The 59943-nt window shown below is 47.7% G+C and overlaps 21 non-coding genes and 1 pseudogene across 21 annotated transcripts; all 22 read right to left on the minus strand.

Moving 5' to 3' along the window:
• Nucleotides 1-638: 638 nt before the first annotated feature.
• On the minus strand, nucleotides 639-829 carry LOC130317047 (U2 spliceosomal RNA). The gene has a single exon (XR_008864236.1). It is a non-coding gene; the product is annotated as a U2 spliceosomal RNA (small nuclear RNA).
• A 2097-nt stretch (nucleotides 830-2926) lies between these two features.
• Nucleotides 2927-3117, minus strand: LOC130317059 (U2 spliceosomal RNA). Its single transcript, XR_008864247.1, has one exon. It is a non-coding gene; the product is annotated as a U2 spliceosomal RNA (small nuclear RNA).
• Nucleotides 3118-5202: 2085 nt separating this feature from the next.
• Nucleotides 5203-5393, minus strand: LOC130317068 (U2 spliceosomal RNA). The gene has a single exon (XR_008864254.1). It is a non-coding gene; the product is annotated as a U2 spliceosomal RNA (small nuclear RNA).
• Nucleotides 5394-7482: 2089 nt separating this feature from the next.
• Nucleotides 7483-7673, minus strand: LOC130317069 (U2 spliceosomal RNA). Its single transcript, XR_008864255.1, has one exon. It is a non-coding gene; the product is annotated as a U2 spliceosomal RNA (small nuclear RNA).
• Nucleotides 7674-9759: 2086 nt separating this feature from the next.
• Nucleotides 9760-9933, minus strand: LOC130317067 (U2 spliceosomal RNA; annotated as a pseudogene).
• Nucleotides 9934-17278: 7345 nt separating this feature from the next.
• LOC130317066 (U2 spliceosomal RNA) lies at nucleotides 17279-17469 on the minus strand. Its single transcript, XR_008864253.1, has one exon. It is a non-coding gene; the product is annotated as a U2 spliceosomal RNA (small nuclear RNA).
• Nucleotides 17470-19566: 2097 nt separating this feature from the next.
• Nucleotides 19567-19757, minus strand: LOC130317070 (U2 spliceosomal RNA). Its single transcript, XR_008864256.1, has one exon. It is a non-coding gene; the product is annotated as a U2 spliceosomal RNA (small nuclear RNA).
• A 2090-nt stretch (nucleotides 19758-21847) lies between these two features.
• On the minus strand, nucleotides 21848-22038 carry LOC130317048 (U2 spliceosomal RNA). Its single transcript, XR_008864237.1, has one exon. It is a non-coding gene; the product is annotated as a U2 spliceosomal RNA (small nuclear RNA).
• Nucleotides 22039-24130: 2092 nt separating this feature from the next.
• LOC130317049 (U2 spliceosomal RNA) lies at nucleotides 24131-24321 on the minus strand. Its single transcript, XR_008864238.1, has one exon. It is a non-coding gene; the product is annotated as a U2 spliceosomal RNA (small nuclear RNA).
• A 2086-nt stretch (nucleotides 24322-26407) lies between these two features.
• Nucleotides 26408-26598, minus strand: LOC130317050 (U2 spliceosomal RNA). Its single transcript, XR_008864239.1, has one exon. It is a non-coding gene; the product is annotated as a U2 spliceosomal RNA (small nuclear RNA).
• A 2076-nt stretch (nucleotides 26599-28674) lies between these two features.
• Nucleotides 28675-28865, minus strand: LOC130317051 (U2 spliceosomal RNA). Its single transcript, XR_008864240.1, has one exon. It is a non-coding gene; the product is annotated as a U2 spliceosomal RNA (small nuclear RNA).
• Nucleotides 28866-30951: 2086 nt separating this feature from the next.
• LOC130317052 (U2 spliceosomal RNA) lies at nucleotides 30952-31142 on the minus strand. Its single transcript, XR_008864241.1, has one exon. It is a non-coding gene; the product is annotated as a U2 spliceosomal RNA (small nuclear RNA).
• Nucleotides 31143-33224: 2082 nt separating this feature from the next.
• Nucleotides 33225-33415, minus strand: LOC130317053 (U2 spliceosomal RNA). The gene has a single exon (XR_008864242.1). It is a non-coding gene; the product is annotated as a U2 spliceosomal RNA (small nuclear RNA).
• A 2093-nt stretch (nucleotides 33416-35508) lies between these two features.
• Nucleotides 35509-35699, minus strand: LOC130317055 (U2 spliceosomal RNA). The gene has a single exon (XR_008864243.1). It is a non-coding gene; the product is annotated as a U2 spliceosomal RNA (small nuclear RNA).
• Nucleotides 35700-37795: 2096 nt separating this feature from the next.
• LOC130317056 (U2 spliceosomal RNA) lies at nucleotides 37796-37986 on the minus strand. The gene has a single exon (XR_008864244.1). It is a non-coding gene; the product is annotated as a U2 spliceosomal RNA (small nuclear RNA).
• Nucleotides 37987-45710: 7724 nt separating this feature from the next.
• LOC130317057 (U2 spliceosomal RNA) lies at nucleotides 45711-45901 on the minus strand. The gene has a single exon (XR_008864245.1). It is a non-coding gene; the product is annotated as a U2 spliceosomal RNA (small nuclear RNA).
• A 2090-nt stretch (nucleotides 45902-47991) lies between these two features.
• Nucleotides 47992-48182, minus strand: LOC130317058 (U2 spliceosomal RNA). The gene has a single exon (XR_008864246.1). It is a non-coding gene; the product is annotated as a U2 spliceosomal RNA (small nuclear RNA).
• A 2088-nt stretch (nucleotides 48183-50270) lies between these two features.
• On the minus strand, nucleotides 50271-50461 carry LOC130317060 (U2 spliceosomal RNA). Its single transcript, XR_008864248.1, has one exon. It is a non-coding gene; the product is annotated as a U2 spliceosomal RNA (small nuclear RNA).
• A 2080-nt stretch (nucleotides 50462-52541) lies between these two features.
• LOC130317061 (U2 spliceosomal RNA) lies at nucleotides 52542-52732 on the minus strand. The gene has a single exon (XR_008864249.1). It is a non-coding gene; the product is annotated as a U2 spliceosomal RNA (small nuclear RNA).
• A 2088-nt stretch (nucleotides 52733-54820) lies between these two features.
• LOC130317062 (U2 spliceosomal RNA) lies at nucleotides 54821-55011 on the minus strand. Its single transcript, XR_008864250.1, has one exon. It is a non-coding gene; the product is annotated as a U2 spliceosomal RNA (small nuclear RNA).
• A 2097-nt stretch (nucleotides 55012-57108) lies between these two features.
• Nucleotides 57109-57299, minus strand: LOC130317063 (U2 spliceosomal RNA). Its single transcript, XR_008864251.1, has one exon. It is a non-coding gene; the product is annotated as a U2 spliceosomal RNA (small nuclear RNA).
• A 2090-nt stretch (nucleotides 57300-59389) lies between these two features.
• LOC130317064 (U2 spliceosomal RNA) lies at nucleotides 59390-59580 on the minus strand. The gene has a single exon (XR_008864252.1). It is a non-coding gene; the product is annotated as a U2 spliceosomal RNA (small nuclear RNA).
• Nucleotides 59581-59943: the final 363 nt, after the last annotated feature.

Below are 59943 nucleotides of genomic sequence, written 5' to 3' on the forward strand. Positions count from 1 at the left end.
TGTACTTTGGTCTATATTGATGCGGGACATAGACAGCCAGCTGATGACCAATCCATTAGTGCAATGGATGGCTGGAAGCATTTGTCTTTGCCTTTGCAATACCACAGAAGCAATGCATGGTCAATGTACAGCAATGACACACCTGTGTGAACAGCCAGGAGACCACCCCCCCATGTTATGTTACATAGTTACATAGTTAGTACGGTCGAAAAAAGACATATGTCCATCAAGTTCAACCAGGGAATTAAGGGGTAGGGGTGTGGCGCGATATTGGGGAAGGGATGAGATTTTATATTTCTTCATAAGCATTAATCTTATTTTGTCAATTAGGAACATTCAGCACCCACCCGCTATCAAGGCAGCTGCCTATCATGTCATGCCCTACCTGCACAGGTGTGCTGGCTACTCAAATGATCCAATTAAGGAGGCCATTTAGTCAGCAGCAGCAGAAGTCCTGTGCCTGGACGCTCCAACAGCGGCCAGACACAAGCAGAAGCAGAAGCAGCAGAAGCAGCAGCAGCACCACCTTTTGTTTTTTGGCTGCAGCAGCAGCAGCAAGGCCCACAGGGCTGGCTAGCTGGCTAGCCAGCAAGCAGGTAGCAATGAAAGTAGGAATCTTTCTTTTTAACCCTGTAAGGGGGTGGTGCACTGTACCCGAAGATACTGCCATATCGGGTCAATGCATAGGGCGACGGAAGCAAGCTTCGAAATCGGCCCCCGTTCTCAAAAATCCATTTAATATATGGTCCCCAGATAGGGGACGTATCAGATATTAAACTGATAAGAACAGATACTACACTTGATCTTAGCCAAAAGGCCGAGAAGCGATAACCGTGAAAGGGGCGGGCCCAACAAGGTCCCCTTCATGGGCACTATCACTGCTTGCTGTCAGGGAGGCTGCCAGACAATTTTCCATGCACACTCTGGGCTGGGGGGCAGTCAACCACCAGTACACACAGCAGAACCTAAACCCATACCATTATTGCTAAGCAGCAAGACAGGGGCCCATTGCACTCCCACGGGGCCTTTTTAAATGCAATCCATAACCCGGATTTGCCAGGAACCCTTCTTACTCCTCCTACTTGCATGTGACACTGGGCTTAGGATCTGCATAGGAAACACACACACAAGCACACACCTACCTTTGTTGCCTGCAGATGCCTCCTTGGCTGTCCCCAAACGGTATCAAACCAACACCCACGGGAAGCTGTAAGCATAGAGGACATGCCTGCACCCCATTGGACTTACCTGTGTGGGTTAAATCCGGGTTATTTGACAACCTATGGCGGTGATGGTTCTGCTCAGGCAGAGCAGTGCTGATGCTCCTCATAAAGCTGTCGCTGCTGTGAAGGTTCTAGGTGACATCACAAATCCCTATGGTTACATACACAACAAAGCTGGGTTGTTGTTGTTTACACTCTGCAAGGCCTGTGGAAGTGAGTGACATCATAGCACTGTAGTTCTGAGGGTTCTAGATGGATGCAACAATCTCCTGTTGCTTCTATGAAGGCCATAATAGACGACATCACCAAACAGCTCCATAGTCACATACACAGCAAAGGAGAGATGTTGTTTACACCTAGTGATGTCAGTGGTATTGAGTGACATCACAGCACAGTGCTAAGGCTCCTGGGCCTGGACACAGCAGCGGCTGCAATATCTCAACGGAGAATACGTTTATATATATGTGTGTGTGTGCGCGTATATATATATATATATATATATATATATATATATATATATATATTTCTCCGCCGAAATCACTTTTAAACCCATTTCCACCTTTTTTTCCCTTCTCTTCCTCTTACTTTTTTTTCACGTTTTTTTACGTTTTTCTCCTTTTCGCCTCTTTTCTGGGCGTATTATTCTTCTTTTTCTTCTTTTTTTTCGTCTAATGCATACCCCATCAGTGCAGCAATGCTTATTCAATACCGCCAGCAGATGGAGACACTGGGGGATAATTTTCTAAGGATTTATACTGATTTTTCCTGTCTGAATTTGTCGCACAGAAAGTTGCAGGCCAAATATGTGTGACATTTCTGCGACTTTAGCTTCTAGAGCATTTTTACAACATTATACATAGGTGCTGAATACATAAAAAGCGACTGTTCAGCGACAGACAAGTCGCATCGGCTGAAAGTAGGCCAGAATGTCAGTCCATGTTGGAGCAGGTTTAGATACAGTCTAAAGTATAGATCTCAAAGTCTGTGCACAGAATTTAGCAAGGGCCTCGCACCTTCTGATGCATCAGGTAGGTGCACAATAGCATAGCCTAACCCTCTGTACTTTGGTCTATATTGATGCGGGACATAGACAGCCAGCTGATGACCAATCCATTAGTGCAATGGATGGCTGGAAGCATTTGTCTTTGCCTTTGCAATACCACAGAAGCAATGCATGGTCAATGTACAGCAATGACACACCTGTGTGAACAGCCAGGAGACCCCCCCCATGTTATGTTACATAGTTACATAGTTAGTACGGTCGAAAAAAGACATATGTCCATCAAGTTCAACCAGGGAATTAAGGGGTAGGGGTGTGGCGCGATATTGGGGAAGGGATGAGATTTTATATTTCTTCATAAGCATTAATCTTATTTTGTCAATTAGGAACATTCAGCACCCACCCGCTATCAAGGCAGCTGCCTATCATGTCATGCCCTACCTGCACAGGTGTGCTGGCTACTCAAATGATCCAATTAAGGAGGCCATTTAGTCAGCAGCAGCAGAAGTCCTGTGCCTGGACGCTCCAACAGCGGCCAGACACAAGCAGAAGCAGAAGCAGCAGAAGCAGCAGAAGCAGCAGCAGCACCACCTTTTGTTTTTTGGCTGCAGCAGCAGCAGCAAGGCCCACAGGGCTGGCTAGCTGGCTAGCCAGCAAGCAGGTAGCAATGAAAGTAGGAATCTTTCTTTTTAACCCTGTAAGGGGGTGGTGCACTGTACCCGAAGATACTGCCATATCGGGTCAATGCATAGGGCGACGGAAGCAAGCTTCGAAATCGGCCCCCGTTCTCAAAAATCCATTTAATATATGGTCCCCAGATAGGGGACGTATCAGATATTAAACTGATAAGAACAGATACTACACTTGATCTTAGCCAAAAGGCCGAGAAGCGATAACCGTGAAAGGGGCGGGCCCAACAAGGTCCCCTTCATGGGCACTATCACTGCTTGCTGTCAGGGAGGCTGCCAGACAATTTTCCATGCACACTCTGGGCTGGGGGGCAGTCAACCACCAGTACACACAGCAGAACCTAAACCCATACCATTATTGCTAAGCAGCAAGACAGGGGCCCATTGCACTCCCACGGGGCCTTTTTAAATGCAATCCATAACCCGGATTTGCCAGGAACCCTTCTTACTCCTCCTACTTGCATGTGACACTGGGCTTAGGATCTGCATAGGAAACACACACACAAGCACACACCTACCTTTGTTGCCTGCAGATGCCTCCTTGGCTGTCCCCAAACGGTATCAAACCAACACCCACGGGAAGCTGTAAGCATAGAGGACATGCCTGCACCCCATTGGACTTACCTGTGTGGGTTAAATCCGGGTTATTTGACAACCTATGGCGGTGATGGTTCTGCTCAGGCAGAGCAGTGCTGATGCTCCTCATAAAGCTGTCGCTGCTGTGAAGGTTCTAGGTGACATCACAAATCCCTATGGTTACATACACAACAAAGCTGGGTTGTTGTTGTTTACACTCTGCAAGGCCTGTGGAAGTGAGTGACATCATAGCACTGTAGTTCTGAGGGTTCTAGATGGATGCAACAATCTCCTGTTGCTTCTATGAAGGCCATAATAGACGACATCACCAAACAGCTCCATAGTGACATACACAGCAAAGGAGAGATGTTGTTTACACCTAGTGATGTCAGTGGTATTGAGTGACATCACAGCACAGTGCTAAGGCTCCTGGGCCTGGACACAGCAGCGGCTGCAATATCTCAACGGAGAATACGTTTATATATATGTGTGTGTGTGCGCGTATATATATATATATATATATATATATATATATATATATATATTCTCCGCCGAAATCACTTTTAAACCCATTTCCACCTTTTTTTCCCTTCTCTTCCTCTTACTTTTTTTTCACGTTTTTTTACGTTTTTCTCCTTTTCGCCTCTTTTCTGGGCGTATTATTCTTCTTTTTCTTCTTTTTTTTCGTCTAATGCATACCCCATCAGTGCAGCAATGCTTATTCAATACCGCCAGCAGATGGAGACACTGGGGGATAATTTTCTAAGGATTTATACTGATTTTTCCTGTCTGAATTTGTCGCACAGAAAGTTGCAGGCCAAATATGTGTGACATTTCTGCGACTTTAGCTTCTAGAGCATTTTTACAACATTATACATAGGTGCTGAATACATAAAAAGCGACTGTTCAGCGACAGACAAGTCGCATCGGCTGAAAGTAGGCCAGAATGTCAGTCCATGTTGGAGCAGGTTTAGATACAGTCTAAAGTATAGATCTCAAAGTCTGTACACAGAATTTAGCAAGGGCCTCGCACCTTCTGATGCATCAGGTAGGTGCACAATAGCATAGCCTAACCCTCTGTACTTTGGTCTATATTGATGCGGGACATAGACAGCCAGCTGATGACCAATCCATTAGTGCAATGGATGGCTGGAAGCATTTGTCTTTGCCTTTGCAATACCACAGAAGCAATGCATGGTCAATGTACAGCAATGACACACCTGTGTGAACAGCCAGGAGACCCCCCCCATGTTATGTTACATAGTTACATAGTTAGTACGGTCGAAAAAAGACATATGTCCATCAAGTTCAACCAGGGAATTAAGGGGTAGGGGTGTGGCGCGATATTGGGGAAGGGATGAGATTTTATATTTCTTCATAAGCATTAATCTTATTTTGTCAATTAGGAACATTCAGCACCCACCCGCTATCAAGGCAGCTGCCTATCATGTCATGCCCTACCTGCACAGGTGTGCTGGCTACTCAAATGATCCAATTAAGGAGGCCATTTAGTCAGCAGCAGCAGAAGTCCTGTGCCTGGACGCTCCAACAGCGGCCAGACACAAGCAGAAGCAGAAGCAGCAGAAGCAGCAGCAGCACCACCTTTTGTTTTTTGGCTGCAGCAGCAGCAGCAAGGCCCACAGGGCTGGCTAGCTGGCTAGCCAGCAAGCAGGTAGCAATGAAAGTAGGAATCTTTCTTTTTAACCCTGTAAGGGGGTGGTGCACTGTACCCGAAGATACTGCCATATCGGGTCAATGCATAGGGCGACGGAAGCAAGCTTCGAAATCGGCCCCCGTTCTCAAAAATCCATTTAATATATGGTCCCCAGATAGGGGACGTATCAGATATTAAACTGATAAGAACAGATACTACACTTGATCTTAGCCAAAAGGCCGAGAAGCGATAACCGTGAAAGGGGCGGGCCCAACAAGGTCCCCTTCATGGGCACTATCACTGCTTGCTGTCAGGGAGGCTGCCAGACAATTTTCCATGCACACTCTGGGCTGGGGGGCAGTCAACCACCAGTACACACAGCAGAACCTAAACCCATACCATTATTGCTAAGCAGCAAGACAGGGGCCCATTGCACTCCCACGGGGCCTTTTTAAATGCAATCCATAACCCGGATTTGCCAGGAACCCTTCTTACTCCTCCTACTTGCATGTGACACTGGGCTTAGGATCTGCATAGGAAACACACACACAAGCACACACCTACCTTTGTTGCCTGCAGATGCCTCCTTGGCTGTCCCCAAACGGTATCAAACCAACACCCACGGGAAGCTGTAAGCATAGAGGACATGCCTGCACCCCATTGGACTTACCTGTGTGGGTTAAATCCGGGTTATTTGACAACCTATGGCGGTGATGGTTCTGCTCAGGCAGAGCAGTGCTGATGCTCCTCATAAAGCTGTCGCTGCTGTGAAGGTTCTAGGTGACATCACAAATCCCTATGGTTACATACACAACAAAGCTGGGTTGTTGTTGTTTACACTCTGCAAGGCCTGTGGAAGTGAGTGACATCATAGCACTGTAGTTCTGAGGGTTCTAGATGGATGCAACAATCTCCTGTTGCTTCTATGAAGGCCATAATAGACGACATCACCAAACAGCTCCATAGTCACATACACAGCAAAGGAGAGATGTTGTTTACACCTAGTGATGTCAGTGGTATTGAGTGACATCACAGCACAGTGCTAAGGCTCCTGGGCCTGGACACAGCAGCGGCTGCAATATCTCAACGGAGAATACGTTTATATATATGTGTGTGTGTGCGCGTATATATATATATATATATATATATATATATATATATATATATATTTCTCCGCCGAAATCACTTTTAAACCCATTTCCACCTTTTTTTCCCTTCTCTTCCTCTTACTTTTTTTTCACGTTTTTTTACGTTTTTCTCCTTTTCGCCTCTTTTCTGGGCGTATTATTCTTCTTTTTCTTCTTTTTTTTTCGTCTAATGCATACCCCATCAGTGCAGCAATGCTTATTCAATACCGCCAGCAGATGGAGACACTGGGGGATAATTTTCTAAGGATTTATACTGATTTTTCCTGTCTGAATTTGTCGCACAGAAAGTTGCAGGCCAAATATGTGTGACATTTCTGCGACTTTAGCTTCTAGAGCATTTTTACAACATTATACATAGGTGCTGAATACATAAAAAGCGACTGTTCAGCGACAGACAAGTCGCATCGGCTGAAAGTAGGCCAGAATGTCAGTCCATGTTGGAGCAGGTTTAGATACAGTCTAAAGTATAGATCTCAAAGTCTGTGCACAGAATTTAGCAAGGGCCTCGCACCTTCTGATGCATCAGGTAGGTGCACAATAGCATAGCCTAACCCTCTGTACTTTGGTCTATATTGATGCGGGACATAGACAGCCAGCTGATGACCAATCCATTAGTGCAATGGATGGCTGGAAGCATTTGTCTTTGCCTTTGCAATACCACAGAAGCAATGCATGGTCAATGTACAGCAATGACACACCTGTGTGAACAGCCAGGAGACCCCCCCCATGTTATGTTACATAGTTACATAGTTAGTACGGTCGAAAAAAGACATATGTCCATCAAGTTCAACCAGGGAATTAAGGGGTAGGGGTGTGGCGCGATATTGGGGAAGGGATGAGATTTTATATTTCTTCATAAGCATTAATCTTATTTTGTCAATTAGGAACATTCAGCACCCACCCGCTATCAAGGCAGCTGCCTATCATGTCATGCCCTACCTGCACAGGTGTGCTGGCTACTCAAATGATCCAATTAAGGAGGCCATTTAGTCAGCAGCAGCAGAAGTCCTGTGCCTGGACGCTCCAACAGCGGCCAGACACAAGCAGAAGCAGAAGCAGCAGAAGCAGCAGCAGCACCACCTTTTGTTTTTTGGCTGCAGCAGCAGCAGCAAGGCCCACAGGGCTGGCTAGCTGGCTAGCCAGCAAGCAGGTAGCAATGAAAGTAGGAATCTTTCTTTTTAACCCTGTAAGGGGGTGGTGCACTGTACCCGAAGATACTGCCATATCGGGTCAATGCATAGGGCGACGGAAGCAAGCTTCGAAATCGGCCCCCGTTCTCAAAAATCCATTTAATATATGGTCCCCAGATAGGGGACGTATCAGATATTAAACTGATAAGAACAGATACTACACTTGATCTTAGCCAAAAGGCCGAGAAGCGATAACCGTGAAAGGGGCGGGCCCAACAAGGTCCCCTTCATGGGCACTATCACTGCTTGCTGTCAGGGAGGCTGCCAGACAATTTTCCATGCACACTCTGGGCTGGGGGGCAGTCAACCACCAGTACACACAGCAGAACCTAAACCCATACCATTATTGCTAAGCAGCAAGACAGGGGCCCATTGCACTCCCACGGGGCCTTTTTAAATGCAATCCATAACCCGGATTTGCCAGGAACCCTTCTTACTCCTCCTACTTGCATGTGACACTGGGCTTAGGATCTGCATAGGAAACACACACACAAGCACACACCTACCTTTGTTGCCTGCAGATGCCTCCTTGGCTGTCCCCAAACGGTATCAAACCAACACCCACGGGAAGCTGTACGCATAGAGGACATGCCTGCACCCCATTGGACTTACCTGTGTGGGTTAAATCCGGGTTATTTGACAACCTATGGCGGTGATGGTTCTGCTCAGGCAGAGCAGTGCTGATGCTCCTCATAAAGCTGTCGCTGCTGTGAAGGTTCTAGGTGACATCACAAATCCCTATGGTTACATACACAACAAAGCTGGGTTGTTGTTGTTTACACTCTGCAAGGCCTGTGGAAGTGAGTGACATCATAGCACTGTAGTTCTGAGGGTTCTAGATGGATGCAACAATCTCCTGTTGCTTCTATGAAGGCCATAATAGACGACATCACCAAACAGCTCCATAGTCACATACACAGCAAAGGAGAGATGTTGTTTACACCTAGTGATGTCAGTGGTATTGAGTGACATCACAGCACAGTGCTAAGGCTCCTGGGCCTGGACACAGCAGCGGCTGCAATATCTCAACGGAGAATACGTTTATATATATGTGTGTGTGTGCGCGTATATATATATATATATATATATATATATATATATATATATATTTCTCCGCCGAAATCACTTTTAAACCCATTTCCACCTTTTTTTCCCTTCTCTTCCTCTTACTTTTTTTTCACGTTTTTTTACGTTTTTCTCCTTTTCGCCTCTTTTCTGGGCGTATTATTCTTCTTTTTCTTCTTTTTTTTCGTCTAATGCATACCCCATCAGTGCAGCAATGCTTATTCAATACCGCCAGCAGATGGAGACACTGGGGGATAATTTTCTAAGGATTTATACTGATTTTTCCTGTCTGAATTTGTCGCACAGAAAGTTGCAGGCCAAATATGTGTGACATTTCTGCGACTTTAGCTTCTAGAGCATTTTTACAACATTATACATAGGTGCTGAATACATAAAAAGCGACTGTTCAGCGACAGACAAGTCGCATCGGCTGAAAGTAGGCCAGAATGTCAGTCCATGTTGGAGCAGGTTTAGATACAGTCTAAAGTATAGATCTCAAAGTCTGTGCACAGAATTTAGCAAGGGCCTCGCACCTTCTGATGCATCAGGTAGGTGCACAATAGCATAGCCTAACCCTCTGTACTTTGGTCTATATTGATGCGGGACATAGACAGCCAGCTGATGACCAATCCATTAGTGCAATGGATGGCTGGAAGCATTTGTCTTTGCCTTTGCAATACCACAGAAGCAATGCATGGTCAATGTACAGCAATGACACACCTGTGTGAACAGCCAGGAGACCCCCCCCATGTTATGTTACATAGTTACATAGTTAGTACGGTCGAAAAAAGACATATGTCCATCAAGTTCAACCAGGGAATTAAGGGGTAGGGGTGTGGCGCGATATTGGGGAAGGGATGAGATTTTATATTTCTTCATAAGCATTAATCTTATTTTGTCAATTAGGAACATTCAGCACCCACCCGCTATCAAGGCAGCTGCCTATCATGTCATGCCCTACCTGCACAGGTGTGCTGGCTACTCAAATGATCCAATTAAGGAGGCCATTTAGTCAGCAGCAGCAGAAGTCCTGTGCCTGGACGCTCCAACAGCGGCCAGACACAAGCAGAAGCAGAAGCAGCAGAAGCAGCAGCAGCACCACCTTTTGTTTTTTGGCTGCAGCAGCAGCAGCAAGGCCCACAGGGCTGGCTAGCTGGCTAGCCAGCAAGCAGGTAGCAATGAAAGTAGGAATCTTTCTTTTTAACCCTGTAAGGGGGTGGTGCACTGTACCCGAAGATACTGCCATATCGGGTCAATGCATAGGGCGACGGAAGCAAGCTTCGAAATCGGCCCCCGTTCTCAAAAATCCATTTAATATATGGTCCCCAGATAGGGGACGTATCAGATATTAAACTGATAAGAACAGATTTTTTGATTGAAAGAGCTTTATTTTCCGTTCAGTCATTACAAGTCGTACAATAAATTACAGTCACACAAAGCATGATAGTACAATACACAGCAAAGGTTCCCTAAGCTATACATCGCACACCATGCTACTCTAACATTCAGCTCAATCCTGCAATAGAAAAGCACAAGAGATCAAACGAAAACCAAATAATACAATCTGTGATCGGGGTAGGGGTGTGGGCGACTATGTGGGGGTAGGGAGGGGGCGGATCACAGGGCCAAACTGTTGGGCTGTATCTTCAGGGAGACATGGGAGAAGGAGAGGGGTCTTCACTCCTCTTCTTCCTCATCAACGGCCGAGCTGTCCAAGATGGAATAGTCTCTAAGCAGGTTCTTGATGAACCTGCGGCAGTCCCGGACGGACATGTTTTCCCTGTTGATCACGAGGCGGTTCCTGGAGAGCCACACTGCGTCCTTAAAACAGTTCATAAGGCGCCAGGCCTCCTGGATGGCCTCCACGTCGTGGGTCCCAGGGAACAGGCCGTAAAGCACCGAATGGTACGATAGGCAGCTCCTGGGCACTGAGTCTCTGAGTTCCTGTTCTAGGGCGTCCAACAGACCCTGTGCAAAGGGGCACTGCCAAAACACGTGGAAAGATGTTTCCTCCACGTAGGGGCAACGGGGGCAGTACCGGGTCTTGCACAGGTTGCGGGCATGCATGAATGACCTGAGAGAGAGACCTCCCATGACGGCCATCCACGACAAGTCCTTGTGTCCATTGGTAAGCCGCTTTGAGGCCACATTGTTCCAAACTGTCTCTGCAGTGGCTGCGGGGAGTCCCGGAACCAGCTCGGTCGAGTCCTTAGCTCGGATGAGCTTGTGGATTGTCTTTGGCTTCCATAGGTCTGGTTTCAGTCCTTCCAGCTGGTGCTCCCTCACAAACCGGACAACATCCCCATAGAACCAGGGAGTGTTCCAGTTGTAAGGGATGGAGCTGTCCCACTTGTCCCAGCCCAGCTGTCTCCAGAGGGGCATGAGAAGCAAGCGAGACATGGACCTGCCCGCTGAGCCAGTCTTTTCTACAAGAGTCCGCTGCACCGTGACACATGCAAAGGAGGCCCTCAGCAGAGCGGGGATGTCGGGTATTCCCTTCCCACCCTTGCGGGGTTCCTTGTACATCACGGTCCTCTTGACTCTGTCCATTTTGCCCCAGACGAAGCCAAACACTGTCCGGGTGATGGCCTTGCAAACGGTGGTATGGGGAGGCCAGGCCTGTGCGGTATATTGGAGCACAGGCAAAACTTCACTCCGCAGGACAAGTGCCTTGCCTTCCATCGTGAGCTTTCTGGAGCTCCACAGTCCGATCTTCGAGTTTATCCTTCCTAGTCGGTCTTGCCAAGACTTAAGGGCCGCTCCTTCCTTCCCGAACCAGACTCCAAGAATTTGAATGAAGTCCGGCTTAACGGCAAAGGGGAAGGGGGCGGGAGAAGCCAGGTGCCATTCCCCGAAGAGCATGGCCTCCGACTTCCCGCAGTTGACTTTTGCCCCCGAAGCTCTGCCGAAGTCCTCGCAGGTCTGGACGAGTGCAGTCACCGAACGCTGGTCAGCGCAGAAGACGGTCACGTCGTCCATGTAGAGCGAGCACTTGACCTCGTGGCGATCTGGTCCTGGTGCGGTGATCCCTCTGATCTCTCCATTCTGCCGGATAGTCTCAGCGAAGAGCTCTATAACACAAACAAAAAGGAGAGGTGAAAGAGGGCAGCCTTGTCTAACCCCTGAAAGAATGGAAAAGGGGTCAGTCTTCCAGCCGTTCACCAACACCGTGCTGTAAATGTCAAAATACATAACGTTAACAAAAGAGCAAAACATCTTCCCCAGACCCAGCCTGCGCAAAACCCTGTCCATGAATGCGTGGGAGACACGGTCGAACGCCTTCTCCTGATCTAAGCTGACCAGGGCGGCGCGGCCCCCGCGGTCCTGGATGTAATGGACCGTGTCTCTCACAAGGGCAAGGCTGTCGGCAATCCTGCGGCCAGGAATGCTGCAGGTCTGGTCCGGATGGACGATCTGCCCCATGACAGGTTTCAGCCTGTTGGCCAGCACCTTGGCGAGGATCTTGTAGTCCACGTTCAGGAGAGAGATGGGACGCCAGTTTTTCAGGTCACATCTCTCCCCCTTCCGCTTATACAAGATCGTGATCATCCCTTCCCTCAACGACGGAGGCATTCTGCCCCCCACCACCATCTCCTCGTACACCTCCAACAGGTCCGGACAGATCAGGTCACCCAGCGCTACGTAGAGCTCGGCCGGGAGACCGTCACTGCCCGGGGTCCTGCCGGGCTTAAAGGATTTAGCGGCAGAGAGCAGCTCCCCCACCGTCAAGGGATCGTCCATTGCCGCCGCACCTGCGGGATCAACAACGTTAGTGACACCTGACAGGAACCTCTCGGCGGCTTCGGGGTCGGATGACTTGGAGGCGTAGAGGTTGCTGTAGAAGTCGTGGACGACCCCCATCACTTCCTCCTTGCCGCTCCTCATGTGTCCGGTCTCATCTCGTAGCTCAGTCAGGGGCGTGTGGCCGGCATGGAGCTTCCTGAAAAAGAAAGAGTTACATTTCTCACCCTTCTCCAGGTTCTCCACCTTGGAACGAAAGACGATTCGCTTGGATTCCTCCTCAAAGTGCCTTTTCAAGCTCTTTTTGGTCTCCTCCAGCTCCTCCCTGACGTCCCAGCCACACTGGAGCAGGTCCTGCAGGGACCGCAGCTCGCGCTGCAGTTTCCTCAAGTCCCACTTCTTCGCACACGCCTGTTGTCTGCCTTTTGCCTGAAAGAAACAACGGAATTCGACTTTAACATATTCCCACCAATCGCTGATGCACTTGAACAGACATTTGTCATTTCGCCATACAAGGTAAGCATCCCTAAGTTCCTCCATGACCTCCCTCTGCTCCAACAGGGCACAATTCAACTTCCAGGAGCCCGGGCCAGGTGGGAATCCATGGCCCAGAGTCCCCCGGAATCGAATGGCCCTGTGGTCAGAGAAGAAGCAGGGGACCATAGAGTACGACACCTTTCTGACTGCTCTCGAAGTGAAGATGAAGTCTATCCGAGAACGGAGCGAGCCATCGGGGCGGCTCCACGTATAGTTTACGGAGCCGTTCCCGATGGACCCGACAACGTCCTGCAGGGATGCCTCCGTCACCATCTCAATCAGCAGTTTAGACGTCACGTCCAGGTTGGCGGATGTGCCAGAACTGCGCCCTTCCACCTCAATGGGGCAGTTGAAGTCACCACCCAACACTACTGCCCTAGTGGTGGCGAGTTCAGCCCGCAGGGCCTGGAGAACCTCCAGTCGGACATCCCTCTCAGGGGAGGCATACACGTTGATGAGCCGCACGGGCTCACCCGCCCAGGAACCGTCTGCGACAAGAAGTCTGCCACAGACGAGCTCCCGGACGGAATCAAGTGCAAAGTTACCTCCCCTGATCAGGATGGCCACCCCCGCAGACCTATTGTCGCCCCCACCAGACCAGTAGGAAGGGCCGTGAGGCCACTGCCTGGCCAGATGGTTGTAAGACCTAGAAGCAGACAAAGCACATTCCTGCAACATGTAAACATCACACCTCTGGGAATCTAAGAACGTAAGAACAGTCTGAAATCTGAACCAAGCTCTAATACTCCTCACATTAATGCAGAAGATGTTGAGATCAGCCATGGGAATAAAAAGAGAGGTTAGTTCTGATACTAGTTACCAGTCTGGTCGGACGGGTCCTCTTCTCTGGCGCCTGTCGGCTCCTGTGGCTTCTCGTAGCGCCCTTCCAAGAACTCGTCGTAGACCGTGTTGGACGGAGTGTCCAGGATTTTCTTAACCTCTGGGTCCTGCAGCAGCTCCTCCATAGATTGAGCTTGGACTGGCTCTGCTTGGACCTGCTCCACTTGGGCCTGCTCCATCACCTCCTCTCCTTCTGAAGCCTCAAGGCTCTCGCAGACCTGCTCCATCTCCTCCTCCTCATCTGAAGCTTGAGGGGTCTCGCAGGTCTCGATTATCTTTCTTTTGTGGGACTCTTCTGATACGTTGTCCCTTCCTTTCCTCTTCCTCTGTATGGTACCTGGGGGAGGAAGCACAGGAAAGTCCTCCGAAGGGCGGGCACCAGCAGCTGGAGGGGGGTTAGGTGCTGCTGGGCCAGGAGAGAAAGGAGGCTGGGTGGGGCGGGGGGCAGGAGAGAGTGCCCGGGCAGGGGAGGACAGGGCAGGGGTGGGCCGGGCAGGGGAGGACGGGGCAGGGGTGGGCCGGGCAGGGGAGGACGGGGGAGGGGGGGGCCGGGGTGGGGTACGGGGGGCAGGGGTGGGCCGGGGTGGGGTACGGGGGGCAGGGGTGGGGCGGGATGGGGCAGGAGGGGTGGGGGTGGGACGGGATGGGGCAGGAGGGGCAGGGGTGGGACGGGATGGGGCAGGAGGGGCAGGGGTGGGACGGGATGGGGCAGGGGTGGGGCGGGATGGGGCAGGAGATGGGGCGGGAGGGGCAGGGGATGGGGCGGGAGGTGCAGGGGAGGGGCGGGACGGGGCAGGGGTGGTGGCTTTCGCCTTCTTACCCTCCTTGGTCGGCTTGGCCATCCGTGGTGTTGGCTCCGGAGCTGGGGCTGGCTTCGGTGCTCTCGCTGCCACAGATGCCCATGTTCTCTCCCTCTGGGGGCAGTCCTTGTAGCTGTGGGCTGCCAGTCCGCAGAGGTTGCAGGTCTTGCTCTTGGGGCAGTCCTTGGTCGTGTGACCTGTCACACGGCAATACCTGCAGGCATCCTCCGTACAGTCCTTGCCCTCGTGGCCCATCTTGCCACATCTCCTGCAGGTCTGCGGCATGTCCGGGTAGAAGATAAGTCCTGTGGAGTTGCCCAAGGAAAATGTCGTTGGCAGGTGCTGTAGTCCGTCTGGAGAAGCAGGGTTCTTGTTGAGTCTGACGACCACAGACCACTTGCAGGTCCAGTATCCGAGTGAGTTCAGGATGCGGGTGGGCTCCCTCACCACGGTGCAGAAGCGCTTCAGGAAGGTCGAGATGTCCGTGCCTGGGGTGTGTGGGTTCCGCATTGAGACCGTCACCCGCCTCTCCTCTCTTTGAATAAGGCAGTTGCCCACAAAGCGAGAGAAAGGGGATTCGGGACTCGCCGCTTTCACCACCTCCCAGTATCTTCTACAGGTCCCAATGGTGGCAAAGGTGATGTAGAAGATTCCCGAAAAGAAGGTTGCTATTCCCAGGGTGTCAGCCGTGGGGAAGCCTTGATCCGCCAGCATCTTCTTGCAGAACACGTCGTGGGACATGTCCGGCACCCTTCCGTCCACGGGCTTGAGCTTCAAGGCAACAGTCTGCCTCATCCAGGGCTCCAGGGTTGGAGCTTCCAGGTTAGGAATTCTGCCGCCCTTCTGCCTTGCCGTGGTGGAGGTTGAAGCTTGCTGTGGTTGGGGCTGGACCTCCAGGCCTTGCCCTGCAGCCTCCTGGGTGGACTTGCTGGTTGAGGCCATGGCTTCTTCCAGCAGGCTCTTTTCCGCTTCCTTGCTTGCTTGTGGAGAGAGGCTTCGCAAAGTCTTCTTTCCCGGGTGGGAGGAGCTATGCAGATCCGGTCCCGGTGGGAGGAGCTATGCAAATCCTTCTCCAGAGGCAGCGAGTTTCTTCGAAAAGATTCTGCGCCGCCTTCCTCTTCGCCGCTGTTCCGGAATTCACCGCCGATTCCCTTCTTCCAGGTTCTTCGTCGGCTTCTTCCGGAGCTGCAGTCTTCAAGATCTTCTCCTTCTTCAGATGTTCCGAGGCAGGCAGGAGACGATCTTCAGGTGGTATGCTCTAGAGAAATGCGGTTCTAATAAGAACGAAAAGTACTGCAATCGTACTACGCAAAATCTCTACCACAATGCTTGGAGTTCTTCAGACCGTAGCGATCATGGTATCTCCCCTGCCAGGTAATCTCCTGTTGCTTCTATGAAGGCCGTAATAGACGACATCACCAAACAGCTCCATAGTCACATACACAGCAAAGGAGAGATGTTGTTTACACCTAGTGATGTCAGTGGTATTGAGTGACATCACAGCACAGTGCTAAGGCTCCTGGGCCTGGACACAGCAGCGGCTGCAATATCTCAACGGAGAATACGTTTATATCTATGTGTGTGTGTGCGTATATATATATATATATATATATATATATATATATATATATATATATATTTCTCCGCCGAAATCACTTTTAAACCCATTTCCACCTTTTTTTCCCTTCTCTTCCTCTTACTTTTTTTTCACGTTTTTTTACGTTTTTCTCCTTTTCGCCTCTTTTCTGGGCGTATTATTCTTCTTTTTCTTCTTTTTTTTCGTCTAATGCATACCCCATCAGTGCAGCAATGCTTATTCAATACCGCCAGCAGATGGAGACACTGGGGGATAATTTTCTAAGGATTTATACTGATTTTTCCTGTCTGAATTTGTCGCACAGAAAGTTGCAGGCCAAATATGTGTGACATTTCTGCGACTTTAGCTTCTAGAGCATTTTTACAACATTATACATAGGTGCTGAATACATAAAAAGCGACTGTTCAGCGACAGACAAGTCGCATCGGCTGAAAGTAGGCCAGAATGTCAGTCCATGTTGGAGCAGGTTTAGATACAGTCTAAAGCATAGATCTCAAAGTCTGTGCACAGAATTTAGCAAGGGCCTCGCACCTTCTGATGCATCAGGTAGGTGCACAATAGCATAGCCTAACCCTCTGTACTTTGGTCTATATTGATGCGGGACATAGACAGCCAGCTGATGACCAATCCATTAGTGCAATGGATGGCTGGAAGCATTTGTCTTTGCCTTTGCAATACCACAGAAGCAATGCATGGTCAATGTACAGCAATGACACACCTGTGTGAACAGCCAGGAGACCCCCCCCCCCCCCCCCATGTTATGTTACATAGTTACATAGTTAGTACGGTCGAAAAAAGACATATGTCCATCACGTTCAACCAGGGAATTAAGGGGTAGGGGTGTGGCGCGATATTGGGGAAGGGATGAGATTTTATATTTCTTCATAAGCATTAATCTTATTTTGTCAATTAGGAACATTCAGCACCCACCCGCTATCAAGGCAGCTGCCTATCATGTCATGCCCTACCTGCACAGGTGTGCTGGCTACTCAAATGATCCAATTAAGGAGGCCATTTAGTCAGCAGCAGCAGAAGTCCTGTGCCTGGACGCTCCAACAGGGGCCAGACACAAGCAGAAGCAGAAGCAGCAGAAGCAGCAGCAGCACCACCTTTTGTTTTTTGGCTGCAGCAGCAGCAAGGCCCACAGGGCTGGCTAGCTGGCTAGCCAGCAAGCAGGTAGCAATGAAAGTAGGAATCTTTCTTTTTAACCCTGTAAGGGGGTGGTGCACTGTACCCGAAGATACTGCCATATCGGGTCAATGCATAGGGCGACGGAAGCAAGCTTCGAAATCGGCCCCCGTTCTCAAAAATCCATTTAATATATGGTCCCCAGATAGGGGGCGTATCAGATATTAAACTGATAAGAACAGATACTACACTTGATCTTAGCCAAAAGGCCGAGAAGCGATAACCGTGAAAGGGGCGGGCCCAACAAGGTCCCCTTCATGGGCACTATCACTGCTTGCTGTCAGGGAGGCTGCCAGACAATTTTCCATGCACACTCTGGGCTGGGGGGCAGTCAACCACCAGTACACACAGCAGAACCTAAACCCATACCATTATTGCTAAGCAGCAAGACAGGGGCCCATTGCACTCCCACGGGGCCTTTTTAAATGCAATCCATAACCCGGATTTGCCAGGAACCCTTCTTACTCCTCCTACTTGCATGTGACACTGGGCTTAGGATCTGCATAGGAAACACACACACAAGCACACACCTACCTTTGTTGCCTGCAGATGCCTCCTTGGCTGTCCCCAAACGGTATCAAACCAACACCCACGGGAAGCTGTAAGCATAGAGGACATGCCTGCACCCCATTGGACTTACCTGTGTGGGTTAAATCCGGGTTATTTGACAACCTATGGCGGTGATGGTTCTGCTCAGGCAGAGCAGTGCTGATGCTCCTCATAAAGCTGTCGCTGCTGTGAAGGTTCTAGGTGACATCACAAATCCCTTTGGTTACATACACAACAAAGCTGGGTTGTTGTTGTTTACACTCTGCAAGGCCTGTGGAAGTGAGTGACATCATAGCACTGTAGTTCTGAGGGTTCAAGATGGATGCAACAATCTCCTGTTGCTTCTATGAAGGCCGTAATAGACGACATCACCAAACAGCTCCATAGTCACATACACAGCAAAGGAGAGATGTTGTTTACACCTAGTGATGTCAGTGGTATTGAGTGACATCACAGCACAGTGCTAAGGCTCCTGGGCCTGGACACAGCAGCGGCTGCAATATCTCAACGGAGAATACGTTTATATCTATGTGTGTGTGTGCGCATATATATATATATATATATATATATATATATATATATATATATTTCTCCGCCGAAATCACTTTTAAACCCATTTCCACCTTTTTTTCCCTTCTCTTCCTCTTACTTTTTTTTCACGTTTTTTTACGTTTTTCTCCTTTTCGCCTCTTTTCTGGGCGTATTATTCTTCTTTTTCTTCTTTTTTTTCGTCTAATGCATACCCCATCAGTGCAGCAATGCTTATTCAATACCGCCAGCAGATGGAGACACTGGGGGATAATTTTCTAAGGATTTATACTGATTTTTCCTGTCTGAATTTGTCGCACAGAAAGTTGCAGGCCAAATATGTGTGACATTTCTGCGACTTTAGCTTCTAGAGCATTTTTACAACATTATACATAGGTGCTGAATACATAAAAAGCGACTGTTCAGCGACAGACAAGTCGCATCGGCTGAAAGTAGGCCAGAATGTCAGTCCATGTTGGAGCAGGTTTAGATACAGTCTAAAGTATAGATCTCAAAGTCTGTGCACAGAATTTAGCAAGGGCCTCGCACCTTCTGATGCATCAGGTAGGTGCACAATAGCATAGCCTAACCCTCTGTACTTTGGTCTATATTGATGCGGGACATAGACAGCCAGCTGATGACCAATCCATTAGTGCAATGGATGGCTGGAAGCATTTGTCTTTGCCTTTGCAATACCACAGAAGCAATGCATGGTCAATGTACAGCAATGACACACCTGTGTGAACAGCCAGGAGACCCCCCCCCCCCCCCCCCCATGTTATGTTACATAGTTACATAGTTAGTACGGTCGAAAAAAGACATATGTCCATCACGTTCAACCAGGGAATTAAGGGGTAGGGGTGTGGCGCGATATTGGGGAAGGGATGAGATTTTATATTTCTTCATAAGCATTAATCTTATTTTGTCAATTAGGAACATTCAGCACCCACCCGCTATCAAGGCAGCTGCCTATCATGTCATGCCCTACCTGCACAGGTGTGCTGGCTACTCAAATGATCCAATTAAGGAGGCCATTTAGTCAGCAGCAGCAGAAGTCCTGTGCCTGGACGCTCCAACAGGGGCCAGACACAAGCAGAAGCAGAAGCAGCAGAAGCAGCAGCAGCACCACCTTTTGTTTTTTGGCTGCAGCAGCAGCAGCAAGGCCCACAGGGCTGGCTAGCTGGCTAGCCAGCAAGCAGGTAGCAATGAAAGTAGGAATCTTTCTTTTTAACCCTGTAAGGGGGTGGTGCACTGTACCCGAAGATACTGCCATATCGGGTCAATGCATAGGGCGACGGAAGCAAGCTTCGAAATCGGCCCCCGTTCTCAAAAATCCATTTAATATATGGTCCCCAGATAGGGGACGTATCAGATATTAAACTGATAAGAACAGATACTACACTTGATCTTAGCCAAAAGGCCGAGAAGCGATAACCGTGAAAGGGGCGGGCCCAACAAGGTCCCCTTCATGGGCACTATCACTGCTTGCTGTCAGGGAGGCTGCCAGACAATTTTCCATGCACACTCTGGGCTGGGGGGCAGTCAACCACCAGTACACACAGCAGAACCTAAACCCATACCATTATTGCTAAGCAGCAAGACAGGGGCCCATTGCACTCCCACGGGGCCTTTTTAAATGCAATCCATAACCCGGATTTGCCAGGAACCCTTCTTACTCCTCCTACTTGCATGTGACACTGGGCTTAGGATCTGCATAGGAAACACACACACAAGCACACACCTACCTTTGTTGCCTGCAGATGCCTCCTTGGCTGTCCCCAAACGGTATCAAACCAACACCCACGGGAAGCTGTAAGCATAGAGGACATGCCTGTACCCCATTGGACTTACCTGTGTGGGTTAAATCCGGGTTATTTGACAACCTATGGCGGTGATGGTTCTGCTCAGGCAGAGCAGTGCTGATGCTCCTCATAAAGCTGTCGCTGCTGTGAAGGTTCTAGGTGACATCACAAATCCCTATGGTTACATACACAACAAAGCTGGGTTGTTGTTGTTTACACTCTGCAAGGCCTGTGGAAGTGAGTGACATCATAGCACTGTAGTTCTGAGGGTTCTAGATGGATGCAACAATCTCCTGTTGCTTCTATGAAGGCCATAATAGACGACATCACCAAACAGCTCCATAGTCACATACACAGCAAAGGAGAGATGTTGTTTACACCTAGTGATGTCAGTGGTATTGAGTGACATCACAGCACAGTGCTAAGGCTCCTGGGCCTGGACACAGCAGCGGCTGCAATATCTCAACGGAGAATACGTTTATATATATGTGTGTGTGTGCGCGTATATATATATATATATATATATATATATATATATATATATATATATTTCTCCGCCGAAATCACTTTTAAACCCATTTCCACCTTTTTTTCCCTTCTCTTCCTCTTACTTTTTTTTCACGTTTTTTTACGTTTTTCTCCTTTTCGCCTCTTTTCTGGGCGTATTATTCTTCTTTTTCTTCTTTTTTTTCGTCTAATGCATACCCCATCAGTGCAGCAATGCTTATTCAATACCGCCAGCAGATGGAGACACTGGGGGATAATTTTCTAAGGATTTATACTGATTTTTCCTGTCTGAATTTGTCGCACAGAAAGTTGCAGGCCAAATATGTGTGACATTTCTGCGACTTTAGCTTCTAGAGCATTTTTACAACATTATACATAGGTGCTGAATACATAAAAAGCGACTGTTCAGCGACAGACAAGTCGCATCGGCTGAAAGAAGGCCAGAATGTCAGTCCATGTTGGAGCAGGTTTAGATACAGTCTAAAGTATAGATCTCAAAGTCTGTGCACAGAATTTAGCAAGGGCCTCGCACCTTCTGATGCATCAGGTAGGTGCACAATAGCATAGCCTAACCCTCTGTACTTTGGTCTATATTGATGCGGGACATAGACAGCCAGCTGATGACCAATCCATTAGTGCAATGGATGGCTGGAAGCATTTGTCTTTGCCTTTGCAATACCACAGAAGCAATGCATGGTCAATGTACAGCAATGACACACCTGTGTGAACAGCCAGGAGACCCCCCCCATGTTATGTTACATAGTTACATAGTTAGTACGGTCGAAAAAAGACATATGTCCATCAAGTTCAACCAGGGAATTAAGGGGTAGGGGTGTGGCGCGATATTGGGGAAGGGATGAGATTTTATATTTCTTCATAAGCATTAATCTTATTTTGTCAATTAGGAACTTTCAGCACCCACCCGCTATCAAGGCAGCTGCCTATCATGTCATGCCCTACCTGCACAGGTGTGCTGGCTACTCAAATGATCCAATTAAGGAGGCCATTTAGTCAGCAGCAGCAGAAGTCCTGTGCCTGGACGCTCCAACAGCGGCCAGACACAAGCAGAAGCAGAAGCAGCAGAAGCAGCAGCAGCACCACCTTTTGTTTTTTGGCTGCAGCAGCAGCAGCAAGGCCCACAGGGCTGGCTAGCTGGCTAGCCAGCAAGCAGGTAGCAATGAAAGTAGGAATCTTTCTTTTTAACCCTGTAAGGGGGTGGTGCACTGTACCCGAAGATACTGCCATATCGGGTCAATGCATAGGGCGACGGAAGCAAGCTTCGAAATCGGCCCCCGTTCTCAAAAATCCATTTAATATATGGTCCCCAGATAGGGGACGTATCAGATATTAAACTGATAAGAACAGATACTACACTTGATCTTAGCCAAAAGGCCGAGAAGCGATAACCGTGAAAGGGGCGGGCCCAACAAGGTCCCCTTCATGGGCACTATCACTGCTTGCTGTCAGGGAGGCTGCCAGACAATTTTCCATGCACACTCTGGGCTGGGGGGCAGTCAACCACCAGTACACACAGCAGAACCTAAACCCATACCATTATTGCTAAGCAGCAAGACAGGGGCCCATTGCACTCCCACGGGGCCTTTTTAAATGCAATCCATAACCCGGATTTGCCAGGAACCCTTCTTACTCCTCCTACTTGCATGTGACACTGGGCTTAGGATCTGCATAGGAAACACACACACAAGCACACACCTACCTTTGTTGCCTGCAGATGCCTCCTTGGCTGTCCCCAAACGGTATCAAACCAACACCCACGGGAAGCTGTAAGCATAGAGGACATGCCTGTACCCCATTGGACTTACCTGTGTGGGTTAAATCCGGGTTATTTGACAACCTATGGCGGTGATGGTTCTGCTCAGGCAGAGCAGTGCTGATGCTCCTCATAAAGCTGTCGCTGCTGTGAAGGTTCTAGGTGACATCACAAATCCCTATGGTTACATACACAACAAAGCTGGGTTGTTGTTGTTTACACTCTGCAAGGCCTGTGGAAGTGAGTGACATCATAGCACTGTAGTTCTGAGGGTTCTAGATGGATGCAACAATCTCCTGTTGCTTCTATGAAGGCCATAATAGACGACATCACCAAACAGCTCCATAGTCACATACACAGCAAAGGAGAGATGTTGTTTACACCTAGTGATGTCAGTGGTATTGAGTGACATCACAGCACAGTGCTAAGGCTCCTGGGCCTGGACACAGCAGCGGCTGCAATATCTCAACGGAGAATACGTTTATATATATGTGTGTGTGTGCGCGTATATATATATATATATATATATATATATATATATATATATATATATATTTCTCCGCCGAAATCACTTTTAAACCCATTTCCACCTTTTTTTCCCTTCTCTTCCTCTTACTTTTTTTTCACGTTTTTTTACGTTTTTCTCCTTTTCGCCTCTTTTCTGGGCGTATTATTCTTCTTTTTCTTCTTTTTTTTCGTCTAATGCATACCCCATCAGTGCAGCAATGCTTATTCAATACCGCCAGCAGATGGAGACACTGGGGGATAATTTTCTAAGGATTTATACTGATTTTTCCTGTCTGAATTTGTCGCACAGAAAGTTGCAGGCCAAATATGTGTGACATTTCTGCGACTTTAGCTTCTAGAGCATTTTTACAACATTATACATAGGTGCTGAATACATAAAAAGCGACTGTTCAGCGACAGACAAGTCGCATCGGCTGAAAGTAGGCCAGAATGTCAGTCCATGTTGGAGCAGGTTTAGATACAGTCTAAAGTATAGATCTCAAAGTCTGTGCACAGAATTTAGCAAGGGCCTCGCACCTTCTGATGCATCAGGTAGGTGCACAATAGCATAGCCTAACCCTCTGTACTTTGGTCTATATTGATGCGGGACATAGACAGCCAGCTGATGACCAATCCATTAGTGCAATGGATGGCTGGAAGCATTTGTCTTTGCCTTTGCAATACCACAGAAGCAATGCATGGTCAATGTACAGCAATGACACACCTGTGTGAACAGCCAGGAGACCCCCCCCATGTTATGTTACATAGTTACATAGTTAGTACGGTCGAAAAAAGACATATGTCCATCAAGTTCAACCAGGGAATTAAGGGGTAGGGGTGTGGCGCGATATTGGGGAAGGGATGAGATTTTATATTTCTTCATAAGCATTAATCTTATTTTGTCAATTAGGAACATTCAGCACCCACCCGCTATCAAGGCAGCTGCCTATCATGTCATGCCCTACCTGCACAGGTGTGCTGGCTACTCAAATGATCCAATTAAGGAGGCCATTTAGTCAGCAGCAGCAGAAGTCCTGTGCCTGGACGCTCCAACAGCGGCCAGACACAAGCAGAAGCAGAAGCAGCAGAAGCAGCAGCAGCACCACCTTTTGTTTTTTGGCTGCAGCAGCAGCAGCAAGGCCCACAGGGCTGGCTAGCTGGCTAGCCAGCAAGCAGGTAGCAATGAAAGTAGGAATCTTTCTTTTTAACCCTGTAAGGGGGTGGTGCACTGTACCCGAAGATACTGCCATATCGGGTCAATGCATAGGGCGACGGAAGCAAGCTTCGAAATCGGCCCCCGTTCTCAAAAATCCATTTAATATATGGTCCCCAGATAGGGGACGTATCAGATATTAAACTGATAAGAACAGATACTACACTTGATCTTAGCCAAAAGGCCGAGAAGCGATAACCGTGAAAGGGGCGGGCCCAACAAGGTCCCCTTCATGGGCACTATCACTGCTTGCTGTCAGGGAGGCTGCCAGACAATTTTCCATGCACACTCTGGGCTGGGGGGCAGTCAACCACCAGTACACACAGCAGAACCTAAACCCATACCATTATTGCTAAGCAGCAAGACAGGGGCCCATTGCACTCCCACGGGGCCTTTTTAAATGCAATCCATAACCCGGATTTGCCAGGAACCCTTCTTACTCCTCCTACTTGCATGTGACACTGGGCTTAGGATCTGCATAGGAAACACACACACAAGCACACACCTACCTTTGTTGCCTGCAGATGCCTCCTTGGCTGTCCCCAAACGGTATCAAACCAACACCCACGGGAAGCTGTAAGCATAGAGGACATGCCTGCACCCCATTGGACTTACCTGTGTGGGTTAAATCCGGGTTATTTGACAACCTATGGCGGTGATGGTTCTGCTCAGGCAGAGCAGTGCTGATGCTCCTCATAAAGCTGTCGCTGCTGTGAAGGTTCTAGGTGACATCACAAATCCCTATGGTTACATACACAACAAAGCTGGGTTGTTGTTGTTTACACTCTGCAAGGCCTGTGGAAGTGAGTGACATCATAGCACTGTAGTTCTGAGGGTTCTAGATGGATGCAACAATCTCCTGTTGCTTCTATGAAGGCCATAATAGACGACATCACCAAACAGCTCCATAGTCACATACACAGCAAAGGAGAGATGTTGTTTACACCTAGTGATGTCAGTGGTATTGAGTGACATCACAGCACAGTGCTAAGGCTCCTGGGCCTGGACACAGCAGCGGCTGCAATATCTCAACGGAGAATACGTTTATATATATGTGTGTGTGTGCGCGTATATATATATATATATATATATATATATATATATATATATATTTCTCCGCCGAAATCACTTTTAAACCCATTTCCACCTTTTTTTCCCTTCTCTTCCTCTTACTTTTTTTTCACGTTTTTTTACGTTTTTCTCCTTTTCGCCTCTTTTCTGGGCGTATTATTCTTCTTTTTCTTCTTTTTTTTCGTCTAATGCATACCCCATCAGTGCAGCAATGCTTATTCAATACCGCCAGCAGATGGAGACACTGGGGGATAATTTTCTAAGGATTTATACTGATTTTTCCTGTCTGAATTTGTCGCACAGAAAGTTGCAGGCCAAATATGTGTGACATTTCTGCGACTTTAGCTTCTAGAGCATTTTTACAACATTATACATAGGTGCTGAATACATAAAAAGCGACTGTTCAGCGACAGACAAGTCGCATCGGCTGAAAGTAGGCCAGAATGTCAGTCCATGTTGGAGCAGGTTTAGATACAGTCTAAAGTATAGATCTCAAAGTCTGTGCACAGAATTTAGCAAGGGCCTCGCACCTTCTGATGCATCAGGTAGGTGCACAATAGCATAGCCTAACCCTCTGTACTTTGGTCTATATTGATGCGGGACATAGACAGCCAGCTGATGACCAATCCATTAGTGCAATGGATGGCTGGAAGCATTTGTCTTTGCCTTTGCAATACCACAGAAGCAATGCATGGTCAATGTACAGCAATGACACACCTGTGTGAACAGCCAGGAGACCCCCCCCATGTTATGTTACATAGTTACATAGTTAGTACGGTCGAAAAAAGACATATGTCCATCAAGTTCAACCAGGGAATTAAGGGGTAGGGGTGTGGCGCGATATTGGGGAAGGGATGAGATTTTATATTTCTTCATAAGCATTAATCTTATTTTGTCAATTAGGAACATTCAGCACCCACCCGCTATCAAGGCAGCTGCCTATCATGTCATGCCCTACCTGCACAGGTGTGCTGGCTACTCAAATGATCCAATTAAGGAGGCCATTTAGTCAGCAGCAGCAGAAGTCCTGTGCCTGGACGCTCCAACAGCGGCCAGACACAAGCAGAAGCAGAAGCAGCAGAAGCAGCAGCAGCACCACCTTTTGTTTTTTGGCTGCAGCAGCAGCAGCAAGGCCCACAGGGCTGGCTAGCTGGCTAGCCAGCAAGCAGGTAGCAATGAAAGTAGGAATCTTTCTTTTTAACCCTGTAAGGGGGTGGTGCACTGTACCCGAAGATACTGCCATATCGGGTCAATGCATAGGGCGACGGAAGCAAGCTTCGAAATCGGCCCCCGTTCTCAAAAATCCATTTAATATATGGTCCCCAGATAGGGGACGTATCAGATATTAAACTGATAAGAACAGATACTACACTTGATCTTAGCCAAAAGGCCGAGAAGCGATAACCGTGAAAGGGGCGGGCCCAACAAGGTCCCCTTCATGGGCACTATCACTGCTTGCTGTCAGGGAGGCTGCCAGACAATTTTCCATGCACACTCTGGGCTGGGGGGCAGTCAACCACCAGTACACACAGCAGAACCTAAACCCATACCATTATTGCTAAGCAGCAAGACAGGGGCCCATTGCACTCCCACGGGGCCTTTTTAAATGCAATCCATAACCCGGATTTGCCAGGAACCCTTCTTACTCCTCCTACTTGCATGTGACACTGGGCTTAGGATCTGCATAGGAAACACACACACAAGCACACACCTACCTTTGTTGCCTGCAGATGCCTCCTTGGCTGTCCCCAAACGGTATCAAACCAACACCCACGGGAAGCTGTAAGCATAGAGGACATGCCTGCACCCCATTGGACTTACCTGTGTGGGTTAAATCCGGGTTATTTGACAACCTATGGCGGTGATGGTTCTGCTCAGGCAGAGCAGTGCTGATGCTCCTCATAAAGCTGTCGCTGCTGTGAAGGTTCTAGGTGACATCACAAATCCCTATGGTTACATACACAACAAAGCTGGGTTGTTGTTGTTTACACTCTGCAAGGCCTGTGGAAGTGAGTGACATCATAGCACTGTAGTTCTGAGGGTTCTAGATGGATGCAACAATCTCCTGTTGCTTCTATGAAGGCCATAATAGACGACATCACCAAACAGCTCCATAGTCACATACACAGCAAAGGAGAGATGTTGTTTACACCTAGTGATGTCAGTGGTATTGAGTGACATCACAGCACAGTGCTAAGGCTCCTGGGCCTGGACACAGCAGCGGCTGCAATATCTCAACGGAGAATACGTTTATATATATGTGTGTGTGTGCGCGTATATATATATATATATATATATATATATATATTTCTCCGCCGAAATCACTTTTAAACCCATTTCCACCTTTTTTTCCCTTCTCTTCCTCTTACTTTTTTTTCACGTTTTTTTACGTTTTTCTCCTTTTCACCTCTTTTCTGGGCGTATTATTCTTCTTTTTCTTCTTTTTTTTCGTCTAATGCATACCCCATCAGTGCAGCAATGCTTATTCAATACCGCCAGCAGATGGAGACACTGGGGGATAATTTTCTAAGGATTTATACTGATTTTTCCTGTCTGAATTTGTCGCACAGAAAGTTGCAGGCCAAATATGTGTGACATTTCTGCGACTTTAGCTTCTAGAGCATTTTTACAACATTATACATAGGTGCTGAATACATAAAAAGCGACTGTTCAGCGACAGACAAGTCGCATCGGCTGAAAGTAGGCCAGAATGTCAGTCCATGTTGGAGCAGGTTTAGATACAGTCTAAAGTATAGATCTCAAAGTCTGTGCACAGAATTTAGCAAGGGCCTCGCACCTTCTGATGCATCAGGTAGGTGCACAATAGCATAGCCTAACCCTCTGTACTTTGGTCTATATTGATGCGGGACATAGACAGCCAGCTGATGACCAATCCATTAGTGCAATGGATGGCTGGAAGCATTTGTCTTTGCCTTTGCAATACCACAGAAGCAATGCATGGTCAATGTACAGCAATGACACACCTGTGTGAACAGCCAGGAGACCCCCCCCATGTTATGTTACATAGTTACATAGTTAGTACGGTCGAAAAAAGACATATGTCCATCAAGTTCAACCAGGGAATTAAGGGGTAGGGGTGTGGCGCGATATTGGGGAAGGGATGAGATTTTATATTTCTTCATAAGCATTAATCTTATTTTGTCAATTAGGAACATTCAGCACCCACCCGCTATCAAGGCAGCTGCCTATCATGTCATGCCCTACCTGCACAGGTGTGCTGGCTACTCAAATGATCCAATTAAGGAGGCCATTTAGTCAGCAGCAGCAGAAGTCCTGTGCCTGGACGCTCCAACAGCGGCCAGACACAAGCAGAAGCAGAAGCAGCAGAAGCAGCAGCAGCACCACCTTTTGTTTTTTGGCTGCAGCAGCAGCAGCAAGGCCCACAGGGCTGGCTAGCTGGCTAGCCAGCAAGCAGGTAGCAATGAAAGTAGGAATCTTTCTTTTTAACCCTGTAAGGGGGTGGTGCACTGTACCCGAAGATACTGCCATATCGGGTCAATGCATAGGGCGACGGAAGCAAGCTTCGAAATCGGCCCCCGTTCTCAAAAATCCATTTAATATATGGTCCCCAGATAGGGGACGTATCAGATATTAAACTGATAAGAACAGATACTACACTTGATCTTAGCCAAAAGGCCGAGAAGCGATAACCGTGAAAAGGGCGGGCCCAACAAGGTCCCCTTCATGGGCACTATCACTGCTTGCTGTCAGGGAGGCTGCCAGACAATTTTCCATGCACACTCTGGGCTGGGGGGCAGTCAACCACCAGTACACACAGCAGAACCTAAACCCATACCATTATTGCTAAGCAGCAAGACAGGGGCCCATTGCACTCCCACGGGGCCTTTTTAAATGCAATCCATAACCCGGATTTGCCAGGAACCCTTCTTACTCCTCCTACTTGCATGTGACACTGGGCTTAGGATCTGCATAGGAAACACACACACAAGCACACACCTACCTTTGTTGCCTGCAGATGCCTCCTTGGCTGTCCCCAAACGGTATCAAACCAACACCCACGGGAAGCTGTAAGCATAGAGGACATGCCTGCACCCCATTGGACTTACCTGTGTGGGTTAAATCCGGGTTATTTGACAACCTATGGCGGTGATGGTTCTGCTCAGGCAGAGCAGTGCTGATGCTCCTCATAAAGCTGTCGCTGCTGTGAAGGTTCTAGGTGACATCACAAATCCCTATGGTTACATACACAACAAAGCTGGGTTGTTGTTGTTTACACTCTGCAAGGCCTGTGGAAGTGAGTGACATCATAGCACTGTAGTTCTGAGGGTTCTAGATGGATGCAACAATCTCCTGTTGCTTCTATGAAGGCCATAATAGACGACATCACCAAACAGCTCCATAGTCACATACACAGCAAAGGAGAGATGTTGTTTACACCTAGTGATGTCAGTGGTATTGAGTGACATCACAGCACAGTGCTAAGGCTCCTGGGCCTGGACACAGCAGCGGCTGCAATATCTCAACGGAGAATACGTTTATATATATGTGTGTGTGTGCGCGTATATATATATATATATATATATATATATATATATATATATATTTCTCCGCCGAAATCACTTTTAAACCCATTTCCACCTTTTTTTCCCTTCTCTTCCTCTTACTTTTTTTTCACGTTTTTTTACGTTTTTCTCCTTTTCGCCTCTTTTCTGGGCGTATTATTCTTCTTTTTCTTCTTTTTTTTCGTCTAATGCATACCCCATCAGTGCAGCAATGCTTATTCAATACCGCCAGCAGATGGAGACACTGGGGGATAATTTTCTAAGGATTTATACTGATTTTTCCTGTCTGAATTTGTCGCACAGAAAGTTGCAGGCCAAATATGTGTGACATTTCTGCGACTTTAGCTTCTAGAGCATTTTTACAACATTATACATAGGTGCTGAATACATAAAAAGCGACTGTTCAGCGACAGACAAGTCGCATCGGCTGAAAGTAGGCCAGAATGTCAGTCCATGTTGGAGCAGGTTTAGATACAGTCTAAAGTATAGATCTCAAAGTCTGTGCACAGAATTTAGCAAGGGCCTCGCACCTTCTGATGCATCAGGTAGGTGCACAATAGCATAGCCTAACCCTCTGTACTTTGGTCTATATTGATGCGGGACATAGATAGCCAGCTGATGACCAATCCATTAGTGCAATGGATGGCTGGAAGCATTTGTCTTTGCCTTTGCAATACCACAGAAGCAATGCATGGTCAATGTACAGCAATGACACACCTGTGTGAACAGCCAGGAGACCCCCCCCATGTTATGTTACATAGTTACATAGTTAGTACGGTCGAAAAAAGACATATGTCCATCAAGTTCAACCAGGGAATTAAGGGGTAGGGGTGTGGCGCGATATTGGGGAAGGGATGAGATTTTATATTTCTTCATAAGCATTAATCTTATTTTGTCAATTAGGAACATTCAGCACCCACCCGCTATCAAGGCAGCTGCCTATCATGTCATGCCCTACCTGCACAGGTGTGCTGGCTACTCAAATGATCCAATTAAGGAGGCCATTTAGTCAGCAGCAGCAGAAGTCCTGTGCCTGGACGCTCCAACAGCGGCCAGACACAAGCAGAAGCAGAAGCAGCAGAAGCAGCAGCAGCACCACCTTTTGTTTTTTGGCTGCAGCAGCAGCAGCAAGGCCCACAGGGCTGGCTAGCTGGCTAGCCAGCAAGCAGGTAGCAATGAAAGTAGGAATCTTTCTTTTTAACCCTGTAAGGGGGTGGTGCACTGTACCCGAAGATACTGCCATATCGGGTCAATGCATAGGGCGACGGAAGCAAGCTTCGAAATCGGCCCCCGTTCTCAAAAATCCATTTAATATATGGTCCCCAGATAGGGGACGTATCAGATATTAAACTGATAAGAACAGATACTACACTTGATCTTAGCCAAAAGGCCGAGAAGCGATAACCGTGAAAGGGGCGGGCCCAACAAGGTCCCCTTCATGGGCACTATCACTGCTTGCTGTCAGGGAGGCTGCCAGACAATTTTCCATGCACACTCTGGGCTGGGGGGCAGTCAACCACCAGTACACACAGCAGAACCTAAACCCATACCATTATTGCTAAGCAGCAAGACAGGGGCCCATTGCACTCCCACGGGGCCTTTTTAAATGCAATCCATAACCCGGATTTGCCAGGAACCCTTCTTACTCCTCCTACTTGCATGTGACACTGGGCTTAGGATCTGCATAGGAAACACACACACAAGCACACACCTACCTTTGTTGCCTGCAGATGCCTCCTTGGCTGTCCCCAAACGGTATCAAACCAACACCCACGGGAAGCTGTAAGCATAGAGGACATGCCTGCACCCCATTGGACTTACCTGTGTGGGTTAAATCCGGGTTATTTGACAACCTATGGCGGTGATGGTTCTGCTCAGGCAGAGCAGTGCTGATGCTCCTCATAAAGCTGTCGCTGCTGTGAAGGTTCTAGGTGACATCACAAATCCCTATGGTTACATACACAACAAAGCTGGGTTGTTGTTGTTTACACTCTGCAAGGCCTGTGGAAGTGAGTGACATCATAGCACTGTAGTTCTGAGGGTTCTAGATGGATGCAACAATCTCCTGTTGCTTCTATGAAGGCCATAATAGACGACATCACCAAACAGCTCCATAGTCACATACACAGCAAAGGAGAGATGTTGTTTACACCTAGTGATGTCAGTGGTATTGAGTGACATCACAGCACAGTGCTAAGGCTCCTGGGCCTGGACACAGCAGCGGCTGCAATATCTCAACGGAGAATACGTTTATATATATGTGTGTGTGTGCGCGTATATATATATATATATATATATATATATATATATATATTTCTCCGCCGAAATCACTTTTAAACCCATTTCCACCTTTTTTTCCCTTCTCTTCCTCTTACTTTTTTTTCACGTTTTTTTACGTTTTTCTCCTTTTCGCCTCTTTTCTGGGCGTATTATTCTTCTTTTTCTTCTTTTTTTTCGTCTAATGCATACCCCATCAGTGCAGCAATGCTTATTCAATACCGCCAGCAGATGGAGACACTGGGGGATAATTTTCTAAGGATTTATACTGATTTTTCCTGTCTGAATTTGTCGCACAGAAAGTTGCAGGCCAAATATGTGTGACATTTCTGCGACTTTAGCTTCTAGAGCATTTTTACAACATTATACATAGGTGCTGAATACATAAAAAGCGACTGTTCAGCGACAGACAAGTCGCATCGGCTGAAAGTAGGCCAGAATGTCAGTCCATGTTGGAGCAGGTTTAGATACAGTCTAAAGTATAGATCTCAAAGTCTGTGCACAGAATTTAGCAAGGGCCTCGCACCTTCTGATGCATCAGGTAGGTGCACAATAGCATAGCCTAACCCTCTGTACTTTGGTCTATATTGATGCGGGACATAGACAGCCAGCTGATGACCAATCCATTAGTGCAATGGATGGCTGGAAGCATTTGTCTTTGCCTTTGCAATACCACAGAAGCAATGCATGGTCAATGTACAGCAATGACACACCTGTGTGAACAGCCAGGAGACCCCCCCCATGTTATGTTACATAGTTACATAGTTAGTACGGTCGAAAAAAGACATATGTCCATCAAGTTCAACCAGGGAATTAAGGGGTAGGGGTGTGGCGCGATATTGGGGAAGGGATGAGATTTTATATTTCTTCATAAGCATTAATCTTATTTTGTCAATTAGGAACATTCAGCACCCACCCGCTATCAAGGCAGCTGCCTATCATGTCATGCCCTACCTGCACAGGTGTGCTGGCTACTCAAATGATCCAATTAAGGAGGCCATTTAGTCAGCAGCAGCAGAAGTCCTGTGCCTGGACGCTCCAACAGCGGCCAGACACAAGCAGAAGCAGAAGCAGCAGAAGCAGCAGCAGCACCACCTTTTGTTTTTTGGCTGCAGCAGCAGCAGCAAGGCCCACAGGGCTGGCTAGCTGGCTAGCCAGCAAGCAGGTAGCAATGAAAGTAGGAATCTTTCTTTTTAACCCTGTAAGGGGGTGGTGCACTGTACCCGAAGATACTGCCATATCGGGTCAATGCATAGGGCGACGGAAGCAAGCTTCGAAATCGGCCCCCGTTCTCAAAAATCCATTTAATATATGGTCCCCAGATAGGGGACGTATCAGATATTAAACTGATAAGAACAGATACTACACTTGATCTTAGCCAAAAGGCCGAGAAGCGATAACCGTGAAAGGGGCGGGCCCAACAAGGTCCCCTTCATGGGCACTATCACTGCTTGCTGTCAGGGAGGCTGCCAGACAATTTTCCATGCACACTCTGGGCTGGGGGGCAGTCAACCACCAGTACACACAGCAGAACCTAAACCCATACCATTATTGCTAAGCAGCAAGACAGGGGCCCATTGCACTCCCACGGGGCCTTTTTAAATGCAATCCATAACCCGGATTTGCCAGGAACCCTTCTTACTCCTCCTACTTGCATGTGACACTGGGCTTAGGATCTGCATAGGAAACACACACACAAGCACACACCTACCTTTGTTGCCTGCAGATGCCTCCTTGGCTGTCCCCAAACGGTATCAAACCAACACCCACGGGAAGCTGTAAGCATAGAGGACATGCCTGCACCCCATTGGACTTACCTGTGTGGGTTAAATCCGGGTTATTTGACAACCTATGGCGGTGATGGTTCTGCTCAGGCAGAGCAGTGCTGATGCTCCTCATAAAGCTGTCGCTGCTGTGAAGGTTCTAGGTGACATCACAAATCCCTATGGTTACATACACAACAAAGCTGGGTTGTTGTTGTTTACACTCTGCAAGGCCTGTGGAAGTGAGTGACATCATAGCACTGTAGTTCTGAGGGTTCTAGATGGATGCAACAATCTCCTGTTGCTTCTATGAAGGCCATAATAGACGACATCACCAAACAGCTCCATAGTCACATACACAGCAAAGGAGAGATGTTGTTTACACCTAGTGATGTCAGTGGTATTGAGTGACATCACAGCACAGTGCTAAGGCTCCTGGGCCTGGACACAGCAGCGGCTGCAATATCTCAACGGAGAATACGTTTATATATATGTGTGTGTGTGCGCGTATATATATATATATATATATATATATATATATATATATATATATATATTTCTCCGCCGAAATCACTTTTAAACCCATTTCCACCTTTTTTTCCCTTCTCTTCCTCTTACTTTTTTTTCACGTTTTTTTACGTTTTTCTCCTTTTCGCCTCTTTTCTGGGCGTATTATTCTTCTTTTTCTTCTTTTTTTTCGTCTAATGCATACCCCATCAGTGCAGCAATGCTTATTCAATACCGCCAGCAGATGGAGACACTGGGGGATAATTTTCTAAGGATTTATACTGATTTTTCCTGTCTGAATTTGTCGCACAGAAAGTTGCAGGCCAAATATGTGTGACATTTCTGCGACTTTAGCTTCTAGAGCATTTTTACAACATTATACATAGGTGCTGAATACATAAAAAGCGACTGTTCAGCGACAGACAAGTCGCATCGGCTGAAAGTAGGCCAGAATGTCAGTCCATGTTGGAGCAGGTTTAGATACAGTCTAAAGTATAGATCTCAAAGTCTGTGCACAGAATTTAGCAAGGGCCTCGCACCTTCTGATGCATCAGGTAGGTGCACAATAGCATAGCCTAACCCTCTGTACTTTGGTCTATATTGATGCGGGACATAGACAGCCAGCTGATGACCAATCCATTAGTGCAATGGATGGCTGGAAGCATTTGTCTTTGCCTTTGCAATACCACAGAAGCAATGCATGGTCAATGTACAGCAATGACACACCTGTGTGAACAGCCAGGAGACCCCCCCCCATGTTATGTTACATAGTTACATAGTTAGTACGGTCGAAAAAAGACATATGTCCATCAAGTTCAACCAGGGAATTAAGGGGTAGGGGTGTGGCGCGATATTGGGGAAGGGATGAGATTTTATATTTCTTCATAAGCATTAATCTTATTTTGTCAATTAGGAACATTCAGCACCCACCCGCTATCAAGGCAGCTGCCTATCATGTCATGCCCTACCTGCACAGGTGTGCTGGCTACTCAAATGATCCAATTAAGGAGGCCATTTAGTCAGCAGCAGCAGAAGTCCTGTGCCTGGACGCTCCAACAGCGGCCAGACACAAGCAGAAGCAGAAGCAGCAGAAGCAGCAGCAGCACCACCTTTTGTTTTTTGGCTGCAGCAGCAGCAGCAAGGCCCACAGGGCTGGCTAGCTGGCTAGCCAGCAAGCAGGTAGCAATGAAAGTAGGAATCTTTCTTTTTAACCCTGTAAGGGGGTGGTGCACTGTACCCGAAGATACTGCCATATCGGGTCAATGCATAGGGCGACGGAAGCAAGCTTCGAAATCGGCCCCCGTTCTCAAAAATCCATTTAATATATGGTCCCCAGATAGGGGACGTATCAGATATTAAACTGATAAGAACAGATACTACACTTGATCTTAGCCAAAAGGCCGAGAAGCGATAACCGTGAAAGGGGCGGGCCCAACAAGGTCCCCTTCATGGGCACTATCACTGCTTGCTGTCAGGGAGGCTGCCAGACAATTTTCCATGCACACTCTGGGCTGGGGGGCAGTCAACCACCAGTACACACAGCAGAACCTAAACCCATACCATTATTGCTAAGCAGCAAGACAGGGGCCCATTGCACTCCCACGGGGCCTTTTTAAATGCAATCCATAACCCGGATTTGCCAGGAACCCTTCTTACTCCTCCTACTTGCATGTGACACTGGGCTTAGGATCTGCATAGGAAACACACACACAAGCACACACCTACCTTTGTTGCCTGCAGATGCCTCCTTGGCTGTCCCCAAACGGTATCAAACCAACACCCACCAACACCCACGGGAAGCTGTAAGCATAGAGGACATGCCTGCACCCCATTGGACTTACCTGTGTGGGTTAAATCCGGGTTATTTGACAACCTATGGCGGTGATGGTTCTGCTCAGGCAGAGCAGTGCTGATGCTCCTCATAAAGCTGTCGCTGCTGTGAAGGTTCTAGGTGACATCACAAATCCCTATGGTTACATACACAACAAAGCTGGGTTGTTGTTGTTTACACTCTGCAAGGCCTGTGGAAGTGAGTGACATCATAGCACTGTAGTTCTGAGGGTTCTAGATGGATGCAACAATCTCCTGTTGCTTCTATGAAGGCCATAATAGACGACATCACCAAACAGCTCCATAGTCACATACACAGCAAAGGAGAGATGTTGTTTACACCTAGTGATGTCAGTGGTATTGAGTGACATCACAGCACAGTGCTAAGGCTCCTGGGCCTGGACACAGCAGCGGCTGCAATATCTCAACGGAGAATACGTTTATATATATGTGTGTGTGTGCGCGTATATATATATATATATATATATATATATATATATATATATATTTCTCCGCCGAAATCACTTTTAAACCCATTTCCACCTTTTTTTCCCTTCTCTTCCTCTTACTTTTTTTTCACGTTTTTTTACGTTTTTCTCCTTTTCGCCTCTTTTCTGGGCGTATTATTCTTCTTTTTCTTCTTTTTTTTCGTCTAATGCATACCCCATCAGTGCAGCAATGCTTATTCAATACCGCCAGCAGATGGAGACACTGGGGGATAATTTTCTAAGGATTTATACTGATTTTTCCTGTCTGAATTTGTCGCACAGAAAGTTGCAGGCCAAATATGTGTGACATTTCTGCGACTTTAGCTTCTAGAGCATTTTTACAACATTATACATAGGTGCTGAATACATAAAAAGCGACTGTTCAGCGACAGACAAGTCGCATCGGCTGAAAGTAGGCCAGAATGTCAGTCCATGTTGGAGCAGGTTTAGATACAGTCTAAAGTATAGATCTCAAAGTCTGTGCACAGAATTTAGCAAGGGCCTCGCACCTTCTGATGCATCAGGTAGGTGCACAATAGCATAGCCTAACCCTCTGTACTTTGGTCTATATTGATGCGGGACATAGACAGCCAGCTGATGACCAATCCATTAGTGCAATGGATGGCTGGAAGCATTTGTCTTTGCCTTTGCAATACCACAGAAGCAATGCATGGTCAATGTACAGCAATGACACACCTGTGTGAACAGCCAGGAGACCCCCCCCATGTTATGTTACATAGTTACATAGTTAGTACGGTCGAAAAAAGACATATGTCCATCAAGTTCAACCAGGGAATTAAGGGGTAGGGGTGTGGCGCGATATTGGGGAAGGGATGAGATTTTATATTTCTTCATAAGCATTAATCTTATTTTGTCAATTAGGAACATTCAGCACCCACCCGCTATCAAGGCAGCTGCCTATCATGTCATGCCCTACCTGCACAGGTGTGCTGGCTACTCAAATGATCCAATTAAGGAGGCCATTTAGTCAGCAGCAGCAGAAGTCCTGTGCCTGGACGCTCCAACAGCGGCCAGACACAAGCAGAAGCAGAAGCAGCAGAAGCAGCAGCAGCACCACCTTTTGTTTTTTGGCTGCAGCAGCAGCAGCAAGGCCCACAGGGCTGGCTAGCTGGCTAGCCAGCAAGCAGGTAGCAATGAAAGTAGGAATCTTTCTTTTTAACCCTGTAAGGGGGTGGTGCACTGTACCCGAAGATACTGCCATATCGGGTCAATGCATAGGGCGACGGAAGCAAGCTTCGAAATCGGCCCCCGTTCTCAAAAATCCATTTAATATATGGTCCCCAGATAGGGGACGTATCAGATATTAAACTGATAAGAACAGATACTACACTTGATCTTAGCCAAAAGGCCGAGAAGCGATAACCGTGAAAGGGGCGGGCCCAACAAGGTCCCCTTCATGGGCACTATCACTGCTTGCTGTCAGGGAGGCTGCCAGACAATTTTCCATGCACACTCTGGGCTGGGGGGCAGTCAACCACCAGTACACACAGCAGAACCTAAACCCATACCATTATTGCTAAGCAGCAAGACAGGGGCCCATTGCACTCCCACGGGGCCTTTTTAAATGCAATCCATAACCCGGATTTGCCAGGAACCCTTCTTACTCCTCCTACTTGCATGTGACACTGGGCTTAGGATCTGCATAGGAAACACACACACAAGCACACACCTACCTTTGTTGCCTGCAGATGCCTCCTTGGCTGTCCCCAAACGGTATCAAACCAACACCCACGGGAAGCTGTAAGCATAGAGGACATGCCTGCACCCCATTGGACTTACCTGTGTGGGTTAAATCCGGGTTATTTGACAACCTATGGCGGTGATGGTTCTGCTCAGGCAGAGCAGTGCTGATGCTCCTCATAAAGCTGTCGCTGCTGTGAAGGTTCTAGGTGACATCACAAATCCCTATGGTTACATACACAACAAAGCTGGGTTGTTGTTGTTTACACTCTGCAAGGCCTGTGGAAGTGAGTGACATCATAGCACTGTAGTTCTGAGGGTTCTAGATGGATGCAACAATCTCCTGTTGCTTCTATGAAGGCCATAATAGACGACATCACCAAACAGCTCCATAGTCACATACACAGCAAAGGAGAGATGTTGTTTACACCTAGTGATGTCAGTGGTATTGAGTGACATCACAGCACAGTGCTAAGGCTCCTGGGCCTGGACACAGCAGCGGCTGCAATATCTCAACGGAGAATACGTTTATATATATGTGTGTGTGTGCGCGTATATATATATATATATATATATATATATATATATATATATATTTCTCCGCCGAAATCACTTTTAAACCCATTTCCACCTTTTTTTCCCTTCTCTTCCTCTTACTTTTTTTTCACGTTTTTTTACGTTTTTCTCCTTTTCGCCTCTTTTCTGGGCGTATTATTCTTCTTTTTCTTCTTTTTTTTCGTCTAATGCATACCCCATCAGTGCAGCAATGCTTATTCAATACCGCCAGCAGATGGAGACACTGGGGGATAATTTTCTAAGGATTTATACTGATTTTTCCTGTCTGAATTTGTCGCACAGAAAGTTGCAGGCCAAATATGTGTGACATTTCTGCGACTTTAGCTTCTAGAGCATTTTTACAACATTATACATAGGTGCTGAATACATAAAAAGCGACTGTTCAGCGACAGACAAGTCGCATCGGCTGAAAGTAGGCCAGAATGTCAGTCCATGTTGGAGCAGGTTTAGATACAGTCTAAAGTATAGATCTCAAAGTCTGTGCACAGAATTTAGCAAGGGCCTCGCACCTTCTGATGCATCAGGTAGGTGCACAATAGCATAGCCTAACCCTCTGTACTGTCACGATGCCGGCTGGCAGGTAGTGGATCCTCTGTGCCAGAGAGGGATTGGCGTGGACCGTGCTAGAGGATCGGTTCTAAGTCACTACTGGTTTTCACCAGAGCCCGCCGCAAAGCGGGATGGTCTTGCTGCGGCGGTAGTGACCAGGTCGTATCCCCTAGCAACGGCTCAACCTCTCTGGCTGCTGAAGATAGGCGCGGTACAAGGGAGTAGACAGAAGCAAGGTCGGACGTAGCAGAAGGTCGGGGCAGGCAGCAAGGATCGTAGTCAGGGGCAACGGCAGAAGGTCTGGAATCACAGGCAAGGAACACACAAGGAACGCTTTCACTGGCACTAGGGCAACAAGATCCGGCGAGGGAGTGAAGGGGAAGTGAGGTGATATAGGGAAGTGCACAGGTGTAAACACTAATTGGAACCACTGCACCAATCAGCGGTGCAGTGGCCCTTTAAATCGCAAAGACCCGGCGCGCGCGCGCCCTAGGGAGCGGGGCCGCGCGCGCCGGGACAGAACTGACGGGGAGCGAGTAAGGTACGGGAGCCGGGGTGCGCATCGCGAGCGGGCGCTACCCGCATCGCGAATCGCATCCCGGCCGGAGGTAGTAACGCAGCGCCCCGGGTCCGTGGAACCGACCGGGGCGCTGCAGTGAGGGAAGTGTAGCGAGCGCTCCGGGGAGGAGCGGGGACCCGGAGCGCTCGGCGTAACAGTACCCCCCCCCTTGGGTCTCCCCCTCTTCTTGGGGCCTGAGAACCTGAGGATCAGACTTTTGTCCAGGATATTGTCCTCAGGTTCCCAGGACCTCTCTTCTGGACCACAACCCTCCCAATCCACTAAAAAAAAAGTTCTTCCCCTGACCTTTTTAGAGGCCAAAATCTCTTTGACAGAGAAGATGTCCGAGGAGCCGGAAACAGGAGTGGGAGGAACAGATTTAGGAGAAAAACGGTTGAGGATGAGAGGTTTAAGAAGAGAGACGTGAAAGGCATTAGGGATACGAAGAGAAGGAGGAAGAAGAAGTTTGTAAGAGACAGGATTAATTTGACACAAAACTTTAAAAGGACCAAGATAGCGTGGTCCCAACTTATAGCTCGGGACACGGAAACGGACATATTTAGCGGAGAGCCATACCTTGTCTCCAGGGGAAAAAATGGGAGGAGCTCTTCTTTTCTTATCTGCGAATCTCTTCATGCGAGAAGAAGCCTGTAAGAGAGAATTTTGGGTCTCTTTCCATATGGTGGAAAGATCACGAGAAATTTCATCCACAGCGGGCAGACCAGAGGGCAAGGGGGTAGGGAGGGGGGGAAGAGGGTGACGGCCGTACACCACGAAAAACGGAGATTTGGAGGAAGATTCAGAGATTCTGAAATTATACGAGAATTCGGCCCAAGGTAGAAGATCTGCCCAGTCATCCTGGCGGGAGGAAACAAAATGTCGTAAATAGTCACCCAAGATCTGGTTAATTCTCTCTACTTGTCCATTGGATTGAGGATGGTATGCAGAAGAAAAATTTAATTTAATCTTGAGTTGTTTACAGAGAGCCCTCCAGAATTTAGACACAAATTGGACGCCTCTATCCGAGACGATCTGTGTAGGCAACCCGTGAAGACGAAAAATGTGTACAAAAAATTGTTTAGCCAACTGAGGCGCTGAAGGAAGACCAGGAAGAGGGATGAAATGTGCCATTTTGGAGAATCGATCAACGACCACCCAAATAACAGTGTTGCCATGGGATGGGGGTAAGTCAGTAATAAAATCCATACCAATCAGAGACCAAGGTTGTTCGGGGACAGGTAGAGGATGAAGAAAACCAGCGGGCTTCTGGCGAGGAGTCTTATCCCGGGCACAGATAGTGCAGGCTCGCACAAAGTCCACCACATCAGTCTCTAGAGTCGGCCACCAATAGAAGCGAGAGATGAGTTGCACAGATTTCTTGATGCCCGCATGACCTGCGAGATGGGAGGAGTGACCCCATTTGAGGATCCCAAGGCGTTGGCGTGGAGAAACAAAGGTCTTTCCTGGAGGAGTTTGCCTGATGGAGGCTGGAGAAGTGGAAATCAGGCAGTCAGGAGGAATGATGTGTTGAGGAGAGAGTTCAATTTCAGAGGCATCTGAGGAACGAGAGAGAGCATCGGCCCTAATGTTTTTATCAGCAGGCCGAAAGTGAATTTCAAAATTAAATCGGGCAAAGAACAGAGACCACCTGGCCTGACGAGGATTCAGCCGTTGGGCAGACTGGAGGTAGGAGAGGTTCTTGTGATCGGTGTAAATAATAACTGGAAATCTTGATCCCTCCAGCAGATGCCTCCATTCCTCAAGTGCTAATTTAATGGCTAGAAGCTCTCGATCCCCGATGGAGTAGTTCCTCTCCGCCGGAGAGAAGGTCCTGGAAAAAAAACCACAAGTAACAGCATGCCCGGAAGAGTTTTTTTGTAGAAGGACAGCTCCAGCTCCCACTGAGGAGGCATCAACCTCCAATAGGAAGGGTTTAGATGGGTCAGGTCTGGAGAGCACGGGAGCCGAAGAAAAGGCAGACTTGAGTCGTTTAAAGGCGTCTTCCGCTTGAGGAGGCCAAGACTTGGGATCGGCATTTTTTTTTGTTAAAGCCACAATAGGAGCCACAATGGTAGAAAAATGTGGAATAAATTGCCTGTAATAATTGGCGAACCCCAAAAAACGTTGGATGGCACGGAGTCCGGAGGGGCGTGGCCAATCTAAGACGGCAGAGAGTTTATCTGGGTCCATTTGTAGTCCCTGGCCAGAGACCAAGTATCCTAGAAAAGGAAGAGATTGGCATTCAAACAGACATTTCTCTATTTTGGCATAGAGTTGATTATCACGAAGTCTCTGAAGAACCATACGGACATGCTGGCGGTGTTCTTCAAGATTGGCAGAAAAAATCAGGATATCGTCCAGATATACAACAACACAGGAGTATAGTAGATCACGAAAAATTTCATTAACAAAGTCTTGGAAGACGGCAGGGGCGTTGCATAGACCAAAGGGCATGACCAGATACTCAAAGTGTCCATCTCTGGTGTTAAATGCCGTTTTCCATTCATCCCCCTCTCTGATGCGGATGAGATTATAAGCACCTCTTAAGTCCAGTTTGGTAAAAATATGGGCACCTTGGAGACGATCAAAGAGTTCAGAGATGAGGGGTAGGGGGTAGCGGTTCTTAACCGTGATTTTATTAAGACCGCGGTAGTCAATGCAAGGACGTAGAGAGCCATCTTTTTTGGACACAAAGAAAAATCCGGCTCCGGCAGGAGAGGAGGATTTACGGATAAAGCCCTTTTTTAAATTTTCTTGGACGTATTCAGACATGGCAAGAGTCTCTGGGACGGACAGAGGATAGATTCTGCCCCGGGGTGGAGTAGTGCCCGGGAGGAGGTCAATGGGACAATCATAAGGCCTGTGAGGAGGTAGAGTCTCAGCTTGTTTTTTGCAAAAAACGTCCGCAAAGTCCATATAGGCCTTAGGGAGACCGGTTACATGAGGAAGCACAGGGACACGGCAAGGTTTACTGGGAACCGGTTTTAAGCAGTCCTTGGAACAAGAGGGCCCCCAACTCTTGATCTCCCCAGTGGACCAATCCAGGATTGGGGAATGGAGTTGAAGCCAGGGAAGTCCAAGAAGGATTTCAGAAGTGCAATTGGGGAGGACCAACAGTTCAATCCTCTCGTGATGAGATCCGATGCACATTAGAAGGGGCTCCGTGCGGAAACGTATAGTACAGTCCAATCTTTCATTGTTTACACAATTGATGTAGAGGGGTCTGGCGAGACTGGTCACCGGGATGTTGAACCTGTTGACGAGAGAGGCTAAGATGAAATTTCCTGCAGATCCAGAGTCCAGGAAGGCCACAGCAGAGAAGGAGAAGGCAGAGGCAGACATCCGCACAGGCACAGTAAGACGTGGAGAAGCAGAGTAGACATCAAGGACTGTCTCACCTTTGTGCGGAGTCAGCGGACGTCTTTCCAGGCGGGGAGGACGGATAGGACAATCCTTCAGGAAGTGTTCGGTACTAGCACAGTACAGGCAGAGATTCTCCATGCGGCGTCGTGTCCTCTCTTGGGGTGTCAGGCGAGACCGGTCGACCTGCATAGCCTCCACGGCGGGAGGCACAGGAACAGATTGCAGGGGACCAGAGGAGAGAGGAGCCGGGGAGAAGAAACGCCTCGTGCGAACAGAGTCCATATCCTGGCGGAGCTCCTGACGCCGTTCGGAAAAACGCATGTCAATGCGAGTGGCAAGATGGATGAGTTCATGTAGGTTAGCAGGGATTTCTCGTGCGGCCAGAACATCTTTAATGTTGCTGGATAGGCCTTTTTTAAAGGTCGCGCAGAGTGCCTCATTATTCCAGGATAATTCTGAAGCAAGGGTACGGAACTGTACGGCATACTCGCCAACGGAAGAATTACCCTGGACCAGGTTCAAGAGGGCAGTCTCAGCAGAAGAGGCTCGGGCAGGTTCCTCAAAGACACTTCGAATTTCCGAGAAGAAGGAGTGTACAGAGGCAGTGACGGGGTCATTGCGGTCCCAGAGCGGTGTGGCCCAAGCCAGGGCTTTTCCAGACAGCAGGCTGACTACGAAAGCCACCTTAGACCTTTCAGTGGGGAACTGGTCCGACATCATCTCCAAGTGTAATGAACATTGGGAAAGAAAGCCACGGCAAAACTTAGAGTCCCCATCAAATTTATCCGGCAAGGATAGTCGTATTCCAGAAGCGGCCACTCGCTGCGGAGGAGGTACAGGAGCTGGCGGAGGAGATGATTGCTGGAGCTGTGGTAGTAACTGTTGTAGCATAACAGTCAGTTGAGACAGCTGTTGGCCTTGTTGCGCAATCTGTTGTGACTGCTGGGCGACCACCGTGGTGAGGTCAGCGACAACTGGCAGAGGAACTTCAGCGGGATCCATGGCCGGATCTACTGTCACGATGCCGGCTGGCAGGTAGTGGATCCTCTGTGCCAGAGAGGGATTGGCGTGGACCGTGCTAGAGGATCGGTTCTAAGTCACTACTGGTTTTCACCAGAGCCCGCCGCAAAGCGGGATGGTCTTGCTGCGGCGGTAGTGACCAGGTCGTATCCCCTAGCAACGGCTCAACCTCTCTGGCTGCTGAAGATAGGCGCGGTACAAGGGAGTAGACAGAAGCAAGGTCGGACGTAGCAGAAGGTCGGGGCAGGCAGCAAGGATCGTAGTCAGGGGCAACGGCAGAAGGTCTGGAATCACAGGCAAGGAACACACAAGGAACGCTTTCACTGGCACTAGGGCAACAAGATCCGGCGAGGGAGTGAAGGGGAAGTGAGGTGATATAGGGAAGTGCACAGGTGTAAACACTAATTGGAACCACTGCACCAATCAGCGGTGCAGTGGCCCTTTAAATCGCAAAGACCCGGCGCGCGCGCGCCCTAGGGAGCGGGGCCGCGCGCGCCGGGACAGAACTGACGGGGAGCGAGTAAGGTACGGGAGCCGGGGTGCGCATCGCGAGCGGGCGCTACCCGCATCGCGAATCGCATCCCGGCCGGAGGTAGTAACGCAGCGCCCCGGGTCCGTGGAACCGACCGGGGCGCTGCAGTGAGGGAAGTGTAGCGAGCGCTCCGGGGAGGAGCGGGGACCCGGAGCGCTCGGCGTAACATGTACTTTGGTCTATATTGATGCGGGACATAGACAGCCAGCTGATGACCAATCCATTAGTGCAATGGATGGCTGGAAGCATTTGTCTTTGCCTTTGCAATACCACAGAAGCAATGCATGGTCAATGTACAGCAATGACACACCTGTGTGAACAGCCAGGAGACCCCCCCCCATGTTATGTTACATAGTTACATAGTTAGTACGGTCGAAAAAAGACATATGTCCATCAAGTTCAACCAGGGAATTAAGGGGTAGGGGTGTGGCGCGATATTGGGGAAGGGATGAGATTTTATATTTCTTCATAAGCATTAATCTTATTTTGTCAATTAGGAACATTCAGCACCCACCCGCTATCAAGGCAGCTGCCTATCATGTCATGCCCTACCTGCACAGGTGTGCTGGCTACTCAAATGATCCAATTAAGGAGGCCATTTAGTCAGCAGCAGCAGAAGTCCTGTGCCTGGACGCTCCAACAGCGGCCAGACACAAGCAGAAGCAGAAGCAGCAGAAGCAGCAGCAGCACCACCTTTTGTTTTTTGGCTGCAGCAGCAGCAGCAAGGCCCACAGGGCTGGCTAGCTGGCTAGCCAGCAAGCAGGTAGCAATGAAAGTAGGAATCTTTCTTTTTAACCCTGTAAGGGGGTGGTGCACTGTACCCGAAGATACTGCCATATCGGGTCAATGCATAGGGCGACGGAAGCAAGCTTCGAAATCGGCCCCCGTTCTCAAAAATCCATTTAATATATGGTCCCCAGATAGGGGACGTATCAGATATTAAACTGATAAGAACAGATACTACACTTGATCTTAGCCAAAAGGCCGAGAAGCGATAACCGTGAAAGGGGCGGGCCCAACAAGGTCCCCTTCATGGGCACTATCACTGCTTGCTGTCAGGGAGGCTGCCAGACAATTTTCCATGCACACTCTGGGCTGGGGGGCAGTCAACCACCAGTACACACAGCAGAACCTAAACCCATACCATTATTGCTAAGCAGCAAGACAGGGGCCCATTGCACTCCCACGGGGCCTTTTTAAATGCAATCCATAACCCGGATTTGCCAGGAACCCTTCTTACTCCTCCTACTTGCATGTGACACTGGGCTTAGGATCTGCATAGGAAACACACACACAAGCACACACCTACCTTTGTTGCCTGCAGATGCCTCCTTGGCTGTCCCCAAACGGTATCAAACCAACACCCACGGGAAGCTGTAAGCATAGAGGACATGCCTGCACCCCATTGGACTTACCTGTGTGGGTTAAATCCGGGTTATTTGACAACCTATGGCGGTGATGGTTCTGCTCAGGCAGAGCAGTGCTGATGCTCCTCATAAAGCTGTCGCTGCTGTGAAGGTTCTAGGTGACATCACAAATCCCTATGGTTACATACACAACAAAGCTGGGTTGTTGTTGTTTACACTCTGCAAGGCCTGTGGAAGTGAGTGACATCATAGCACTGTAGTTCTGAGGGTTCTAGATGGATGCAACAATCTCCTGTTGCTTCTATGAAGGCCATAATAGACGACATCACCAAACAGCTCCATAGTCACATACACAGCAAAGGAGAGATGTTGTTTACACCTAGTGATGTCAGTGGTATTGAGTGACATCACAGCACAGTGCTAAGGCTCCTGGGCCTGGACACAGCAGCGGCTGCAATATCTCAACGGAGAATACGTTTATATATATGTGTGTGTGTGCGCGTATATATATATATATATATATATATATATATATATATATATATATATTTCTCCGCCGAAATCACTTTTAAACCCATTTCCACCTTTTTTTCCCTTCTCTTCCTCTTACTTTTTTTTCACGTTTTTTTACGTTTTTCTCCTTTTCGCCTCTTTTCTGGGCGTATTATTCTTCTTTTTCTTCTTTTTTTTCGTCTAATGCATACCCCATCAGTGCAGCAATGCTTATTCAATACCGCCAGCAGATGGAGACACTGGGGGATAATTTTCTAAGGATTTATACTGATTTTTCCTGTCTGAATTTGTCGCACAGAAAGTTGCAGGCCAAATATGTGTGACATTTCTGCGACTTTAGCTTCTAGAGCATTTTTACAACATTATACATAGGTGCTGAATACATAAAAAGCGACTGTTCAGCGACAGACAAGTCGCATCGGCTGAAAGTAGGCCAGAATGTCAGTCCATGTTGGAGCAGGTTTAGATACAGTCTAAAGTATAGATCTCAAAGTCTGTGCACAGAATTTAGCAAGGGCCTCGCACCTTCTGATGCATCAGGTAGGTGCACAATAGCATAGCCTAACCCTCTGTACTTTGGTCTATATTGATGCGGGACATAGACAGCCAGCTGATGACCAATCCATTAGTGCAATGGATGGCTGGAAGCATTTGTCTTTGCCTTTGCAATACCACAGAAGCAATGCATGGTCAATGTACAGCAATGACACACCTGTGTGAACAGCCAGGAGACCCCCCCCATGTTATGTTACATAGTTACATAGTTAGTACGGTCGAAAAAAGACATATGTCCATCAAGTTCAACCAGGGAATTAAGGGGTAGGGGTGTGGCGCGATATTGGGGAAGGGATGAGATTTTATATTTCTTCATAAGCATTAATCTTATTTTGTCAATTAGGAACATTCAGCACCCACCCGCTATCAAGGCAGCTGCCTATCATGTCATGCCCTACCTGCACAGGTGTGCTGGCTACTCAAATGATCCAATTAAGGAGGCCATTTAGTCAGCAGCAGCAGAAGTCCTGTGCCTGGACGCTCCAACAGCGGCCAGACACAAGCAGAAGCAGAAGCAGCAGAAGCAGCAGCAGCACCACCTTTTGTTTTTTGGCTGCAGCAGCAGCAGCAAGGCCCACAGGGCTGGCTAGCTGGCTAGCCAGCAAGCAGGTAGCAATGAAAGTAGGAATCTTTCTTTTTAACCCTGTAAGGGGGTGGTGCACTGTACCCGAAGATACTGCCATATCGGGTCAATGCATAGGGCGACGGAAGCAAGCTTCGAAATCGGCCCCCGTTCTCAAAAATCCATTTAATATATGGTCCCCAGATAGGGGACGTATCAGATATTAAACTGATAAGAACAGATACTACACTTGATCTTAGCCAAAAGGCCGAGAAGCGATAACCGTGAAAGGGGCGGGCCCAACAAGGTCCCCTTCATGGGCACTATCACTGCTTGCTGTCAGGGAGGCTGCCAGACAATTTTCCATGCACACTCTGGGCTGGGGGGCAGTCAACCACCAGTACACACAGCAGAACCTAAACCCATACCATTATTGCTAAGCAGCAAGACAGGGGCCCATTGCACTCCCACGGGGCCTTTTTAAATGCAATCCATAACCCGGATTTGCCAGGAACCCTTCTTACTCCTCCTACTTGCATGTGACACTGGGCTTAGGATCTGCATAGGAAACACACACACAAGCACACACCTACCTTTGTTGCCTGCAGATGCCTCCTTGGCTGTCCCCAAACGGTATCAAACCAACACCCACGGGAAGCTGTAAGCATAGAGGACATGCCTGCACCCCATTGGACTTACCTGTGTGGGTTAAATCCGGGTTATTTGACAACCTATGGCGGTGATGGTTCTGCTCAGGCAGAGCAGTGCTGATGCTCCTCATAAAGCTGTCGCTGCTGTGAAGGTTCTAGGTGACATCACAAATCCCTATGGTTACATACACAACAAAGCTGGGTTGTTGTTGTTTACACTCTGCAAGGCCTGTGGAAGTGAGTGACATCATAGCACTGTAGTTCTGAGGGTTCTAGATGGATGCAACAATCTCCTGTTGCTTCTATGAAGGCCATAATAGACGACATCACCAAACAGCTCCATAGTCACATACACAGCAAAGGAGAGATGTTGTTTACACCTAGTGATGTCAGTGGTATTGAGTGACATCACAGCACAGTGCTAAGGCTCCTGGGCCTGGACACAGCAGCGGCTGCAATATCTCAACGGAGAATACGTTTATATATATGTGTGTGTGTGCGCGTATATATATATATATATATATATATATATATATATATATATATATTTCTCCGCCGAAATCACTTTTAAACCCATTTCCACCTTTTTTTCCCTTCTCTTCCTCTTACTTTTTTTTCACGTTTTTTTACGTTTTTCTCCTTTTCGCCTCTTTTCTGGGCGTATTATTCTTCTTTTTCTTCTTTTTTTTCGTCTAATGCATACCCCATCAGTGCAGCAATGCTTATTCAATACCGCCAGCAGATGGAGACACTGGGGGATAATTTTCTAAGGATTTATACTGATTTTTCCTGTCTGAATTTGTCGCACAGAAAGTTGCAGGCCAAATATGTGTGACATTTCTGCGACTTTAGCTTCTAGAGCATTTTTACAACATTATACATAGGTGCTGAATACATAAAAAGCGACTGTTCAGCGACAGACAAGTCGCATCGGCTGAAAGTAGGCCAGAATGTCAGTCCATGTTGGAGCAGGTTTAGATACAGTCTAAAGTATAGATCTCAAAGTCTGTGCACAGAATTTAGCAAGGGCCTCGCACCTTCTGATGCATCAGGTAGGTGCACAATAGCATAGCCTAACCCTCTGTACTTTGGTCTATATTGATGCGGGACATAGACAGCCAGCTGATGACCAATCCATTAGTGCAATGGATGGCTGGAAGCATTTGTCTTTGCCTTTGCAATACCACAGAAGCAATGCATGGTCAATGTACAGCAATGACACACCTGTGTGAACAGCCAGGAGACCCCCCCCATGTTATGTTACATAGTTACATAGTTAGTACGGTCGAAAAAAGACATATGTCCATCAAGTTCAACCAGGGAATTAAGGGGTAGGGGTGTGGCGCGATATTGGGGAAGGGATGAGATTTTATATTTCTTCATAAGCATTAATCTTATTTTGTCAATTAGGAACATTCAGCACCCACCCGCTATCAAGGCAGCTGCCTATCATGTCATGCCCTACCTGCACAGGTGTGCTGGCTACTCAAATGATCCAATTAAGGAGGCCATTTAGTCAGCAGCAGCAGAAGTCCTGTGCCTGGACGCTCCAACAGCGGCCAGACACAAGCAGAAGCAGAAGCAGCAGAAGCAGCAGCAGCACCACCTTTTGTTTTTTGGCTGCAGCAGCAGCAGCAAGGCCCACAGGGCTGGCTAGCTGGCTAGCCAGCAAGCAGGTAGCAATGAAAGTAGGAATCTTTCTTTTTAACCCTGTAAGGGGGTGGTGCACTGTACCCGAAGATACTGCCATATCGGGTCAATGCATAGGGCGACGGAAGCAAGCTTCGAAATCGGCCCCCGTTCTCAAAAATCCATTTAATATATGGTCCCCAGATAGGGGACGTATCAGATATTAAACTGATAAGAACAGATACTACACTTGATCTTAGCCAAAAGGCCGAGAAGCGATAACCGTGAAAGGGGCGGGCCCAACAAGGTCCCCTTCATGGGCACTATCACTGCTTGCTGTCAGGGAGGCTGCCAGACAATTTTCCATGCACACTCTGGGCTGGGGGGCAGTCAACCACCAGTACACACAGCAGAACCTAAACCCATACCATTATTGCTAAGCAGCAAGACAGGGGCCCATTGCACTCCCACGGGGCCTTTTTAAATGCAATCCATAACCCGGATTTGCCAGGAACCCTTCTTACTCCTCCTACTTGCATGTGACACTGGGCTTAGGATCTGCATAGGAAACACACACACAAGCACACACCTACCTTTGTTGCCTGCAGATGCCTCCTTGGCTGTCCCCAAACGGTATCAAACCAACACCCACGGGAAGCTGTAAGCATAGAGGACATGCCTGCACCCCATTGGACTTACCTGTGTGGGTTAAATCCGGGTTATTTGACAACCTATGGCGGTGATGGTTCTGCTCAGGCAGAGCAGTGCTGATGCTCCTCATAAAGCTGTCGCTGCTGTGAAGGTTCTAGGTGACATCACAAATCCCTATGGTTACATACACAACAAAGCTGGGTTGTTGTTGTTTACACTCTGCAAGGCCTGTGGAAGTGAGTGACATCATAGCACTGTAGTTCTGAGGGTTCTAGATGGATGCAACAATCTCCTGTTGCTTCTATGAAGGCCATAATAGACGACATCACCAAACAGCTCCATAGTCACATACACAGCAAAGGAGAGATGTTGTTTACACCTAGTGATGTCAGTGGTATTGAGTGACATCACAGCACAGTGCTAAGGCTCCTGGGCCTGGACACAGCAGCGGCTGCAATATCTCAACGGAGAATACGTTTATATATATGTGTGTGTGTGCGCGTATATATATATATATATATATATATATATATATATATTTCTCCGCCGAAATCACTTTTAAACCCATTTCCACCTTTTTTTCCCTTCTCTTCCTCTTACTTTTTTTTCACGTTTTTTTACGTTTTTCTCCTTTTCGCCTCTTTTCTGGGCGTATTATTCTTCTTTTTCTTCTTTTTTTTCGTCTAATGCATACCCCATCAGTGCAGCAATGCTTATTCAATACCGCCAGCAGATGGAGACACTGGGGGATAATTTTCTAAGGATTTATACTGATTTTTCCTGTCTGAATTTGTCGCACAGAAAGTTGCAGGCCAAATATGTGTGACATTTCTGCGACTTTAGCTTCTAGAGCATTTTTACAACATTATACATAGGTGCTGAATACATAAAAAGCGACTGTTCAGCGACAGACAAGTCGCATCGGCTGAAAGTAGGCCAGAATGTCAGTCCATGTTGGAGCAGGTTTAGATACAGTCTAAAGTATAGATCTCAAAGTCTGTGCACAGAATTTAGCAAGGGCCTCGCACCTTCTGATGCATCAGGTAGGTGCACAATAGCATAGCCTAACCCTCTGTACTTTGGTCTATATTGATGCGGGACATAGACAGCCAGCTGATGACCAATCCATTAGTGCAATGGATGGCTGGAAGCATTTGTCTTTGCCTTTGCAATACCACAGAAGCAATGCATGGTCAATGTACAGCAATGACACACCTGTGTGAACAGCCAGGAGACCCCCCCCATGTTATGTTACATAGTTACATAGTTAGTACGGTCGAAAAAAGACATATGTCCATCAAGTTCAACCAGGGAATTAAGGGGTAGGGGTGTGGCGCGATATTGGGGAAGGGATGAGATTTTATATTTCTTCATAAGCATTAATCTTATTTTGTCAATTAGGAACATTCAGCACCCACCCGCTATCAAGGCAGCTGCCTATCATGTCATGCCCTACCTGCACAGGTGTGCTGGCTACTCAAATGATCCAATTAAGGAGGCCATTTAGTCAGCAGCAGCAGAAGTCCTGTGCCTGGACGCTCCAACAGCGGCCAGACACAAGCAGAAGCAGAAGCAGCAGAAGCAGCAGCAGCACCACCTTTTGTTTTTTGGCTGCAGCAGCAGCAGCAAGGCCCACAGGGCTGGCTAGCTGGCTAGCCAGCAAGCAGGTAGCAATGAAAGTAGGAATCTTTCTTTTTAACCCTGTAAGGGGGTGGTGCACTGTACCCGAAGATACTGCCATATCGGGTCAATGCATAGGGCGACGGAAGCAAGCTTCGAAATCGGCCCCCGTTCTCAAAAATCCATTTAATATATGGTCCCCAGATAGGGGACGTATCAGATATTAAACTGATAAGAACAGATACTACACTTGATCTTAGCCAAAAGGCCGAGAAGCGATAACCGTGAAAGGGGCGGGCCCAACAAGGTCCCCTTCATGGGCACTATCACTGCTTGCTGTCAGGGAGGCTGCCAGACAATTTTCCATGCACACTCTGGGCTGGGGGGCAGTCAACCACCAGTACACACAGCAGAACCTAAACCCATACCATTATTGCTAAGCAGCAAGACAGGGGCCCATTGCACTCCCACGGGGCCTTTTTAAATGCAATCCATAACCCGGATTTGCCAGGAACCCTTCTTACTCCTCCTACTTGCATGTGACACTGGGCTTAGGATCTGCATAGGAAACACACACACAAGCACACACCTACCTTTGTTGCCTGCAGATGCCTCCTTGGCTGTCCCCAAACGGTATCAAACCAACACCCACGGGAAGCTGTAAGCATAGAGGACATGCCTGCACCCCATTGGACTTACCTGTGTGGGTTAAATCCGGGTTATTTGACAACCTATGGCGGTGATGGTTCTGCTCAGGCAGAGCAGTGCTGATGCTCCTCATAAAGCTGTCGCTGCTGTGAAGGTTCTAGGTGACATCACAAATCCCTATGGTTACATACACAACAAAGCTGGGTTGTTGTTGTTTACACTCTGCAAGGCCTGTGGAAGTGAGTGACATCATAGCACTGTAGTTCTGAGGGTTCTAGATGGATGCAACAATCTCCTGTTGCTTCTATGAAGGCCATAATAGACGACATCACCAAACAGCTCCATAGTCACATACACAGCAAAGGAGAGATGTTGTTTACACCTAGTGATGTCAGTGGTATTGAGTGACATCACAGCACAGTGCTAAGGCTCCTGGGCCTGGACACAGCAGCGGCTGCAATATCTCAACGGAGAATACGTTTATATATATGTGTGTGTGTGCGCGTATATATATATATATATATATATATATATATATATATATATATATTTCTCCGCCGAAATCACTTTTAAACCCATTTCCACCTTTTTTTCCCTTCTCTTCCTCTTACTTTTTTTTCACGTTTTTTTACGTTTTTCTCCTTTTCGCCTCTTTTCTGGGCGTATTATTCTTCTTTTTCTTCTTTTTTTTCGTCTAATGCATACCCCATCAGTGCAGCAATGCTTATTCAATACCGCCAGCAGATGGAGACACTGGGGGATAATTTTCTAAGGATTTATACTGATTTTTCCTGTCTGAATTTGTCGCACAGAAAGTTGCAGGCCAAATATGTGTGACATTTCTGCGACTTTAGCTTCTAGAGCATTTTTACAACATTATACATAGGTGCTGAATACATAAAAAGCGACTGTTCAGCGACAGACAAGTCGCATCGGCTGAAAGTAGGCCAGAATGTCAGTCCATGTTGGAGCAGGTTTAGATACAGTCTAAAGTATAGATCTCAAAGTCTGTGCACAGAATTTAGCAAGGGCCTCGCACCTTCTGATGCATCAGGTAGGTGCACAATAGCATAGCCTAACCCTCTGTACTTTGGTCTATATTGATGCGGGACATAGACAGCCAGCTGATGACCAATCCATTAGTGCAATGGATGGCTGGAAGCATTTGTCTTTGCCTTTGCAATACCACAGAAGCAATGCATGGTCAATGTACAGCAATGACACACCTGTGTGAACAGCCAGGAGACCCCCCCCATGTTATGTTACATAGTTACATAGTTAGTACGGTCGAAAAAAGACATATGTCCATCAAGTTCAACCAGGGAATTAAGGGGTAGGGGTGTGGCGCGATATTGGGGAAGGGATGAGATTTTATATTTCTTCATAAGCATTAATCTTATTTTGTCAATTAGGAACATTCAGCACCCACCCGCTATCAAGGCAGCTGCCTATCATGTCATGCCCTACCTGCACAGGTGTGCTGGCTACTCAAATGATCCAATTAAGGAGGCCATTTAGTCAGCAGCAGCAGAAGTCCTGTGCCTGGACGCTCCAACAGCGGCCAGACACAAGCAGAAGCAGAAGCAGCAGAAGCAGCAGCAGCACCACCTTTTGTTTTTTGGCTGCAGCAGCAGCAGCAAGGCCCACAGGGCTGGCTAGCTGGCTAGCCAGCAAGCAGGTAGCAATGAAAGTAGGAATCTTTCTTTTTAACCCTGTAAGGGGGTGGTGCACTGTACCCGAAGATACTGCCATATCGGGTCAATGCATAGGGCGACGGAAGCAAGCTTCGAAATCGGCCCCCGTTCTCAAAAATCCATTTAATATATGGTCCCCAGATAGGGGACGTATCAGATATTAAACTGATAAGAACAGATACTACACTTGATCTTAGCCAAAAGGCCGAGAAGCGATAACCGTGAAAGGGGCGGGCCCAACAAGGTCCCCTTCATGGGCACTATCACTGCTTGCTGTCAGGGAGGCTGCCAGACAATTTTCCATGCACACTCTGGGCTGGGGGGCAGTCAACCACCAGTACACACAGCAGAACCTAAACCCATACCATTATTGCTAAGCAGCAAGACAGGGGCCCATTGCACTCCCACGGGGCCTTTTTAAATGCAATCCATAACCCGGATTTGCCAGGAACCCTTCTTACTCCTCCTACTTGCATGTGACACTGGGCTTAGGATCTGCATAGGAAACACACACACAAGCACACACCTACCTTTGTTGCCTGCAGATGCCTCCTTGGCTGTCCCCAAACGGTATCAAACCAACACCCACGGGAAGCTGTAAGCATAGAGGACATGCCTGCACCCCATTGGACTTACCTGTGTGGGTTAAATCCGGGTTATTTGACAACCTATGGCGGTGATGGTTCTGCTCAGGCAGAGCAGTGCTGATGCTCCTCATAAAGCTGTCGCTGCTGTGAAGGTTCTAGGTGACATCACAAATCCCTATGGTTACATACACAACAAAGCTGGGTTGTTGTTGTTTACACTCTGCAAGGCCTGTGGAAGTGAGTGACATCATAGCACTGTAGTTCTGAGGGTTCTAGATGGATGCAACAATCTCCTGTTGCTTCTATGAAGGCCATAATAGACGACATCACCAAACAGCTCCATAGTCACATACACAGCAAAGGAGAGATGTTGTTTACACCTAGTGATGTCAGTGGTATTGAGTGACATCACAGCACAGTGCTAAGGCTCCTGGGCCTGGACACAGCAGCGGCTGCAATATCTCAACGGAGAATACGTTTATATATATGTGTGTGTGTGCGCGTATATATATATATATATATATATATATATATATATATATATATATTTCTCCGCCGAAATCACTTTTAAACCCATTTCCACCTTTTTTTCCCTTCTCTTCCTCTTACTTTTTTTTCACGTTTTTTTACGTTTTTCTCCTTTTCGCCTCTTTTCTGGGCGTATTATTCTTCTTTTTCTTCTTTTTTTTCGTCTAATGCATACCCCATCAGTGCAGCAATGCTTATTCAATACCGCCAGCAGATGGAGACACTGGGGGATAATTTTCTAAGGATTTATACTGATTTTTCCTGTCTGAATTTGTCGCACAGAAAGTTGCAGGCCAAATATGTGTGACATTTCTGCGACTTTAGCTTCTAGAGCATTTTTACAACATTATACATAGGTGCTGAATACATAAAAAGCGACTGTTCAGCGACAGACAAGTCGCATCGGCTGAAAGTAGGCCAGAATGTCAGTCCATGTTGGAGCAGGTTTAGATACAGTCTAAAGTATAGATCTCAAAGTCTGTGCACAGAATTTAGCAAGGGCCTCGCACCTTCTGATGCATCAGGTAGGTGCACAATAGCATAGCCTAACCCTCTGTACTTTGGTCTATATTGATGCGGGACATAGACAGCCAGCTGATGACCAATCCATTAGTGCAATGGATGGCTGGAAGCATTTGTCTTTGCCTTTGCAATACCACAGAAGCAATGCATGGTCAATGTACAGCAATGACACACCTGTGTGAACAGCCAGGAGACCCCCCCCATGTTATGTTACATAGTTACATAGTTAGTACGGTCGAAAAAAGACATATGTCCATCAAGTTCAACCAGGGAATTAAGGGGTAGGGGTGTGGCGCGATATTGGGGAAGGGATGAGATTTTATATTTCTTCATAAGCATTAATCTTATTTTGTCAATTAGGAACATTCAGCACCCACCCGCTATCAAGGCAGCTGCCTATCATGTCATGCCCTACCTGCACAGGTGTGCTGGCTACTCAAATGATCCAATTAAGGAGGCCATTTAGTCAGCAGCAGCAGAAGTCCTGTGCCTGGACGCTCCAACAGCGGCCAGACACAAGCAGAAGCAGAAGCAGCAGAAGCAGCAGCAGCACCACCTTTTGTTTTTTGGCTGCAGCAGCAGCAGCAAGGCCCACAGGGCTGGCTAGCTGGCTAGCCAGCAAGCACAGCAAGCAGGTAGCAATGAAAGTAGGAATCTTTCTTTTTAACCCTGTAAGGGGGTGGTGCACTGTACCCGAAGATACTGCCATATCGGGTCAATGCATAGGGCGACGGAAGCAAGCTTCGAAATCGGCCCCCGTTCTCAAAAATCCATTTAATATATGGTCCCCAGATAGGGGACGTATCAGATATTAAACTGATAAGAACAGATACTACACTTGATCTTAGCCAAAAGGCCGAGAAGCGATAACCGTGAAAGGGGCGGGCCCAACAAGGTCCCCTTCATGGGCACTATCACTGCTTGCTGTCAGGGAGGCTGCCAGACAATTTTCCATGCACACTCTGGGCTGGGGGGCAGTCAACCACCAGTACACACAGCAGAACCTAAACCCATACCATTATTGCTAAGCAGCAAGACAGGGGCCCATTGCACTCCCACGGGGCCTTTTTAAATGCAATCCATAACCCGGATTTGCCAGGAACCCTTCTTACTCCTCCTACTTGCATGTGACACTGGGCTTAGGATCTGCATAGGAAACACACACACAAGCACACACCTACCTTTGTTGCCTGCAGATGCCTCCTTGGCTGTCCCCAAACGGTATCAAACCAACACCCACGGGAAGCTGTAAGCATAGAGGACATGCCTGCACCCCATTGGACTTACCTGTGTGGGTTAAATCCGGGTTATTTGACAACCTATGGCGGTGATGGTTCTGCTCAGGCAGAGCAGTGCTGATGCTCCTCATAAAGCTGTCGCTGCTGTGAAGGTTCTAGGTGACATCACAAATCCCTATGGTTACATACACAACAAAGCTGGGTTGTTGTTGTTTACACTCTGCAAGGCCTGTGGAAGTGAGTGACATCATAGCACTGTAGTTCTGAGGGTTCTAGATGGATGCAACAATCTCCTGTTGCTTCTATGAAGGCCATAATAGACGACATCACCAAACAGCTCCATAGTCACATACACAGCAAAGGAGAGATGTTGTTTACACCTAGTGATGTCAGTGGTATTGAGTGACATCACAGCACAGTGCTAAGGCTCCTGGGCCTGGACACAGCAGCGGCTGCAATATCTCAACGGAGAATACGTTTATATATATGTGTGTGTGTGCGCGTATATATATATATATATATATATATATATATATATATATATATATATTTCTCCGCCGAAATCACTTTTAAACCCATTTCCACCTTTTTTTCCCTTCTCTTCCTCTTACTTTTTTTTCACGTTTTTTTACGTTTTTCTCCTTTTCGCCTCTTTTCTGGGCGTATTATTCTTCTTTTTCTTCTTTTTTTTCGTCTAATGCATACCCCATCAGTGCAGCAATGCTTATTCAATACCGCCAGCAGATGGAGACACTGGGGGATAATTTTCTAAGGATTTATACTGATTTTTCCTGTCTGAATTTGTCGCACAGAAAGTTGCAGGCCAAATATGTGTGACATTTCTGCGACTTTAGCTTCTAGAGCATTTTTACAACATTATACATAGGTGCTGAATACATAAAAAGCGACTGTTCAGCGACAGACAAGTCGCATCGGCTGAAAGTAGGCCAGAATGTCAGTCCATGTTGGAGCAGGTTTAGATACAGTCTAAAGTATAGATCTCAAAGTCTGTGCACAGAATTTAGCAAGGGCCTCGCACCTTCTGATGCATCAGGTAGGTGCACAATAGCATAGCCTAACCCTCTGTACTTTGGTCTATATTGATGCGGGACATAGACAGCCAGCTGATGACCAATCCATTAGTGCAATGGATGGCTGGAAGCATTTGTCTTTGCCTTTGCAATACCACAGAAGCAATGCATGGTCAATGTACAGCAATGACACACCTGTGTGAACAGCCAGGAGACCCCCCCCATGTTATGTTACATAGTTACATAGTTAGTACGGTCGAAAAAAGACATATGTCCATCAAGTTCAACCAGGGAATTAAGGGGTAGGGGTGTGGCGCGATATTGGGGAAGGGATGAGATTTTATATTTCTTCATAAGCATTAATCTTATTTTGTCAATTAGGAACATTCAGCACCCACCCGCTATCAAGGCAGCTGCCTATCATGTCATGCCCTACCTGCACAGGTGTGCTGGCTACTCAAATGATCCAATTAAGGAGGCCATTTAGTCAGCAGCAGCAGAAGTCCTGTGCCTGGACGCTCCAACAGCGGCCAGACACAAGCAGAAGCAGAAGCAGCAGAAGCAGCAGCAGCACCACCTTTTGTTTTTTGGCTGCAGCAGCAGCAGCAAGGCCCACAGGGCTGGCTAGCTGGCTAGCCAGCAAGCAGGTAGCAATGAAAGTAGGAATCTTTCTTTTTAACCCTGTAAGGGGGTGGTGCACTGTACCCGAAGATACTGCCATATCGGGTCAATGCATAGGGCGACGGAAGCAAGCTTCGAAATCGGCCCCCGTTCTCAAAAATCCATTTAATATATGGTCCCCAGATAGGGGACGTATCAGATATTAAACTGATAAGAACAGATACTACACTTGATCTTAGCCAAAAGGCCGAGAAGCGATAACCGTGAAAGGGGCGGGCCCAACAAGGTCCCCTTCATGGGCACTATCACTGCTTGCTGTCAGGGAGGCTGCCAGACAATTTTCCATGCACACTCTGGGCTGGGGGGCAGTCAACCACCAGTACACACAGCAGAACCTAAACCCATACCATTATTGCTAAGCAGCAAGACAGGGGCCCATTGCACTCCCACGGGGCCTTTTTAAATGCAATCCATAACCCGGATTTGCCAGGAACCCTTCTTACTCCTCCTACTTGCATGTGACACTGGGCTTAGGATCTGCATAGGAAACACACACACAAGCACACACCTACCTTTGTTGCCTGCAGATGCCTCCTTGGCTGTCCCCAAACGGTATCAAACC

This window comes from Hyla sarda, unplaced genomic scaffold (assembly GCF_029499605.1).
Source record: "Hyla sarda isolate aHylSar1 unplaced genomic scaffold, aHylSar1.hap1 scaffold_1970, whole genome shotgun sequence".
NCBI lineage: Eukaryota > Metazoa > Chordata > Amphibia > Anura > Hylidae > Hyla > Hyla sarda.